Source organism: Myotis yumanensis, unplaced genomic scaffold, assembly GCF_028538775.1.
Source record: "Myotis yumanensis isolate MYYU_CA2020_CCGP unplaced genomic scaffold, mMyoYum1.0.hap1 SCAF_3, whole genome shotgun sequence".
NCBI lineage: Eukaryota > Metazoa > Chordata > Mammalia > Chiroptera > Vespertilionidae > Myotis > Myotis yumanensis.
In genome coordinates, this window is record NW_027223754.1 from 123,398,984 (window position 1) to 123,470,180 (window position 71,197).

At 47.5% G+C, this 71,197-nt stretch overlaps 1 protein-coding gene, 1 non-coding gene and 1 pseudogene across 2 annotated transcripts; 1 reads left to right on the top strand and 2 right to left on the bottom strand.

The window, feature by feature from the left end:
- Positions 1-12,800: 12,800 nt before the first annotated feature.
- On the bottom strand, positions 12,801-12,929 carry LOC139007932 (small nucleolar RNA SNORA11). Its single transcript, XR_011471057.1, has one exon. It is a non-coding gene; the product is annotated as a small nucleolar RNA SNORA11 (small nucleolar RNA).
- Positions 12,930-24,318: 11,389 nt separating this feature from the next.
- CCND2 (cyclin D2) lies at positions 24,319-49,939 on the top strand. The gene is made up of 5 exons (XM_070409548.1): positions 24,319-24,600; positions 26,431-26,646; positions 29,115-29,274; positions 37,570-37,718; positions 44,575-49,939. Exons 1-5 carry the CDS (start codon positions 24,406-24,408, stop codon positions 44,722-44,724), a joined length of 870 nt encoding a protein of 289 aa, XP_070265649.1. The 5' UTR covers positions 24,319-24,405; the 3' UTR covers positions 44,725-49,939.
- A 10,533-nt stretch (positions 49,940-60,472) lies between these two features.
- LOC139005276 (very-long-chain 3-oxoacyl-CoA reductase pseudogene) lies at positions 60,473-61,488 on the bottom strand (annotated as a pseudogene).
- Between the last annotated feature and the right edge of the window lie 9,709 nt (positions 61,489-71,197).

Sequence of the window (71,197 nt, forward strand, 5' to 3'; positions counted from 1 at the left end):
AAATGTTTTCTAAAAGGGCTTTGATTGCTCCTGAAAGCACAGCACAGAGTGAGCAGGGCCAGGCCAAGGCGGGGACCGAGTGACGCTCGCCATCGGCTGTGTGAGGTTGGGGCACACAGGTCCGGGAGTGTAGGGTTTATTGACAGCTCTTAATTATTGGGTCGGGAGCTATGTAGACCTTCACAAACTCAGATAAAGGAAAACCACATCAGTGTTTATGGGCTGTGTGAACAGAGGAAAGCCATGTCCGCATTTATGAAAAGTCTGAAGAGTAGAAACTGTTTAAATGTAATTCCAGTTCATGCTTAAAGCCAAATGCTAGGAGGGGAAAACGGTAAGTCAATGGAGGTATATTTCCAACCCCCCAAATTACAGTTGCCTGGTAATCTACCACGAAGACATCGCAGAGGTTATGAGCATGGGCTCCATCCGGAGTCAGAAAGACCTGGGTTTAAATGCTGGTGCTGGGTGACCTTGAGAAAATGTTTCAACCCTCTGTGCCTGGGTTTCCTCATCAGTGAAATGGGAATAAAGGCACCTACTTCACAGGGTTGCTCTGAAAGTTACCTTAGTGCTATATGAAAGCATTCAGGAGAGGGTGGCAACCTATTGAGCACTCCCTGCCCCCCTCCCCCCGCCCCAAACAAAAGCTATGGTTGTTGCAGTACTAAGAAGGGAACTGAGGAGGTCTCAGCTTGACCACTAATTGAGTCTTCTAACACCCCCAGGCCTCAATTTTCCCTGTCTCGGGCAAACACTGCCTGGGCACTTGCTCTGACATGAATGTAGTGGGTCCAAGAAGCACATAAAATATAAAGACATATATAAATGTGATCTATGATTACTAAAAGTATCCTTACTATGCAATTTATTTCCCTATGTTCAGGAAACTTCCTAACGCAAGAATTTTGAATGATCAGCCAATCAGTCTACGTGACACTAGAGATCTGGTCTCCCGCTTTGTTTGGATCCTGATTCTAACAGATCAATTGCAAGACAGACAGACAATCAGGGAAATTTGATGATATTAAGGTATTACCAACTTTTGTTAGTTGTGATAATCATATTTTATATATATATATATATACATATATGTATATATATATATATATGGGTTCTTACATGATTACACATGGAGCATTTATAGAGGAAATTATATGATGTTTGGATTACTTTAAAATCATCTGTGTGGGAGGGGTGGCTAGGGGTAGGTATGGATAAAAGACGGTGGCCATATGTTAATAATTGTAGAAGCTGAGAGAGGAGCACATGGGAGTTATTTAGATTATATTCTCTACCTTTATGTTTGGAAGTTTTCCATAATAAAAGGGAAAAATAATACCAGAAATACCCAAAAGGAGACTGATGATTAACTATCCGTGACGGCAGCTGAGGACCAGGTAGAGAGTCCTAAGGAGGGACAGTCAGCTGTGCCAGCTACAAGGAAGAGGCACAGTGAGGGGAGAAGGCTGGAACCAGACGGCCTGCCGCAGACAAAGCCTGTGATGTGACCGAGTCCCTTCTGTTTCCTCGATGTTAAAGTGAGGAGGTGAGACTCAAATGCCTCTTTCAGTCTTAACATACCATTTTTTTAAGGATTTCAAAATCAAGTACACTTTGCATATTTTCTGAATGGAATATATAAATCTCACTTTCAAGTGAATGAAACCATTTAAAACATACCAGACATGCTCTCAATTTAAAGAAGCACTGTGGGAGAGCGTCTGGCTCAGGCAACAGATCTTTTGGTGAAGTCTATACCTTCTTCTCTCCATTTTTTTCTTTTTGTGGCTTCCAATTTACTTGTTACAGCAAAAGGTCAAATGACCCAAACATACAGAATTTGCAGAAATTTTTCCAAAGCCCATATTTATGAGCTGAATATTAATTTGAAAAACATCCTTTATGTTTCAATTCTTGTTACAGAGAAATCTCTCAAAAACTGGAGTCTACTTTCCTATCTCAGGACAGAGAAACAGAGGCAACCTTCTTGGTGATCTGGGTTAGGTGCTTCTTTGGGCTTGAGGTCACCACTGGGCATCAATTCTTACTGTCCCGGGGCTAGAGATGTAGACAGAGGGGGGTTGGAGATTGAGTCGAGTCTACACAGATGCCTTGGCATCTCCTGGAAGGTACATTTTCAACATCAGTCCCTGTAAGAGCTAGTTTTATCTCATATTCTTCTTCAAGTGGAGGACAGAAGAAATAAGAGCCGTTAATGACGTGTTTTTTATTGGCTGAATCAATTAATCAAGGTTTTACTGAAATGGCTTGTCTCCCTGAACCCCTCATTCCCAACTCCTCTCACTTTTCCCTTTGTTTCTATGAACTCTCTCCACTCATAACACATTTGACACCAAATGTAGGGCCATTTCTCCACACTAATCAATTCTCCAACTCTCTGGACACGGAGTCCTGTAATCCAGTTCAATTCTGACACTAACACCTGGAGTTAGCATAGAGCCCACGGGTTACGGGCTCATCCCTGAGGCTGCCCCGCTTTGGATGCAGTCACAAACCCCATGTTGCCAGCCGTAGCCCTGACCATAAATCCAGTATTTCCCACAGACCTTCCTCAGATTCGATCTTTTGCTAGAGCTAGAGTGGCTCACAAAACTCAGGAACAGTCTACTTACTAACACCAGTTTATTTTTATTTTTTTTCAATATATTTTATTGATTTTTTTACAGAGAGGAAGGGAGAGGGATAGAGAGTTAGAAACATCGATGAGAGAGAAACATCAATCAGCTGCCTCCTGCACACCCCCCACTGGGGATGTGCCCGCAACCAAGGTACATGCTCTTGACCAGAATCGAACCTGGGACCCTTCAGTACGCAAGCCGAAGCTCTAGCCACTGAGCCAAACCAGTTAGGGCACACCAGTTTATTTTAAAGGATATTATAGAGGGTACAAATGAACAGACAAAGAAGTACATAGGGTGAGATCTGGAAGGATCCCGAGCAAAGGAGCTTCTGTCCCGTGGAGTTGGCATGCACCACTCTCCCAGGCACGACTGATCAAATCATTGGCCACTGGTGATTAACTCCATCTCCAGCCCCTCTCCCCTCCTAGAGGCTGGGGGTGGGGCTCAACGTTCCAACCCTTCAGACATGCCTGGTCCTTTTGGTGACCAACCCGTATCCTAAAGCTCCCTAGGGACCCACCAAGGGTGGCCTCATTAGAACAAAAGACCCTCCTGTCACTTCTATCACCTAGGAAATTCCAAGGGATTTAGGAGCTCTGTGTCAGGGGACAAAAACCAAATAGATGTTTTTTATTATGTCACAGCTTCCCTAAAGACTTAGAGTAGAACATTTTAGACACTGCCTACAAATGTCACATCTTCCCAAAAGTACATGATTTTGTCTAGCGAGGAATTCAACACAATTTTGTCCTCTCAAAGGCACCCCAATTCACTGATCACTAAAAATGCAGATAACAAATGACTTTGGACAGTCAATAAGCCCACATTTACTGAACAACTACTATGTACAGCCACTTGCTAGGAGCTCTAGGAAATGCAAAGGAGACAGAGGGTCCCTGACTTCCTTTTGTTGAGGACAAGTCAGAGATAAACCCCAGGCTTTGATGCCTGGGGTTTCAACATCATGTTCAAGTCCCAGCTTTCTCCTTAGCTGCTGCGGACTTGGGCCTCTCTTTCCTTCTTAGTAATATGGTGATAATAATAACATAGATCCAAAGGGTCGTCAGGAGAGTTAGATGGGATAATCCCAGAACAAGTTACAATAGTGCTTGGTACATGCTAAGTGCTCAAGAAGTGTTGTCTGAGCATCTGAGAAAAGCATACATGCAAGAACTGCTAGCACAGGAGACAGCATACCAGAGGGCTGACAGGGCACCAACACCCGAGACCAAGTGAACAGCAGAAGGGGCTGATGCGGGAGAGGTCCCAGGACTGGCGGGGCTGGCTTCCAGTGTCTGAGGCTTCCATCACCAGAGTGCCTGTCTCAGCCTCAGCCCACGGGGGACCCCTGCCCGAATGAATGTGGACTGGCCTGGACCTTGGAGTACCTAGGCTTTCTGTCCCCTCAATGGAACTGTGAGTTTCATGGGTGCGGGGGGATAGCAGGTCAGGAAGAGCTTCATGAAGAAGGTGGCGTTGGAGCCAAGGTCTCAGAAGGTTAGAGGCAGAGACAATGAAGAGGCCAGCTTAAGGATGGCCCATCTCCTCTCTAGGGGCTCAGGCCTGCAGCCACCGCTGCCTGGTTGAACACTGTACACTGTAGGGAATGTGTCCTCCTTCTCTCTGAAACCCCCCTGCTGCTGCCCAAACAGAAACCTACTTTTTCTTGCCTGGCTCTTGGGAGAGCTGCTACCTACACCCCCTATTCCACAGAACAGCCCTCCTCAGATCTAAAGGCTGAGGCCCTGCCAGCCCTTCCCTCCAGTTTTCTCTCTTCCGAGCACCATGTTCTGCTGGTCTCCCAGAAGCCGCGGCTCGTCGTTGTGCACTGCCCAGCTCAGGGGTGCCAACCCACGATGTGCTCTGAGGCCTCCCCTGGCAAAGCCCCAGGCTTGTGGCTGCCATCTCATCACCCTCTCCACCCCCTCCATCTCCAGAGTTGCAGGGACGTGGTCGCTGGCACCTCTTCCCAGTTCAGCTCAGAGACTCTCTTCTCGGGACCCTGGCACCCCCAACTCCAGGCCATCAAAGGAGATTTGAAGTGAAAAACAAGACAAAACTGAGAAATGTCCTATTTTATCACAAAATATAAGCAGTAAAAGATAATCCCAGCTTTGCCACTTACCAGCTGGGCAAGCTTGGGCAAATTACAAAACAACTTTTTTGTGCCTCAGTTTCCCCATATGTTACACAAGGATGACAGTAGTCCCTGCCATAGTGCTGTTGTGAGGACCACAGGGGTTCCTGCACCAGGGATTGGAAGCAGTGCCGTGTACAGAGTGGGGGCACCGCTGGTATCATGTTGTCGTTGTTATCGTGGTTAAGAGGGCAGGGCGCTGAATCAGCAGACACACTTAACCTCTCTGAGCTTCATTTCTTCATCTTCTTAAAATGGAAACAATAACAGTACCTACTTCATTCAATTGTTGGAGAACCAAAGAGATGCTGCATGCTCAGGGTATTGTTAATGATTGAGCACAATGCTTGATACACATTAAGTTAGACAAAGGTAAGAGCAAAAAAAAATCTTAGAGAAAAAGAAGAAAGAAAGACCCTGGCTAGAAAAGTCAGGAGAAAACTCATTATAGGTCTAAGACCTGCAGCCCAGCCTCCCACACGCAGGCGGCTGCACCCTTGCCTGCGCTCTGCAGCCCCTCCAGCACCCCACCTCCGGCTCCTCGCCTTCCCTCGCCTGCCTCGCCAGGAGTCTTGCGCCACACAATCACTGAGCTAAACCAGAGTTGAATGAACAGCATGTTTATTTTATTATTTATTTATTTATTATTTATTTGTTTATTTTAGAGAGAGATGAAACAAGATTAAAAAAAAAACATACACATCTATTTGTTGTTCCACTTGTTTACACACTCATTGGTTGATTCTTGTATGCCCTGACTGGGATTGAACCCACAACCTTGGCATATAGCAATGATGCTCAAACCAACGGAGCTACTCAGCCAGGGCAAATGAACAGTATGTTTAAACATGCCTTCCCGACCCCCAGGAAATCAGGAGAGTAAAAAAGAATCCCTTTTAGCCCAGAGTTCTACCTCCTGGGAGGGTGGCTGCTGTGGGTGGCATCGTTCCCATGCATCAGTCACATGACTCTGAGTGCAGTGGTCAGGAGCCCAGGCTTTAGCTTTTGAAAGACAGTGGTTCAAATCCTGATTCTGCCAGTTACTGGCTATGGGATTCAGGTAAGTGCTAGCCTCAATTTCCTCCTTCATAAAACGGGAATTGTGAAAATTACCTCACCATGGAGTTGTGAGCATTAAACGAATTATATGGAAGGAGCCTAGCACAGTGTCTGGTAGATCTAAGTGCTTAATAAATTTCAGCCACTATTATCCACTCTGGATTTGTCAAACCCCTGAGGACAGCAGGGCATTTGGTTCAGGAAGTGGTTCTAGGGAAAAGCTGGGAGAATCTGACTAATTTTTCTGGTTGGGGGTCAGGAGAAGAAGGGTATGGCCATGGCCTGAGCCCCTGGAATGCTCCTGCCCAGCGGCCCAGCGTTACTGACATGTGCCCATCCTGCTTTGGGGTCAGCGTCCTCCTCTGGCTGCAATTGTCATTCCCGTCACCATTAACACCCCTCCTTTGCAGAGATGTGAACACTCTCACATTGTTTCTTCTGGCCAATGGCTTCCCTCTGGCCTGTGATTGGTACCCCCGAGATTCCATCGCAGTGCAGGCATGCCAGCTATGTCAGCGTGACTCGAGTTGTGTGTGGCTGACATCCACATGGCCCCGTAGAAGGCAGGCTCCAGCAAAAGGTTATTTGGAATGCTGCTGAATGCTTGATGTCTGTCAAGTTATCTTTTTGGGGTTAGGCCATTAAAGTCGCATCTGATGTTTTATGGAACAAACAAGATAAACTGCATGTTGAATTTCATGGGGCATGGAAAGAATTTTTATGGATGTAGACAGAATAGCAGCTAAAAGTAGGTTGGGATTTTTTTTCCCCTAAAACTTTGTAGTGTTTCTTCCACATGGCTGTTTCACTTGAACTCAAAGCAGAAACAACCCCCAAAAGAGAAGCACAGAGGCTGCCATAGTAAAAGATTCAGTAAAACCTGGGGCTATTAGGCACCTGTAAAGAACAGGGATCCATCTATCTGGCTCATATCATCCCAATCATAGAGCCGTCTACTCTGTCCTTAAATCCTCTACCCAACCATGATCACCCACTCTGAAGAAAAACCCTTTTCCAGGCAAATCTGAATCCACTTGGGTGCTTTTTTTAGCCCACGCCCCTGACATCTCTTCTCCCATCCCCTTCCCAAGTGACCCAGGCTCCAGGTACTCCAGCCACACCAGCCAGTTCCTGGGCCTCTGAGCTTACTGTGCACTTTCCACTTTGTTCCTGAGCTTTGTCTCCATTGCCCAGAGCATCCTTCCTTTCCTTCTCTGCCACTATGCATCCAACCAAGTGGTCTAATGGAGTCCAACCAAGTAATGGGCACATTGCCAGGCAGTGATAGAAGGATGAGCGGACAAAGCATCAGAGCCTTACCATCCTCCAAGCTCGGACTCAAGTACCACCTCCTCCAGGCAGCCTTCTCAATCATCCCCTCAGCTGAACCCCTGTTCCCTCTTTCTGCTCTCCCACTGTGGTAATCCTTACCCCGCCCCCTCCATCTCTTATATTAAAGTGAAAGCTATGTGTGTATGTGCCTGTTCCCTTATACCCTGTAAGGCCGTAGAAGATAGAAACCTCAGGCATTCATTTTTTATCCTGGCCCACTTAATTTATAGAATCAAGACCTTAATATTTTCTTCCCCCTATAGACACTCAAATGCACAAAGAAGCGAAGTATAATGATGCTTGATGGAACATATTTCCAAAAGCAAAAAATTGGTGAGAGAGGGCACCCAAATGTCTATTAACTGTAGGAAGTGGTTAAATTAGGATACTTTTAAGAAACATTCTACACATATAATGAATGAAATAGAGCTATATGTACCAGCAGAGAAAAACTCCAAATAATTGTTGTTTAACTGAAAAAAAAAATTAAGTTATAGAACAATATGTTTGGCATGATCCTGTTCAGGTTTTTAAACTTTTTTTAAAGATCTCAGTGGTATGATTCAGAAGGTGATAAGTTATCTGAAAATGTTGGGAAAGTGAGAAATATTTTTTAAAATCATATATACCTTAAACATTTCTTTGAAGTTAACATACATTTATTTACCAATTTTTTGATGTTTTCCAAAGCCTATTTTTTAGCACACATCTGGTGATTAGAGTTCTGCACCACCTTTTATGTGTAGTCATACCCATAATGCACTGTATAAGTGTTCCAGTTTTATTTTTTGTAAAGTGGAATGAGAACTTAAAGACAGGGATACAGTCATTTGAATTCAGGATCCCAAATTAATGATATGTAGAAGCAGTGTGACCTACGCAACTTAAATAACCTCTCTGAGCATCAGTTTCTCATGTGCAACACAGGGCATCATAATAGTAGCTATAGGTAACCTAGAGGAAAAATATGACTCTGTGTGTACAATGAAAAATGCTTAGTGGTCAGTAAGGCTTACCTAATCTAGGTCGCATTTTATTTTCTACTAGAGGCCGGGTGCATGAAATTTGTGCAGGGGGGGCTGTCCCTCAGCCCGGCCTGCACCCCTTGGGGGATGTCCGACTGCCTCTCGCAATCCGGGACTGCTGGCTCCTAACTGCTCGTCTGCCTACCTGCCTGATCACCCCTAACCCCTCTGCCTGCCTGCATGCCTGCTTAATTGCCCCTAACCACCTCTGCCTGCCTGTCTGATTGCCCTTAACCACCTCTGCCTGCCTGTCTGATCACCCGTAACTGCTCCCCTGCTGGCCTGATTGCCCCTAATTGCCTCTGCCTTGCCCCACACCCAGGACCCAGGCTTCCCTCCTCTGGCCAGTTGCAGGCACCCAGGACCCGGGCTTCCCTACTTCTGGCTGTCCACAGGCACCCAGAACCCGGGCTGGCTTCACCTGGGCCGGCTGCAGCCACAGGGGACTGTTGGCAGGCGGCTTTGCCCGGACCACAGCTGCAGGCGCCGGCACCGTGGGGCGGGCAGCTTGTCCCTCTCCCGGGCCGCAGCCTGGCTGGTCCCCATTCCTCTCTTCCCAGTGTTGAGTGTCTGAGCCGTTATGGTGTGACGGTGTGAGGGTGTGATGACCATTTGCATATTAGCTCTTTATTATATAGTACTAGAGGCCCGGTGCACAAAAATTTGTGCACTGGCGGGGGAGGGAGGGTAGGGGGATGTCCCTCAGCCCAACTTGTGCCCTCTCACAGTCTGGGACCCCTCGGGAGATAACCACCTGCTGGCTTAGGCCCACTCCCCAGGTGGCAGATGGCAGGCCCGATCCCTCAGTGCCTGCCTCGCCTCCCCGGGTCGTGCACACAGCAGGGCCAATCCAGGGGTTGGGGCGCCACCCCGGGTTGCGCACATGGCAGGGCCGATCCAGGGGTTGGGGCATCGCCCCAGGTCGGGTCGCACACGGGATGCCCTGGGCAGGTCGCACACGGGACGCCCGCCCAGGAGGGCCGGCGGATTGCTGCTGCCCCGCCCAGCCGCCCCAGGTCGGATCACACATGGACGCCTGCCACCCCGGGTCACAGATAGGCCCAGATGGCAGCAGGGCAGGCGGGATGGCACTGTCCTGTCCTACCTGCGTTATGCAAATTAGCCACCATCTTTGTTGGTGGTTAATTTGCATATCACGCTGATTAGCCAATGGGAGGCATAGTGAAGGTAAGGTCAATTACCATGTTTGTCTATTATTAGATAGGATTACTATACCATAGTAGGAAGATGAAGCAGCCAAGAACCACCCTACACAGTACTCTGGCCACCTTCTCTTCCTGCCTCCAAGATGCTCAAAGTCCATGAATGACAGGGAGAAATAAGTGCTATGGCCTGAAGTTTAGGTGAATGAGAACCTACTGTGTGACAGAACTGGACCAGGGAGCACAGCAGCACAAAGCTCATTAAGTTAGTTTCTGCCTGAAGGCTATTACAATCTAATGGCAAAGGTTGAATATACTAGTACATGGGAAGGTAAAGATGATAATATAGAGTATCGGTTACAATATTTTCAGTTGCAAATGAAAAACAACAACAACAAAGTAGCTTAAATACTAAATTTTTCAATTGGCTCAAGCCATGGAAAATTCCAAAGGTTAGGGTAACTTCAGGAAGATACTAGATCAGCCCTGTGCTTCTAGTTCTCTTTGATTTCTCAGCTCTGCCTTACTGCATGTGTCAGCTTTGTTCTCAGGCTGGCTTCCTGCTAGTAAAATAAAATAAAAAATAAAAAATAAATAAAATAAAATAAAATATATATATGGCAATTCCAGGCGTCACATCTGAGACCACATCATCAAACTGCAGTCTTGAAAGCCACTCTGAACTAGTCAAATTAATGTACCTATTTCTAACCCAATCACTCTGGCAAGATGAATGGAATTATGTTGATCAGGTTGGGCCAGTCGGGGCTTACCCCTAGGTCTGGTGGTGGAGTCAATTTATTGAATGCTTCTTTCATGAGTCAGGCACTGTGCTACCTGGCTTTACACATGAGGTAAGTGCTACTAGCATCTCTAGTTTGTAGTTGAAGAAACTGAGGCCCAGAGAGGTTAAAAATTTTCCCAAGGTTACACAGCTAATAAGTAATACAGCCAGATTCACACTTTGGCCTTCTGACTCCAGACCCCACATACATAACCACTAAGCCACAGAATCAATCAAGACATCAGTCCCAAGCGGGCGCCTCATGTGTATTGCAGATGACACTGGGTAAATTGAGAGAGAAGAGAACTTGGCCAGGGGCTGAGATGATGAGAAGGCAGGGCTTGTGGTAGGTCATATGCAAGTATGGGAAAATTAGATTAAGTGAACCTTCAGACACAGGAATCACATTATAGCAGAAATAACAAATACAGTGGGGTCAGACAGCTGCCAAGTCTGCCACTTACATATAAGCTGATTGGCCTTTTCCAAGTTATTCAACTTCTCTGAGCCCACAGATGAAATAAGAAGCCATCAGAATGAATCAAAGGTGCATGGGGAGACTCTAAAGAGAGAAAAGGGCAGAGAATGCAATTCTGGAAACTCTGAATGGGACCAGTAAGTCAGCAAAATCCTATGAACATGGAAAGGCCTTGGGAGGGTAGAGAGTAGGAAGCCACATGGCCTCACTATACAGACAAGTCTAGAGCAATTTTACAGCAATCTTACCACTGCCAGCTGGGAGATAAGAAAGAAGAGGATAAACATGAACTATGTCCTAATTATGCCTTCATTTTTGAAGGATAATTTTGGCAGATATAGAATTCTTGGTTGATAGTCTTTTTCCTTCAGCACTTTGAAGATGTAATTCCACTGCCTCTGGCCTCCATGGTTTCTGATGAGAAGTCAGCTATTAAACTTATTGAGGATCCCTGGTATATGATAAGTTACTTTATTTCTTGCTGTTTTTAAGATTCTCTCTTAATCTTTTTAAAAAAATAATTATTGCTTTTTAAAAATCTGTTTTTATTGATTTTTAGAGAGTGAGGAAAGGAGAGGGATAAAGAGATAGAAATATCAATGAGAGGAACATTGATCAGCCACCTCCCAGACGCCCCCTACTGGGGAGTGAGCTGGAATTGATCCTGTGTCTTCTTGGTTCACAGACTGATGCTCAACCACTGAGCCACGCCAGTTGGGCTCTCTTTGTGTTTTGAAAGTTTGACTATGATATGTGTATTTTTGACTGTCTTTGAGTTTATTCCACTTAGAGTTTGTTGAGCTTTTTGAATGTGTAGGTTCTAAAATAAATTTGGAAAATTTTCAGCCATTATTTCTTCAAATATTCTTTCTGCCTCTTGCTCTCCTCTCCTCTCCTTTCTGTCTCCTCTCCTTCTGGGACTCCCATTACTTGTATGTTGGTATGCTTTATGGTGTTCCACAGGTCTCTGAGATTCAGTGGTTCTCAACCTTGGCTGCACATTAGAATCACCTGGGAATCTTTTTAAAATCCTGGTTTCTGGGACTCATCCTCCGGAAATTCTGTTTCTTTGTTATGGGGTGGGGCCACAACATTAGTAACAAAGAAACAGAATTTCCGGAGGATGAGGCCCAGAAATCAGGATTTTAAAAAGATTCCCAGGTGATTCTAATGTGCAGCCAAGGTTGAGAACCACTGCTGAGATTGCTCACTTTTCTTTACTCTCTTTCCTTTTCTTCCTAAGACTTAATAACCTCAACTTATATTCAAGTTAGCTGATTTTTCTTCTGCTAGCTCAAATCTTCTACTGAAACTTTCTAGTGAAATTTTCATTTTACTTATACATTTTTACTCCAGAATTTACATTTGGTTTTCTAATAATTTGCTTCTTGGTTGATATATTCTATTTCTTATACTTATATTTCAATTCTTTACAGATAGTTTCCTTTAGTGTTTTGAACATCTTTATATTTGAAATAACTGACTTAAAGTCGCACATTTAATCAACCTCTGGGATTGTGTGGATGGGTTTTCCCCTGGCCCTTCTACTCAGATTATCTCTTAATACATGTCTTTCTGAGGACAAGGTAATCTGGAGTTTAGAATGGAATTGTTTGAGAGTAAACCATGTTGGCAGCATCCCTGAGTAATTGACCCATGTTGATAGTGAACAGTGGGTAGAGACACCCTGAGCTGAGATCTGGTACAGAAATGTCGACACTTTCATAGAGGATATAAAATACATTAATAATTCCATTAACTTCTAGAGCTGAGAAAACACAACAAATAGAGTTTAATGATAATAATAAACCTCACTTAGCTTTCTTTCAATGCTTACTGTATGCTAGGGCACTGTGCTAAATACACTACAAACATTTACTCATTACAACCACTTTACTAGGTAGATATTATTCCCATCTGACATATGAGGAGTCAGAGAACACAGATAAGGTATGATCATCCATAATTTAATTCACCCAATGTATAGGTGAGAAAATGGAGTGAAATTTGGGGTTTTATTAATAAAAGCAGCTTCCAGAAGTTGGGATAACCATTTTATATTTCCTTTCTAGGTAGGTAAGTCCTCAATGGTACTGGGAGATGCTTGCTCTGGAAAAAATGGGGTGAGGGAAGATCCATTGGCCTAGTGTGTTTTGCTGTAATCACATTTTTTTTTTATGTATAGGGCATAATGTCACAGGAAGGTCATAGCATCCTGCCACCCGTGAGGAGTAAGCCCATGTTGCTGTTGGATGTGTTATACACAGAGGAGCCATCCTTCAGGCACTCTGCTCTCTTCACACCCCATGCTGTAACCACATTGATTGTCTGAAGGTTTCTAAGTTGCTCCAAGTTGCTTTCCTATTAGCCTAACATTAAGGAAACCACACTTTAAGATGAGTATCAGTGAACTATTTGAGATCCAGAGGAGAGTGGCCTGCTAGTATCCAAATGAATCGCTGAAGAGAAAGTGTAGTCCAGCCTGGGAGAGAATGGGTGAGGAGATGGCATCCTCATATATATGACCAATTGTCAGCATAAATAAGGGAGATGGTTAATTCTGCCTTGTTTCAGTGGCCAGAGACTGCATTTCTGGGCAGAAATGGCCAGGAAGCAGGAAGTTTGGGGCCCCTTATTGACCTTCTGTAAGTTATTTAACCTTCCTGTCCCCCAGGATGGTAATGGCACATGGTTCTTGGGAAGCTCCTCTGAGGCAAAGGACCTAGCTCAAGGCCCACCAATAGTAAGTAGACACCAGTGTTACTGAGTTTAGATGCTGATAAAGAATCCTGTTCAGCCCTACCCGGTTTGGCTCAGTGGATAGAGCACTGGCCTGCAGACTGAAGGGTCCCCAGTTCCATCCAGTTCAAGGGCACATGCTTGGGTTGAGGGCTTGATCCCCAGTAGGTGGCATGCAGGAGACAGTCAATCAATGATTTTCTCTGTCATCATTGATGTTTCTACCTCTCCCTCTTCCTCTCTGTCTGAAATCAATAAAAATATTTCTTAAAAAGTAATTTTTTTAAAAGAATCCTGTTCAACCTAAGAAAGCAATGTATAAACTTATAATTGATAGACAATGGGGTATGACACAAGTCATTTATCAGTAAATAATGATAGACAATGGGGTTAAGACGCGAGTTCTTTATCAGTAGAAATATTTGAGCAAAAACATCACCTTTAGGGATGTTCTAAAAGGGTTCCTCTGTGATAGACAAGGGTATGGACTAAGAGACCCGTGGGGTTCCTTTACAACCCTAAAACATTGCATTATCATACAGATATTGCCCTGTTACACAGCTTGTGGCATAGTGGGGACTAGTACACACTCGCCCGGACCCTAAGGCCAGTGCTCTCTCCATGACACCATATGCCATACATTTTTAAAAGTTACATAGAACACTGTCCAGAACTGATCTCAAATATAATTGTGTATTAATTACTACAAATTTTTTCTTTCATTAGTCACAAGTAAGAAGATACCTACAAACACATACATTTTTACAGTAAATAATTTATATCTAAGGGTTCTATTGGAGTACAAAGGATCCCGATGAGTGAAGTTTCTCACACATTCAAAGTAATGGAAAGTGGGGAAGAGAAGTGGGGCACGGCAGACAGCTTGCTTGCTTGTCCTTAGTAATCAGAACATGCCAGAAAGCAAGCAGAGATGTCTTATCTAATGTTGCAACTCCAGGAAATTTGCCTTACCCTGTTCTTACCAAAGGAACCACCTGATGCTCCATGAGTTCCATGTAGCTCAGGATGAGCCTCATTTAATGAGTCCCACAATGGCTCTGAGCTGTCACTTAGTCACCTAAAGAAGGATCTGCAAATCAGGGTCCATTCAAAACTGGATGTCTCTATGTTCTCTGACGGGGGCTGTGTTTGAGTTGTAGGAATAAGCATGTCAGTTTAACTTATGTGCTGGGATTGTGTGAAGCACCCTGAAACAGTGATATATTCCATATATTTTTACATCCCATATAATTTTGAGAATTGCCATTCTATTCTACTGACATAGGATAAGGAAAACAGCATTCTCCTTCACCTGACAACATACATCATGTCTACCTATAGAAGGAACTGAATTTTATAAGTTTCAACCCATGATGAGTTAATATCTCCCAGATACCTAGGGAGTGAAAATATAGCTAAATCCACAATTTAAGAATCGTTATGTAAAACATAAAATATACAAAAGATGCTATAAGATATGATTCCTATTTTTAGGATGATGCTTGATAAAGCCATTGGGAACTTTATAAATCTAGAGTCGAACGGGAAGTTCACGTCTTTTCCTACAGCTGGCTAAATTGTGCAGATGAGGAACTTCAGAAATGAAAACATTTAGGCTATCCCCATGTCACACAGGGCTGGTTTGTGGCAGAGTAGGAACCAGAACGCAAGTATTCTGATTTCCAGCCTAGTGTTATTTCACCCACCTGGTGCCAATGACAAGAACATTACTTCCTGCATCCATTTGAGGAGACATCCAGGCTAACAATCAGTGGTCTATATTCTGCTCTGCCCATGTCTGAGTGATTCAGGACAAGTAAATGAACTACTCTGACGTCAGCTTCCCTAACCAAAGGGGTGAAATGCTAATCAATACCCTGTCAGATTCAGGGTGGGTTCATTCAGACAAGAAACAGATGCTCTGGGAAATACAGCTACTCAAAGAAAGGAATGCTCTCAGAATGGGGAACTAAGAAAGCTGCTCTATCATTGGCTACTTTAAAAGGACGAAAAACAAAGTCCAGAATGTGACCAAGACATCCAACCAACTGGTAGTTTCTAAAGATTATAAACAAATTAAGAACATAATTTAAGAACATAATAAAAATACTATAAAATCCAAGTAATAATTACTTGATTAGACTAGTTTTAAAGAGAAGATAAATTTCCATGTCCCTGGTTTAAGGTAGGTTGTGTAACACGGATAAAGCATGGCATCTCATTCTATGCCCTTTGTTCTTTGGTTTTATTACTATTTTTTAAAGCATCCGCTTATGGGATATTAATGATTTCCCATACTTAATCACTAAACAATGTGCTTCTCAGGGACAGGGACTGTAATCTTTTTTGGGCAGGGGGCTGTATTCAACTCTTTTTCCTTCCTGCCTGACTTTTAAAACATTCATTGAGTGTCTAACTATGTGCCCACTACATCCCCAATGCCTAGCACACTATTGGCACATGTTAAGGACTCAATTTTTATCAAATAAATGAATGAATAAATCACAAAAACCAAAGACAATTGCAAAGCACAGAAATCTCAGGGTACTTGATTTCTCCATTAAAACCATTTAAAGTGTACCTTACAAATCTGAAGCATACCCCCCACATGCTCTGATGTATCTGTGCACAGACCTGTGATGTTATCAGTTTAACACATGTGATCGCTCAGCATGAATAACCTCGATGAATACTATATAGAATTTCAATCTCAGACTCCCAGACACAGAAGGCATATTCTATGACTGGCCAAAATGTCATGAGGTTCTACAGTCTATTCCCTTGTTTCCAAACACGAATGCCTCTAATCTATGGTAGAGAACAAGGCTTTCTTAAATCTGGAAGATTTCCACTCAGCAAAACTTACAGGCAGCCTAGGTAAAGCCTTACATGTGTAAACGAAAGGTCAGACTTTGATTTCTTAAGGTAAGTTTGGTTTTCATCCCAAGTGTAGCAAATTTCACTGGCGTTCCATTACGGACTGACTTAAATCATTTGCTAGATGACATAAAATTGCTGGTAATTACACTATAAAGAGTAATTTTATTAACTTTTCTTGTACAAAGGCAAGTAAATTGAAGCCTTATTCAATTTTCTGTTAGGGAAATATTACAATAGACATACCATCTTATTTAAAAAGAGAAACATTAGAAGAGTAATCTTTAGAAGTAGGGGTTAGAATAACTTGCTATTTACCAGTTAATTGGAATCACACAACAGAGACCTCACGGGCTGCTCCTGGATACAACGAAGACCGACACACAAAAGGGTCTGCACACATCTTACCTCTGATCTAGACTCCCCTCTCTCAAAATATCTTTAAAAAATAATGCTTCACAATTCTGAAAGAACTGGTGTCCATGGGATGCCAGATGTAAGGCATTTCACCTGAAACCTTATGTAAACTAACCCAAACCATTTGTTTCAGACATTTTCCTTGCCACCAGGAGAGAGTTTTGGTCCTGGGTTTGCATTTGCTTGATGGGCTAGCTGCTCTCAAAAACGGAAACATATGTGGGCATGATGAAGGGAAGAATTTGGAAGTTAGGCACAGAAATTCTCTTGTTCTTTTTTAATCCTGTGTATTTTTTCTTCACCTTAGCAATAGGTATTTTAAATTTTGGTGACTTTTTATTTTCAAAAGCGCAAAATTGAGTGCTTTGGTATTATTTCCCAGGACAAAAACCCAACTTTAATATCCATAATTTTTTTACTATTTGATGACAATTTTTAAAGAAAAATAAAATGAAGGCTTACACATACACTCATTGATAAAAGAAGAGACAGAGGAATCATCATTATCATCATCATTATTATTAAACAGGGCTTGGAGGAACTTACCTTTACAGATCACAAGAATTATTTGGTTTATAGCTGCTGGGACCACAGTGAAAGTATGATTTGAGATGGCTAACAGCAGAAATAAAATAGAATTTTTTGTTCTAATTTCACCTTCCACATAAACTCCTCAGCTCTGGGTCGTGCTTTTCTAAGTTGTTTAGATAATGCATAGGCACACACTTTGTTTCAGGTTCATGTAAGAGCGGATGCCCTTTCTTCAGGCTGAGGGAAGAGGAAACGCATTCCTCGGAAGAGTCTAAATCCAGCCTGGTTTGGAGCGTCTCGCATACTTATACAAACTGCCTGCTTTCAGGTTAATCCTAAAATAGAAACATCTCTCTCCAGAGGTGCACATTTTGAAGATTATAAAACGTTAAAAACAATCTGTTTCACACTTCAAAACTCATTCCTTTTAATGCCAACGAAAGACCACCAAGAAAATAACTTTAGAAAAATTTTCAATCTGCCTCCTGATATTTACCCCTGGGAGAAAAATAAAAGAAAAAAGAAAAAAGAAAAAAGAAAGCCTCAACAAGAAAACTATTTCTCCAGTTTTTGTTAATTAGTTTTTAAAAGTTTAGAGAATATGAATTCAGCATGTTGTAGAATTATGTTACAAACAGCACTAACAGATGCTCGCAACCCTTGTGTTTAGAGATTGGAAAATAAAATATGAATAAGGAATATTAACTAAAAATATTTTATATTGCTTCAATTTGGTTGCCATCTAAGCTGAATAAATCCATGGAATCGAAAGAATATTCAATCATACTGAGAAAGTGGACATTTTTAAGGGAAATAAATGTGTGAACTTTGACCAAATTAAAGAGTTTAGAAAACAAATAAAAAATGACTACTGCTCAAAAAAAAATTCTGGGGCGGATAGTCTTGACATTTTACTAAGAATTTAGATCTACAAAGTGCCTAACTTGACCTCCCATCACTTAAATGTCTGAAATTAAGCAGGAGCAAAATATAAAGGGTAGTTGTCTGTTTGGTTTTTTTTAAAAAAATACTTCTGTTGGCTCCTTCCCTTTTTTTTTTCCTCTTCAATAATTTATCCTATTTTTCTACCTTTGTACACAAACCAAGTGTCCATCAAATCAGGCACCAAAAAAGCAAGCCCTCAAATACAGTTCACTCATGCTGAGCATCCCCAGCAAATATTGACATTTTTATTAATTTTAACTTTTTTTCCCAGAAAAAATAAAACAAAGTCACTTGGGTCAGATCAGCAACCATTAAACGAAAAAGAAATAAATAATAAGTTTAAAATAGAGGGATCGTGTTAAAATCAAGAAAGTACTGCTCATAACCAAATTCTGTCATCTTAAAAAAAGAAAAATTTCCACACTTGAAATCTGAGTCTAACAGAAAGCTTCTCTTTTACATTAGAAACAAATAATTCCAACTCAAATCCACATTTTCCACCAAGCCCCCAGCTTTCTGCATCTGATTCCTGCCACCATTTCTCCACCTCATTGAGGTAGAAGCCAGTTCACATTTACTGTTTTACTCCCAAACATTCCCACTGACGCTCCTTGTAAATTTCAGCATCATCTCAGAATTGTCACCGTGGGTTTGGAAATGACATATTTCAGATCTCACCCCCTAGATTGAAAGATTAAAAAGATGTTGCCCAAGTTTAGGGGAAATGAAGGTGCGTGGGCTCACTGTGCCGCCGCAGCTTTCAGCCCTGCAGTCTGGGTTCCCCGCGAGGAGGGTACAACCGGGGTGCCCAGCGAGTGGAAGGAGATCCCCCTGCACGTTTGCCCATTTATTTGTGGAACTCTTTTTGACAAGCATGTTTCTAGACGAATTTGCTCCTAACAACAAAATGGGTCCAATTTTGCTCACATCCATCATCAGTAGATAGATCTTACACGTAATCAACCAACTCCTAGTATTTAAAGAGCGTTTGGGGCGGGCGGCAGGAAGGGATAGGTCGCGCGTGGAACCCTCCTGGTATAAAAGTAAATGCAGAACTCATGCTCCGAAGGACAGAAAAATACGTCCACGTCTCCCTCGTTGGAGAGAAGGTAGAAAGCTAAGTGACGCGGGGTCGCGACCAGCAATCGGGATATTCGGGCAGATGTCGGTATGGAGCGGAACTGGACCACAAGCCAAAGCAATAAGCCTTTTCCGGAGTCAAGAGTTGCTCCTGGTTTAAAAAAACAAACAAACCACACACACAAAACAAAAACACACACAAACAGAAAACAGCCACCACAAAACACCTCCTTGGGGGTGGAGGATGGAGGGGGAGCTGTGGAAGATGGCGGGGGCGGGCGGGTCCGGGGAGGGTGGCCCTGCGGCTTGCGGGCAACTAGCACAGCCTTCGCCCGCCCGCGGGGCGGTGGGGCGGGCAGCGCTGCGGTGCCCGCGGGGCGCGCGCCCACCGCGCGGAGCCGGACACGCGGCCGCCGCCCCGCGCCCTCCCCGCCGCCGGCCCCCGCCCCCGCCGCTTCCTCTCGCTCTTCCAGCCCCTTCCCCCACGTGTGGGTGACGTAAAAATTCCGCGAAAAAGCCGCGTGGTGGCTCTGCGAGCGGAGGCGCGATTCCGCCGCCCAGCGGCCCCCTCCCGGGGCGCCCGGGGAGGCGCGGGGCCGGGCAGGGCCGCTCCGGTGCCTCCCCGGAGGCCGGGCCCCGCCGCCGCCGCGCGCCAGGCGCCCTCCGCCCCAAATCGTGTTGGGAAATTCACGTTTAGGAAGCGAATGCGTTTCCAGAGCTATTTTCGGCCGCGTGAGGCGTGTCCTGCAGCTGAATCAGACAGGAAGAGGGGGAAGCTCGGGTCTTTTTACTTTTTAATTTTTTTCTAAGAGAGGGGAGCAAGACGCGAGGTGGGCGAACCGACGGCCGGCGCCGCCCCGCCTAACCCACGCCTATCGCCTGTGCGCCCAGGCGCGCAGCCCCGGCCCGAGCTGCGCAGGCCGCCCCGACTGTGCCCCCCGGCAGGACCCCAAGCGCCCGGGGACGTGGCGGGTGGGGGGCGGCGGCGAGAGGGCCCCCGGAAGCCTATTCACACCTGGAATTGCCTTGCTCAGGTTTCGGGGAGACTCCCGTCGGCGCGTTCCGAACCACCCACCCACCTTCCCCCTGGCTCTCCAGTTGCCGACCTTTCCCTCTTTTCCTTTCGCACATTTTCCTAGTTTGTTCTTACTCCCTTCTTATTCTCTCCCCCCCCCCTCCACCCCCCAAATTTATCTTTCTGTACTTCCTCCCGTTCCTTCCCGGTATTCCCGGAGCCCGAAACTGGAACTGGGACTTATTGCCTGCACTTTTAAGTAACCGTCGGGTTTTCGGTTTTGGTTGTCTGACCATCCATCCTTCACAGGAGAACCACACGGGCAGTTTTACCCTTCGGGGAAGGCAAGGGAGGGCGACGGCCCCCATTCCTGAGCCTGAACTCCTTCCCCTCCTCCAACCCGGCCTGACAGCCCCGACGCGGAGGCAGCGGGGCTCGAACTCTCGGGACTCCGAAGCTTGCCGGCTGCGGGATCACCCGGCGGGCGGGCGGGCATCCGCCAGGTTAGCTCGGGAGTATGTGTGTTTAGCGTTGCAAGTTCCTGCAGAAATGTGCCCATAAACACCCGACACCCGGCTGCACCCTGCACCTACAGGGTTTTGTACACTTTCCAACCGAAACTCCCAAACTCTAAGAGTAGGAAGTGGGGAGCCCGCAAAGGAGGGAATAAAAAGACCTTTAAAGCTTGCATTTGCTCAGGTTTATCACGGATCCTACAAAGGGCAGGGTTCCCCCCCGCCCCCCCCCCCCCGAGGGGTGAAAAGGTGTAAGGAAGAACCAACATTTTTTTTTCTTTCTTTTCCCGACCACCCCTCCCCAAGTGCCCAGTTTTTACTTCGAAGCCTCGGCACAGGCGCCGGATTTTCTCTAAGAGTAAGTCTACACTGAAAGAAAACGCGCACTTTGCCCAGGAGGCAGCATGCTTTCCCCCCACGTGCGAGGTGGAGTGCTTTTCACCCAGCAAAGGGGAGACTTTAGCACGTGGTCGGAGTGGCGACCAAAGGGAAAACTCGGTTTCTGGTCCGAGCCTCTCCGAGACGCTCCTGCCAACCTCCGCACCCTCCCGCGCCCCAGCCCACCAGTTGGGGAGACCGAAACGGGACCGGGGGGCTGATTCGCTGCGAAGTGGGCGTTCAGGAGCAGTCCGCAATAGGAAGGGGAAGTGAATGGGGGAACTTGCAAAGGCGAGACTGCAGCGCGGGAAGCGTCCGAACCTGCGGGTCCCCGTGAATTGAGAAGGGGGACTCCGCCCTCGCCCCTCCCTCCCCTTCGCAACTACCTCTGCCCCCGCCCGCTCCCCGCCGGAATTTCTCTCCAAAGCCAGACTAGGGTAGGGGTAGGGCGGAGGGAAGGGGCGAGAGGGCCAGAGACTTGAGGGTTCGCCACCCATGGTTTCTCCCCAGGGTGGGCGAGGCGCGGAGGTAGACCACCCGCCTGTTCCCCGCCCCCTCCCGGGGAGCCGTGGCTGGGGACGCTCTCTGTGCAGGGGGCTGGAGAGAGAGCCCCTCTCGATTAGTTATCAAGTGATGTCAAGAGGCTGGAAGCCCTCCCTGGCTTCTGTCCTTGCCTGTCAGGGTAGATTTATACTTTAAAAATACCTCTCTCAGCCCCCCACCCCCGCCCGCCCCCCTCAGCAGCTTCCTTTGATCCGTTCAAAGGCCGCTAAGTTTGAGTATTTCCTTTATGGGGGTCTTCAAATGTAAGTTAGTGTATTTGCCCGGAGTGACTCAAAGTTTGAGTCGGGAAGTCCAAGTTGAGTAAAATCAATAGGTGATTGTTAGGGACCGACTCTATTCCGAGGAACAAGTACTGCGCCCGAGTGTCAACGCTTTGAGTTTGTCATCCTCGAGTGTTTCATTTTGAGTTTGCTACTCGGGTTTTTCAGCACGCTTTTTTTTTTCTTCCCTAAAACTAATGGCTTCCACAGCAATTAGTCATTTTCCTCGCCCGCCCCTCCCCTCCCCTTTCTTTCTATACAGTAGATTGAACACTAATTCCCGTGGCTATTGATAAGGACGAAGGCGCCCGGCCTCTCCCCAGCCTCGCCCGCCGGTCCCCGCTCTCCCTCCGCCCAGCCTTGGCTTCCTTTTGATGTAGCGAGGAACTCTTCCTACCAAAAAAAAAAAAAAAAAAAAAAAAAAAAAGAAAAGAAAAAGAAAAGAAAAAAAAGTAATCTGCCCGGTAACAATCAGCGCGCAGTAGCAGGAGCCCCAGAGCCATTGGCTATGCAAATAGAGGGAGGGGAGACGGCGCCCCAAACTCTTACACACCCTTTTAAAGCGATATCCCCTCCCCCTACCCCTTCCGCCCCACCCTCGGTTAGGGGCTGGCCCCGGGCCTGAGTTAATCGCTAGCACCTCTGGTTTTATTCAGTCCCCGCCACCTCTATTCCACCACCCCCTCCTTTCAGGGAACGGAGTTAGCTGCTCACCCAGCCTCCCCCCGCGCCCCCCCGCCACACAGACACACACACACACACACACACACACACACACACACACACTTGCTCTCCACACCCCGGTTCGGGCCCCAGTTCTCGGTAAAGGCGGCCCTCGGTAAAGGCAGCCCTCGGTATGTCCAGAACCCCGACCCACGCCAAGCTCACTGCACGTGCCAGGTCGGCTAACACACTGGGGTGCTGGACTCACCCCCCTTCCCCCCAAAGTGAAGTAACACTGAAAGGCAGGGTAGGGGTGGCGAGAGGAAGGAGGTGAGGAGACGCCACCATAGCCCTGGTGAAAGCAGCCTTGACCCGAGGATGCATGTGAGCACGTGTCCTAGCCGACTGTACGGGCAGCGTCTCCACCGCAGCACCGCTCCCGGGGAGGAAGCCTGGCGGGCGAGCGAGGCGTGAACCCGAGGGGCCTGCGAGGATGCGGACGAGGGGCCGGGGGTGGAAGTCAGGGGCCTCGGAGGAACGAAAGGGGTGGCATTTGCACAGGGGTAGGGAGGGTGAGCTCAGCCTCCCCCCTCCCCTCCCCCTCCCGGCTATTTCCTAGAAAGCTGTATCAGTGTGGCCACGCTCGGCGCAGACGCCTCGGTCGGCTCGTCAGCAGATACAGGGGCGCGGAAGCGGGTTTCTCCCGCGTGGCCGCTGGCCACCGAGGAACCGTGGCAGCCCCGTCCCCGCCTGCAGCGGCTCTGGGCGCCTCGCCTTGCCTCCCAATAGCGCCCCCAAGAAAGGACGGTTTCAGCTCAGGGTCACATTCTACCACGTCGGAGAAGCTGCCTCTTCCCTCCGACCAACCCCCCCTTCTTCCTCGCCACACACTCGGTGTGCGTGTGGAGGCGGCGGGGAGGGGGGGGGGGGTGATGCAGGGAGGACGTTTTACTGGGCTTTTGAAACACCTTGGAAATGATCAGGAACTTACATTTCAGGGATATAACCTGTATCTCTGGTTATGCGAGGTAGCAATTTTCTGAAATCGCACTCTTTTATTTTTTACTTAAGGGATCTGTTTCTAAATTGTCCGAGGTCGCCCCGTCTTCAAGTAATCTACCCCTCACTCCTGAATCTTCAATACGTGGGCAGGAGTGACAGGATGGGTTTTGAAGCAGCCAAAGTTGGGGGGTCGTATTTTGCTATGATACAGCTACAGAGTGTGCGAAATTAAAGGGAATAAATAAGAATCGGTGCTTTTTGTGGGTTCCCCTATCCGGGGCCCCTGGCATGCGGGGCTGGATGGAGGGAGAGAGCCTCGGAGAGCTAAGGGGGGGGGGGGGCGGGGGACCGCGTTTGAAGTTAGGTCGGGCCAGCTGCTGTTCTCCTTAATAACAAGAGGGGAAAGGAGCGAGGGAGGGAGAGATTGAAAGGAGGAGGGAGGGACAGGAGGGGAGGGAAGGGGAGGAGGAACCAGAGAGGGGAGCGCGGCGAGAGGGAGGAGAACTGCCCAGCCAGTTTGCGTCACTGCCTCGCAGAGCAGAAGAGGAGAGCGAGCTGGGGAGAGCGAGACAATTTGGAGGGGAGGAGAGGCAGAGTCGGCAGACCCCGCGGCTCTCCTCTCCACCACCCATCCTTTTCCTCTCTTCTCCCTCGGCTTCCCTCTCTGCCTTTCCTATTCCCCCGAAAACCCCACTTAGCCAAAGCAAGGAGGTCAGGGGAACCCTTTCCCCTCCCCCCTTCAAAAAACTTTTCCAGTCCGGAGAAAGCAGGGGACCGAGTGGGCACCCAGCTGGCCATGGAGCTGCTGTGCTGCGAGATGGACCGGGTGCGCAGGGCCGTGCCCGACGGCAACCTGCTCCACGATGAGCGCGTTTTGCAGAACTTGCTCACCATCGAGGAGCGCTACCTTCCGCAGTGCTCCTACTTCAAGTGCGTGCAGAAGGACATCCAGCCCTTCATGCGCAGGATGGTGGCCACCTGGATGCTGGAGGTAGGTCTGCGGACGGACGTTCCGTCTGCCCCCACCCGTATTCTGCCCCCCCCCCCCCACGTAGGGGCCCTAAAACTGGGAGAGGATAGCCCCCCCCCCCCCCGCTCCCGCCTGCCCGCTCCTGTGTTCGAGGTTACCCCGCGCCCTTTGGCGAGACGCGTGGCTTTATTTCAGTTCCTTGCAAGATGCAAGATTAACTGGGGGAGGGGAGGGGAGGAAAGAGGAAAATCTGGGAGAAACGAGGCTGTCTTGGAGTGGGGGTGGGGGAGCATCCGCGCGCGTGTGCACGCATGTGGCTGCTGCTTCCCACCCCCATTCTGACCTGCCCTTTGCGAAGCCCCGGCTGCTTTCGGTGCTGTTAAGAAGAGACTAGGACGATGAAATCGGGACCTAGAAGTTTTAAAAAAGCAGCCCCCCCAAGGCTAGAGCAAATTCGCCCTAGCCCCGGGTCCCCGCATGTGGTCGCGACTCCGCGTTGGCACTCACGGGGGGGAGGGGGAGGGGGAGGGGGAGGGAGGAGGGAGGAGAGGGACGGGGAATTTAGGAGCCCCGGAAGTCACACTGAAGAAACGTGTGTTTTAGGGGAGACCAAAAGAACCATTTCTTTACCCTTGCTCCAAATCTTTGCCGAGAGCAAGCCGTGTGCCCACGTATGCACAGCTCTGGACCTGCCGTGGTTTCGCCATGTTGCTTTGCAAAACTCGGGTTGGAAAGGCTGGAAAACGTCGCCCGCTCCCCCTCGCACCCCGTTATCGCGGCCACGCCACTTCTCCTGGTGCCCTCTCCCCCAGCCCCCATTTCACAGCGGTTACTTACAGTTTGGCTTTCCAGTTTCCTCGGTGCGGAGATTTGGGTGGGGTGGGAAGGGGGGAGGAGGTGTGTGCAGGGGGGATATGGGGGCACCCCTAAAGAGGAGATCGGAGTGCCCGTGCCTCTCCGGCGGCTCCTGGGGCCTCTCGTTCCCCCAGCTCCTCACCACGTCCCCCAGTTTCTGCCCTTGTGGGCCGCAGCCGGACACTCCCGCCGCGGCTCTCACCCCTCCAAGTTTCCCCTCGGGATCCAAAGCCCCAGGGATCGAGAAACGGACCTTTCCGGCACCCGAAACCTCCGTTTTGGGAAGCCTGGATCCTCTTTGGGGTTTTCACGCCAAAAGGGCTTTTCTAGGATATTTCCTCGATTTTTAATTATTTTTTGAAACCGTCCCCCCCTTGCTCCGACTCCTGCCGCCTCGGCTGCGGCGCTCTTCCTCCTCGCTGCCCTCCCCCTCCCTTCCCCACCTCTCCCCACCCACCCCCCCAATAGCGGCGCCTGGACCGCGGGGACCCCCCGGGACAATTTTTCCAATTGTCGGGAATGATAGAGTAGAGTCTGGGGGTCCGGATGAGACCAAGAAGAAGACCCCCGGAGCCTCCAGAATATTTTTATTGATTTTTTGAAAAGATGACGAAATCCAAAAAAGAGAGTGAGTGAGTTAGTGAGGGAAGAAGTGAACAGCCAAAGGGAGCGGCGTGAAGCTGCGGGCGGCCGCTGCGAATTTCTCTGCCTCCCCCCACCCCCCACCCCCCGTTTTGGATCTTTGGTTTCGCCAATATTTTGGTTTTGTTTTGTTTGTTTTTTAAGGTTTCTGGAGAATCCCCCAGCACGGATGGGCTATTTAGATTTACCCCAGTTTCCTCATTTTTATTCTTATCACATTCTACTCCCCTCCCCCATCCACAAAAAATTAAAGATTTTTTGTAATTTCTATAAATTATGCTTTTTCTTCTTTTTTTTCTTTCTCTTTTCCTGATATTTTCTCCCCCCTCCCTCCAACTCTTTTCCGCATTGTAGGTCTGTGAGGAGCAGAAGTGTGAGGAGGAGGTCTTCCCTTTGGCCATGAATTACCTGGACCGCTTCTTGGCTGGGGTTCCGACTCCTAAGACCCACCTTCAGCTCCTGGGTGCTGTTTGCATGTTCCTGGCCTCCAAGCTCAAAGAGACCATCCCGCTGACGGCAGAAAAGTTGTGCATTTATACCGACAACTCTATCAAGCCCCAGGAACTGCTGGTAACGACTGTCCCCTTTCTCCCTCCCTTCGTGCCCCACTCCCAGCTCTCTCCTAGCGCTCTCCTGGTCTCCAAATAAATTCTTAGGATGCAGAATTACCCACCACTGGAATGTGCACACTCACAGGAGATATTTCTTTTAATAAGATTTTTTGTGTGTCTTTCCACGAACTACTGAGGCTACATCCACAGATAAGGTCTTCATGGAGATTTGTATTGGTGAGATTCATTTGCAGGTGTGTGTGTGTGTGTGTGTGTGTGTGTGTGTGTGTGTAGGGAACACCATGATAATATTTCAATAAAATTCAATCACTGAATTCTGAGAAAATAGTCTGGCTGCGCACATGATAGGAATGTGTCTGCATGATTGGAATGTGTGGTGGTGTGTCCCCTAAGAACTTGAAGTTCAAAGGTAGTGCCTTTGTAGCTATAAAGTCTCAAGATACCTGCACATAGTAGCTGTTCAATAAATATGAGTTCACTGACTTTTGAGCAAAGTCAAAATGTGGCCCCCATTGGAGGAATCTCAGACGTGAGCTCCTGCCTCCAGTGGGGCTGTGACCTCTACAACCACATGGGTGCTGTCTTCACTGGTTTTCGACCAGCAAACCCTTTTCCCACTTAATCTAACTTTTTTTCCCTGCAGCTTCACACTTAAAACGTCCATGTTGCAGCAGTGGAATGGTAGCGCCGTCCACCTTCAGTGTCTGTCCGCACACCTTTCTCTTCACTGTTCAGAAAAAGGGCCCCCTCCTACCGCCCTTTCCCTTACTGGCAAGGCCTGCACAAAGTCCACAGAGCTGACTGGCTGCTAGGACTGAGCTCTTTGTGAGAGGCCTTCCTTTCTGGAGCTGTGCTGCCATCTAGTGGCAGACATGTGCAAGGGTGGGGGAGGAATTGCCGAGAATGTAGAGGGGCCTGAATGACTTCACCTTTGAACCGCTGCCAGATTTCAGCTGCTTCTGGATTGGTCCGAGAGGCCCAGAAAGGTGCTTTCTTCTGGGAGATCTGCTTCCTTTAATAATGGTACAAGGGGAGAGATTTATACTCACATTCCCCTGTGAGAAGGAAGGGCTGGAATTTCAAGACATCTCAGAAGACACGGGTTGTTTAGTAGTCTTATCAGGGATTTTGTTCTACCCCAATACTCTTCACAGTTTGTAAAGAAAAAAAAATTGTTCGAATTGGCAACCAGTTTGTTTTTCTCAAGGGTGGCCAGGAACACTAATCTTGCATACGGTTCATTTGTTTCAACGTGATGGTAGACTGAGGTGTTCTTTAGGACACCCCAATTTTTCCAGGACCAGCCAGGCTAATTTATATTGCTCCAAACAAGTATGCCTTTTCCATTCCTCATCTCTTGATCCCAGAAGTTGGGGTCTTGAGGAGTCCTTGCACTTTACATCTGAGAAAGCTGCGTCCGGGATGGGAGTGAGCCCAGGCCCACGGGCAGTCAGCGCTGTGAAAGCAGGGCTGGCTCGGGTTGCTGCCTGGCAGATGGAAGGGAGTCCGCTCAGCGTTCTCAGGACCAGGAGAGCAGGGTACATGACAGACTGGGTGCTCCTGAAGATGATCAATTGATAGGCCCATTTGCCCTCCAACTACACATTTTTAAAGTGTTCTTTTTGGCTTGTTTCCCTTTGAACGCAATTCCCCAGAAGTATCTCAATAAGGGAGAAAAGCAAGGCTTTTTGCTAGGTAGGCGCTTGCGAAAGGCCTAAAAGAGACAAGGTTGTATTGTCCCCCCTCAGCATTTGCACTAAGAGATTATGTGACCTTGGACAAGCACCTTCACCTGACCCTGAATCACCTCCCAGGTGCACAGTGGTGTTGCTAATGACCACCTTGGTCCTTCAGTTTTGATGGCAAAGGCCTATGAAAGGGTGCTCTGGCTGTGTACCATTGCCCCAAGATTTCTGCATTATGTGTTGAGGGGAAAGTTTTAGCAGAGAGAAAAATGGCAAATTTTGGCACTAACTACAAGCAAGCTAATTGGTTGCCAAGGATTTGGGCCAAGGAACCTTATTTTGAGCTTTATCTGTGTGCATCATTTTTCCGTGAGGATTAAAAAGACTTCAGTGATGGAGACATATACAATAAATTACTACCAAAGGGCCACAATGACCTTGGCAGCATCTTACTGTAGGTTCAGCGTTCTGGGTGGGCAGGCAATAGCATTGCATGGAAGTCAGTGGGGTGGGGGTGGGAGCTGGAGGGGAAAAGAAATAGAAGAAAGTAGAATCTTGGCAGCGCTACCTGGGCTCTCATTATTTTCAGTGGAGCCTGACATTTGAAGCATAAGAAGAGCCTTCAGCAACTTCAAAGCTTGAGGAGCACTTTGACAAATGGGAAGCCTTACAATCTAGCAGCGTCCTAATGAGCATCATTAAAACTGTCTGGACCACAACCCCCAGGCCCAGCAACACCAGGTCGCCTGTGGGTTTTATACTCTCCTCCCTTCTCCACCAGGAGTGGGAGCTGGTGGTGCTGGGGAAGTTGAAGTGGAACCTGGCCGCGGTCACTCCTCATGACTTCATCGAGCCCATCCTGCGCAGGCTGCCCCAGGACAATGAGAAGTTGCCTCTGATCCGCAAGCATGCCCAGACCTTCATTGCTCTGTGTGCCACCGGTAGGAGCAGGCTGGGGGTGGTGGGGTGCTGAAAAGCCCTGTTAGCCCTTTGGGGAGTGGTCAAGGGGAGGCAGACTGGGTTTGGGGTTTGGAGGGAGTGGGGGGCTCAAGTAATCTAGAGTCCAAGGTTTCATTCCTGGGCTGTTTCTCCTTTATGTGAGCTGCCATATTCTCTTTCTCTACTGAACTTGTAAATGGTTTATGAGGACAGGTGTGGTAAGGAAAAAAAATAGTGCCTGTTAAAATATTCTTTATGATGTCTAAAGTGCTCTTTGAAGATTACATATACTGTTCTCTGGTTGTGCTTAAATCTTTAATCTTTTGAGGAAAAGGATGGCTTGGAGATAAGCCCAAGAGGAAATTTGGGGGTGGGAGCAAATACAGGTGAAAGGAACACTGTCGAGATAAATACACCGCCTGCACTGATAAGTGGTGAGGAAGCCAAAGGAATTCTTTTTACTGGAGGGCATTGGTTGCCTCCTTGCTGTTCCCTTGCCGGTGGGGGAGTGGACCTGGTTGGCCTTCAGCAAGGACTCACTTTCTGCGCTGGGTTCTGATGTCCTCCATGTGCTGCTGTTTTGACTTCAGTTGCAGACTTAATTCAGTTGGAGACTTAGCCTCCACTGGCCTTTTCATGTTCAAATCTTTCCACCCGTTACGTTAGTCCCACAATAGATACATAGTGCTTGCCCCATTTGCTTTGCATGTTCCTAATAAACTAAAGGCAGTGTGGTTTGATACTGTCTCGTTAAACGGAACCTAGGCCAGCCTCTACCATTTCCTTCCCTGTAGTGGCTGTGGGCGAGAGAGAGCCTGGAACTTCCACTGTGCAGGGGAAAGGTTTCCAGAGTTTGTATTTTCACATTCAGAAATGTTAGGTAAAGATGTTTTGCCGGGAGGGGGGTTTAACTCAAGTTTGCCAAGAGTAGTATGAATTGTAGAGGTGGGACTCCAGGGGGTTAACTTTTGAAAATGTTACTACATGTTATTAGTAAGTGGGTACAGATGATCTTATAATATACAATAGTGTATATGCTTCATGTTCACAGTCAAAAGGTCAGGCTTTGCCACTTACCATTGAGGAGACCTTGGACAGGCTGCTTAACCTCTCTGAACCTCAGCTTCTTCATGTGCAAAACACGCCTATGGACACATGATTCTACAGCCTTTTCAGGGTGGTTAGAAAAGTGAAAATCAGAAAGAGGATATGCAGGGAAGTGATTTGTAAACCAAGGAGTGTGTAGGACACCGTGCCACGGCACTGAAAATGCCACCGTCTCCACTGTTCACTGCTCCAGCTGAGATGGGTGTGGTTGCTTCTCTAGCTGCCCTCGTCCAGTCCCGGGGGGACTCCCGTGCCCATGCCACCCACATTGGATTCCAGGGCTCAGGGTTTCTTTCGCTGGTTTTCTGTGGTCCTTCCCTTCCAGGTCCGGACCAGGCCTCCTGGTGTGTGAGTGCCCTGTGCCCCTTTGTGGGAGAGTCAGCCGCCCTTCCTGCAGCCGTGGGGGCCATTCTTCAGAGCCCCCTGGGTTCTTGCTGCTCTCAGACAGTAGCCATTCTTTTGCTTCCTCCCTTCTGCTGTCCGGCCTGGGCCCTAGAGGTCAGGCCTCATTGACTTGTCACTTTGTCTCCCAGGCCTGGCTGTTTCTTTCCGCTCCCTTGTCAGGATTCACTGTGTGTGTGTGCGGGGGGGGGGGGGGGGAGCAGTCCTTTTTTCTGTGGCCCTAGGATAGCTGACTGCGATCCTTAGCTCCCCCGTTGCCCAGCTGCTGATAGCCAGAGTTCTGCTTTGACCTTGTCTCTTGACTGACAGACCTTTTGGGGTCTCTCCGCTCATTTCTCCTCTCTGATTGCTGGTTGGGGCAGGGCTGGTGAGTGGAATAACCCAGGCATGGGCAGATCCCCAGATTCTGCAAAGGCCCATTCTCTAAAATTGGGGATTCCATCCCCCACTCCTGGCCTTCTTACCCAGATCCTCGGGGTGGCTGCCAACTCTGGGGCCAGAGTAGGGAGCCTGGGATTCAGGGACTGAGGACAGAGGTCTGAGGGGAGGCAGAGGAAGTTCTGAAGACTGCCTTTGGGAACTTTGAGCTGGTTTTGGGCAGGATCTGGGGACAGAGAGGAGAAAGAACACCTCTCACCAATGAAAAACCACATGCTCAGTACTAAGCCTCCATTGTGGATGGTCAGAGCAGAGGGAGGTTCTCAGAAGTGTCCTGGGTCGAGTAAGGATGTTCCTGTCTCCTTCCCTGATCGGCCCTGGAGTGGTATGCAGGACTGAGCCCTACAGGAACCCACTGTGTGCAGGTTTACGCGGTGGCACAGACAGAATAAAAGCGAGGGGCTGCCTTTCTTGTAGAAAAACACCCTCTAATTAGATGAGATTCCACATTCTGGGGCCAGACTGACAGATGGGTGAGTGCCTAGGACTGTCTGGTAAGTAGCAGGCCCAGGGGAACGGGGATACACAGGTAGGTGGCCCTCCAGTCTTCAGGTAGGAGCCCCTCCAGCCTTTCGCTTCCACGTCACATCTCATTCCCTTCCCCCCAGTCCTGGGTCATGGAGCTGAAGAAGCACCTGCGGCCAAGGCCCGGAGGCCCGCGGGGGTCCGGAGGAGCTGGTAGCCAGTGCATTCATGGGGAAAGCTGGTTGTGAAAGAGCTGGCAGGGTGTGCAGTCTGGAGAGCGTATGTGTGTGTGAAAGGGGAAGAGAGAGCGGAGAGCACCGAGGGGCCGCGAGAAGGGGAGCGGAAAGTCAGCCTTCCTTTTCAGGCCTGAAGGGTAAGATGGTGGCAGGACGGAGAGGTGCCCTCCTCCCTTCCCTGCTCAGCCCCAATGGCTTCTGGAAGAGATTGCCTCAAACTGCCTGGTATTCCTTTCCCAGCCGACCTGCTCAGTGGAGGCACTGGGGTGAGGATGAGGCCGAAGTCATAACTACTCACTCCAGGTACTCCCTTTCCTAGAGCTCTGACCCTAGGGAGGCAGAACCATGCCTCAGAACCCCCCAGGACTGCAAACAAGGAGAGTAGCCCATTTCAGATGACTCGGGCTTGCACTCCTGTGTTGGGAGATTCTTGACACCTGAAACCATGCTTAGCGGAAGATTCCAGTAGACCCTACAAGACAGTGGTATTGAGTTTGAAGTGGGGGTGGTAGTGGGGGAGGAGGTGCTTAACCTCCCTCTCCATGGCGCCCCACATCCCTGAGCGTGGGAGCCCCACCTCAAGATGCTCTACTTAGCTATCGGTGCCATGCACAGAAGGGCCCCAAGGCCTGAGCCCAAGTGATGGTGAGAGCCATGTGCCCGCCCAGCCCTCCTGGCTTTACCAAAAGGGTGTCTCATGACTTTGTGTCACCAGGGGCAGTGGAGGCCCGGAGAGGACCAATGACTTGGCCTCTGACCCAAAAAGGGGAGGTTTACCTTCATGGTTGCCCAGAAGGAAGAATTGAAACCACCTTTCCAGCTGTGAGTCTCTAGCTGCCTCCACAGCCGAAAGGTCATGAGGCTGAGGGGAACCAGCCAGTTGAACCGGGAAGAACCCAGAGTCTCAGTTCTGTAAGTGCGCTGTGGGGACAGGCAGTGTGACATCTCACTTCCCATCTGGCTGTCAGATGAATGAGGGGCAGGCTGCTCACCATTCTCCAGCCTTCCTCCCCTGTTCCTCCCACCGAGGTCTTAGGCGTGAAGTTGGCATTAGCTTGCCATGGCAGTCCTGCCCCACAAGGACAGGGTGTGCTGAACCTCTCTGGGCGTGGCAGGTGAGGTGTGTGCTACCAACGTCCTTCATTGGCCTTTTAAACTCCCACCTGACTGCAGGTTGGAGGAGGGGGAGAGAGGAAAAGGCCTGGTTGGGTTATTTCTGTTTCTCGATTGCCACAGTTCAAAGGTCTCTTGCCCCCTAGTGGTGAGCAAGAGTAAAGCAGTTTCTCTTGTACTTCAAGGCCTTGGTCACCAGAGCCAAAACCATCTGCACTAAAATTACCCACAAGGCCATGGAATCAGTGCCTATAAACCTGTTTAGCTCATAACTCTTTCTTCAGTGTAATCTTACCAAGAAGTACAAATACCAGCCTGACAAACACGACCACCTCTCACTGCCCTTGCTCAGACGAAGGATCCCAGCAGGGCCGAGGAGGTCCAGTGGTGTCCTTGGGTGGCTTGTGCAGGTCACACAGCACACCCGGGCCATGGCTGGGACTGGCACCCATCTCTTTGACCCTTGAGCCAGGGCTCTTTCTTCTGGGCTTTCTTTCCACCTCTGCTAGGAAGGAGGACCCTGTATTCCTTAGTGGGATGTCGGAGGTGATCTTGAGGACGAGTCACCTTCTGGTAAGTTATATAGAGAGAGCACTGGGTCTGGAGTCCAAAAGTCTTGATCTTAACCCCAGGCCTAGCCTTAGACATCAGACAAGTCACTTAACCTCTCAAGACTTCATTGGTTCACCAGTAAAGGAAATGTTTCAAAATAGATGAATTGTACACTGTTATTAATTCTTCACTATCCCTACCACATGGACGAGCAAGCAGACAGCAGCAGAGCTGCCTGTGTGCACCCGGGTTCCCCTCAGGTCTGCCCCTGGCCCCCCCCACCTCACCAGGAGAGGGGAGGCTGTGCCAGAGGCTTCTAGCTCCTTGGCTCTGGGTGAACCACCCTGAATGAATACGGAGTGCCCTAGGGCCTAGCAGGAGAGTTGCCACCTTATGTCTTCCTTGTGCGCTTGTGACCTCTTTCGGTTCTGCTGCGGGGCCTCAGTTTCTCCAGCTCCTGACAGACCATCGGGAGGCTTTGGGGACTTGATGAGGTCATTTCTGGGACACACCCACAACTTACAGGGAAAGATTCTCCAGGCCGCACAGAGCCTCTTCCCTCCCACCCTTGGCATGCTTGGCCTGCTCTCACTCAGCATCTGCCTGCGGACCAGGGATGCTGGGTACCTTTCTCCTCACCTCTGCTGAGCAGATTCCAGCTGTCAGAACTGCCCATCACAATCCCACACGAGTTTCCAGTGGTAAGAACAGTGGTGATGATGACAGTGATGGTGGTGGTGGCAGCTGACAGATTCCTTACCATGAGCCAGGCACTGTGCTTTTGCATGGATTCTTTTAGTTAATCCTCAGAACGACCCTATGGGGTGGATATAATTATCCTTATTTGCAGGTGAGAAAATAGGCTCAGAGAGGTCAGGTAACTTGCCCATTTTCACAGAGCTATAGGTGGTGGGACATCAGCCTCCATGCATTCCGCCTTCCAGTTCTTGGAGCTTCTTGGCCCTACTGTCCAAATCCTACCCATCTCCTTGGAGAGTCCTCCTAAGTGTCTCCAAGGCTTCTATCCACTTAAGTACCTCTTTCTTTGAGAAGTTTCTTTAGAAGTTACCCATGTCTACACCAGTCATTGGGAACGCACCAGGCTGTACCATCTGACTGTGTTTCACATCCATTAGAATGGATCACTGTCCAGTTCATTGCTTCTCATTATACTTCAGGAGAAGGAGGAATCTCCGGAAGTCACAAACATCTCACCTTTCCGTGGGCAGCGAGGGTGGAAAGAGAACCTTACCCTGAATGTGCCTTCTGCACCCAGATACAGCTTCTTGGAATTTTTTACCAAGAGACTTAGAGATTTCTGAGAGATTTTTACTTAGTTTTATTTGCTAAAGTAAAATAATACTAAAAGAAAATTTACAAAAATTTATTTCCCCAACCAAATGGTAGTAAAATTTGTATACATTTTCTATGTACGCTCCTAGTTCACACCTGTGTGTGTGTATATGTATTTACATATTGATGAAAAGTTGTAAAATTAGTACCTATGCATGTTTTTCTGTCCTCTCCCCACCCCCAAGTGATATCATGGGCATTTCTCAATCCGATCACATAGCCAAAGTTTTAAGGTTTTTAGGGAATGGCTAAATGGGTTGGGTAGAATGTTCCATGGATTGGGGTGGCAGGGGAGGGTTGGCTGACTAGAGCTAGTGCAAGTTCATGACCCTTCAGATGTTTCATTCTAGTGTTTTTCTTGCTGCTGTTCCCCTACCAGCAGAGGGGGTGTCCCTGAGGTGGTCCTAGGGCCGCACCTGATGCCATAGTGCAAGTTCATGACCCTTCAGATGTTTCATTCTAGTGTTTTTCTCGCTGCTGTTCCCCTACCAGCAGAGGGGGTGTCCCTGAGGTGATGCTGGGGCCGCACCTGATGCCATGCAGGATGAGATGCCTTGTGACTGCTGGCTGATGGAAGCCGTGCTATATTCTGCTGTCTCTCCCTTGCTTTTTTCCTAGGTAGTTTTTCCCTAGGGAGTTTGTTTTTTGTTTTGTTTTTTTTAGCCCTCACTTGAGGCTATGTTTTTAATTGATTTCTAGAGAGAGAGAAACATTGTGAAAGAAGCATTGGTCACCTCCCACACATACAGTGATTGAACCACAACCTAGGTATGTGCTCTGACCGAGAATCGAACCCACAACCTTTGGTGTATGGGACGACGCTCCAACCAACTGAGCCACCCACCCAGGGCGAGTCTCTTATTTCAGATTTGAGTAAAAGCAAATTAGAGCTGGAGGGCATCTGGGAGATTAGCTAGCCTGAGGTCTTTAAACTTTTTGACCTAAACCTTGAAGGGAGAAATAGACTATATAACACAACTCTGGAGACACATAAAGACATCAAACTGATACAAAAGTTTCTCAAAATGGTCTTTACTCTTACTACATGCACTGCTTCTGATACTTTCTATCCTCTTCTGTTCCATTAAACAACTAAAAATGCTGGTCATGCCCCACTGATGAATTTCATGACCCATTAATGAACTGCAACTGGAGGTTAGAAAAACGCTGATCTTAATGGGATTCCATTAAGGGAGGAAGTGACTTATTCAAGGTCCCATCGCCTGGACCAGGCTTCTCAGTGCTAACGCCACCTCCTGTCTGACTAAGCAGGCGAGCTGGGCAGCTGCTCCTGGCTCTAGAGGACGCTGGTCTGCTGCCAAAGAGGGTGGCATGGAGCAGTGGCCAGCCTGGTTACCAGCAGCTCCTCACCATGGGGGTGCTAGGCCCAGCCTGTGCTATGCTGACCTGTTGAGAGGCAGCTGTGTTCATGCACACGATGCTCCCCAGTTCTGGGGAGAGGGGACAGTGTCCCCAGGACTTTCTTCAATGTGTTTTCCTAACAAAACAAGAGAGAGATAGAGTCCTGGGTAACTAGTGCCTGCCGCACCCAGGACCACCTATATGTACCTCCTGGCTTCTAGAAGTTCATTTGCTAAAAATAGGAGTTGGTTTTGCTCGCAGAGGGACAACAGAGATAGGCATGTGTGAGGTGTGCTTCTTGGTCTGAGAACTGAATAGAGGAAGGAGAGCCCAAGGATATCTTCCTGCCCTTCCCTGCCAGATGCTCCCACCCAGGCTTTCGTGGGCCCAGGGCCACGGGCTGGCTTAGTCCTCTGCATTATGAATGCCACAGGGGGAAGCTAATGAGGTTATTGGGCAGAGAAGCCCTCCTGTGACCCCCTGGGGACGAGACCTACAGCAGAGCAGGCGGCAGGGAGGTTGGCTTTGTTAGTGTCCATGGGGGTGGAGATGGCTCTGGAGGAGCTAGTGGACAGCAGGCTTTGGGCAGATCATCATCATAGATGTCCCTCAAGAGGTGGAAATAGTGAGAGGGCTAAGGAAAGGAAGCCAGACAGACCGTCAGATGGCCAGGCCTGCTGCGTCCGTGGGGTTGGCCGAGCTGGGAGGGCGGTCTGAGCATGGTTCAGTGAGCAGCAGTGTTTCTAGGAACACCACTGACTTGGTGCTGGACAGTGGGGTCACTGATAAAAGTGCTTCCGTGGCCCTGGCTGGTTTGGCTCAGTGGATAGAGCGTCGGTCTGTGGACTCTAGGGTCCCAGGTTCGATTCCGGTCAAGGGCATGTGCCTTGGTTGCGGGCACATCCCCGGTGGGGGGTGTGCAGGAGGCAGCTGATTGATGTTTCTCTCTCATCGATGTTTCTGGCTCTCTATCTCTCTCCCTTCCTCTCTGTAAAAAATCAATAAAATATATATATATATATATTTTAAAAAGTGCTTCCGTGGATGGTTGTAATTGTGCATTGTAGAGGAAGAAAGGGAAACACAAGGTTGAACTGTTTTTGAAGGTTCAAGTTGAAGTGCAACCTATGTCTTCCCCCTACACCCCCCACCCAACCTTACAGGTTGAGAGTCTGTAGGGTGGTTGGGGTCTGTTTCTGAGTATCTTCAGGCTGGGGAGCTCCTGGACCTCTTCCTGCCTGTGCCCTGACCTTCTGCCTCGTTTCACAGACTTTAAGTTCGCCATGTACCCGCCATCGATGATTGCGACTGGAAGTGTGGGAGCTGCCGTCTGCGGGCTGCAGCAGGATGAGGAAGTGAGCTCGCTCACCGCGGATGCCCTGGTGGAGATGCTGGCCAAGATCACCAACACCGATGTGGTAGGTGGCAGCCACCTTCTCGGTTAAGACCAGACCCCTCCTTTCTGGGCTCAGGGAAAGAGACAGCTGGTTCGATGATGATGTGTCAGGTACTCTTTTTGTTGTTGGTTTCTGTTTTCTAAGATCAACAACCAAGGACGTACAAAATCCAGCAGGGAAGGCCTCCCCTGAAGGTTTCCAAAGCCTTGAAACAGAGAAAAGCCCTTAGCAGGCAGGTGCAAGGGGGAGGGCAGGCTGGGTACTAATTTGGCTTTATGGCATGGGCTTCCCAGTGGATGTGAACTCGCTTCCTTCCCATTTATATACCCGTCAGCTTGCCTCCTCCCCCTTGGGTTGAGCTTTGGTGTCTGCTCACGCCAGGGCTGGAAGGCACAGAGAAGGACGGACCAGAGCACCGACCTGCTGTCCTGGAGGGAGTGGCCGTGCAAGAGGTCCCCACCGTGAGAGTGGTGTCGGCCTTGGCAACCCCCTCCACCTCCCCTGCTTCTCACTTCCCTTTTGTTCAATGTGGTAATAGATTATAAGGCACTTTGAGGAGAATAAAGGGCCACACCAACGGAAGGAACTATTATTAGACGTGGATTTTTCCATGCTGCGTCCCGTGGAAGGCCCAGGGGCTGTAACTCTGGTTGTCAGAATTTGAAGCTCCTTACAAGAAGGTTTTGAGACAGACCAGGGTTAAGTGAGCCTCCTAGTCAGCTGGTAGAAGATTGCAGTCCTTAGCAGGTCTGAGCCAGGGGGTTCTGAGAGATCAGGAAGGCACAGAGGGGGTGGGGGTAGCCAGCCCTGGGGGGAGGGCAATGGCAGGGCTGGGATTAGAACCTGGGAACTTTGCTCTCCACCCTTGCTGCAGCCCTGGGATCTTTTTGTTTGAAAAAGACCTTTGGTTTAAAGGCAACTGGGGCGGGTGTTAGCTCTGAGGCCCCTGTGAGTCACCATGGAGAGGCTCAGGAATGCCGGGGGACCTTATGATGGCCCCTCTGGGTGTTCGGGGGAATATATTGAATGTTGTGCCGTGGGAATATATTGAGTTAAGGGATGAAGTGGTTGACAGGCCTGTGGCCTGTGCCTTCACTGGGGACCCTGAGCAGAAAGTTAAACCTGCCGCTTGCTGGCTTCCTCACCCACCCACCTATCTTTTGCCTTGCCGCTCATGACCATCTCCAGGAAATGATGCAGGGAGGTGTTGACGGTGCGATAGAACCAACCCCCGCCTCCTCTGAAACAGTTCTTAGACATGCTTTTAAAATGCTGGCTCCAAAGCATAGGCTTTTGAAACATGGTTTCCAAAATATAGATGGCAACGACCCCTCCAGGGCAGCTTCAGGTGAGGAATGCTTTTTGAATCCTCTAGAGACAGGAGTTAGCATTTATAGAAATGACTCACTTCCTCCCTTTTCTGAGTAATGCCTCCTATTAAGGCTGCCTTTCAACAAGGACTCCCAACCAGCTTAAGACAAGCCCTTCCTTTGACCCCCAGAAACAAAAATGTCAGTGACAAGAGTTTGACCCCCTGGGCACTGTAACATCGCTCAGGTACTTATCGGCCTGCTCCAGTTGGCTGATTGCCCCACTGGTGGGTCTCCAACCTTCTCCCATCGCTCTCTTTCTCACCCCTTACTGGTTTCAAATGGATAGAGGTCATTTCTGGGGTACCACCAAGGCTCTCAGGCTGCTTTGCTTTTCAAGACTGCAAACCAGTCTCATTTCATGCTGGAGAAACTGCTTGCCCTTTCAGATACGATGTAGTCAGTCCATTCAAGTCAGCTGTCAGACTGGGTTAAATGGATACAAACTCCCTCAGAGTTCCATAAATCCCAGCTATTGAACCCGAGAAGTGCGGACATGCCTCCTTCTCACAAGGCCTGGGGTTAACATTTTAATATTAAAAACCAAGCAGAACCTTAGCAGAATCTAAAATTAAACCACTTTTCAGGTGACAGTTTGAGGCCTCAGTAAGTTTCAAGCTTACCCCTAGTCCCCAGAGGGCTTGCTCACACTCTTGCTAGGAAAGGTCTTAGGGAAAGGCTTGAGCACCATCGGGCCAGGCTGTCTGTGTGCCTAACTTCCAAGTGCTAAGTCTCCTCCCACCCGTCAGCCTGTGCTCTCTGAAGAGCTGATGCACAGAGTGAAGGAAAATATAAGGACTAGAATTTAGAATGCACCGGCTCTTGGAGGGAGGTGAGTTTTGCTTCCTGAGCTCTGTTTACCATTTCTTGGGTTGAGAAGTGGTGTATTTCATCCAAGCACCTACTCTCCGTCACTTGTGGAAGTGTTTACTGAAGGCCCATTTGTCCCAGGCCCTTGCATTATGGGAAAGGAATAGACCCAAGAAACCGAGGTAGAAGTTGGGGGCGTGGGTCGTGCATGGAAAATAAAAGATGAGGTTCCTTCCTTCGAGGAACTTAGCAGCGGTGTGGAGAATCAAGAGGAAGGTAGGTAAACCCTCGCAAATGCAGGTCACAAATGAATGATAAATCCTGTGCTAGGAGCTATAAATGCAATAGGAAATCAAGTCAGATGAAGGTGCTCACCAGGCCTCACGTCAAATGCAGGCCTCCCAGCAGAGTAACCCTGATGACTGAAAATGTCATTGGAATGGAGAAATAAACTGTGGTATGTACATGCAGTGGAATATTATTCAGCCCTAAAGATAAATGACCTTCTGACACATGCTACAACATGGATGAGCCTTGAAAACATGCTAAGTGAAATAAACCAGACACAAAAAGACAAATATTTTACAATTCTACTTCTATGAGATACCTAGAATAGTCAAGTTCATAGAGACAGAAAGTGGACTAGAGCAGCGGTTCTCAACCTGTGGGTCGCGACCCCTTTGGCGGTCGAACGACCCTTTCACAGGGGTCGCTTAAGACCATCCTGCATATCAGATATTTACATTACGATTCATAACAGTAGCAACATTACAGTTATGAAGTAGCAACGAAAATAATTCTATGGTTGGGTCACAACATGAGGAACTGTATTTAAAGGGCCAGAAGGTTGAGAACCACTGAGCTAGAGGGTACCAGGGCCTAGGGAGTGGAGGGAACGGGGAGTAACTATTTAGTTGGTTATGGTGTTTCAGTGTGGGCTGATGAAAAAGTTCTAGAGATGGCGGGTGGTGATGGCAGCACAACAAACTGAATGTGCTTAAAGCCACTGCATACTTAAACATGATTAAGATGGTCAATTTTATGTTACCCATATCTTGTCACATAAAACATACATGTACACATGCACATACATACAGTGTCCTTGGGCCACACCGAAATGCCCAAAGGTTTTCGTGAGCTCTCCCACAGGGAAGTCACGCACACAGGACTGCATGTGCCCCCCGGCTCTCGGCACTGAGTGGGCATTGGGAGGAGCCAACATCTTACCCTGGAGCCCCCGCAGGCTGGGGCTGCCCTGTGCACCTTGTTATCTGTGGTCTCTTGAAGCTTACAATGTTCGCTGTGCAGGGATTGTCAGGGACCAAACTGCTGAAAAGGGGGTCCCCTTGATTGGTTGGAGACAGCCGGACAAGCTCCTCTGGCTCCCTGGCCGGCAGCAGAAAGCTTTGATAGGAGGGACCCATGCGGCTCTGAGAAAGTTGGTCTTTGTTGCTCCCTCTGGTTGCCAAAATAAACCGGAACGCTTCATTCCAAACAGAAAGCTGAGTGAGAAGCCTGACAGTTTTACAGGGAATAAAAGTCTCAGAGGGTGGTATATTTTAAGTACTTTTTCCTTCCCCTTGTAAGTGTTGCTAAAAACAGACACCAGCCAGGGAGGCAGTGCTGGCTTTTGGGGGAACCTGTACTGGGTTCCATTGCCAAGGGTAAGTTTGAGAGGCGGGAGGGGCTGTCCTGGTTCCCCGAGAGCCCTTCCCTGCTTCTCCAGGCAGGATCGGGGTGCCTCTTCCGTCCCCTGGGCACCCTGCTCATGCCCTGTGCCAGCGTTGATCTCACTGCTCACTTGTCTATAGAACCTCTTGAACAAGATCCAGCTTTTACTCAGCTCTTTCTCCGGAGCCCCTGGCAGAGTCATTGCGGGGTGATGCTGAAGACGAGGGGAGGAGGAAGGAAGGAACAGAGGACAAAGGCTGGGCACATGCTTCTCAAGTGTGTTTCTAATCCTCTGGTCTCTTTTCAAAAGCTTTCTGTTTCTCAGCATCAATTATATGCCAGGGTCCTCAGAAAGTCTTACCTGACCTTGTCTTAGAGCGAGTCGCTTCATTTTCACGCGACACAAGTGCAGTAATTCTCTAATGAAAAAGTAGAATTGAGACCGGCAGGCCACGATGACGTTGTGAAGTTATTGGAAGATATTTATCAGGACAGACATAGACTCTGGTGATCTGGCCATTACATTTATCCTCTTCTCCTTAGGTTGCATCCAAACTCTGTCACATTCTAAAATACTGCCCAGAGAAGGTTCCGAGATGTCCCTTCTTTGGGGTCATCCTGGCATGTCATGACCCTGATGGTCAGTGAGCTATTTAAAAAGGTAGCAGCGAAGTGAAAGACGTCTGTTTTGACAGCGTTATTCACAGGGTCCCTGGCATTGTGTTGGTCCTCATGGGCCTCCCAGCACCTTACCTAAGGCCAGTCTCACAAGACCCACGTGAAGAGGTGCTCGGAAGGAAGCTGGGGTAGGAGGTGGGGGATAGAATTGGAGGTTGAGGCTTCCCTCTCTTGCCTTATTTTTGCTGTGAGCCTCATTGGGATGCAAGGAAATACTCCAAACAGCCTGTGAAGAGAGGAAGAATGAGGCAGTTTCCTAAGTTGTCTCTGCCTGAGTTGGCGAGGGCCTGGGGCTCATTCAGCCCTTTGTCCCCCGTTGAGTGCAGTGCGTGTGTGGCGACAATGGAGTGATGCAGTTACACTGAGGGTTAATGGTAGGAGTTCCGTGGGCCCATTCATGGAGGCAGAGGAGGGTGCAGGGCGCGGGGCTGGAGCCAGCCAGGGGAGGAAGTGGAGGCCCGTGCGACGAGCTGGAGGTCACAAACACGCTGTCAGGGCGCCGAGGCTGGGGGCGTGGGCCAGGAGGGGCCGGCATCATGGGAGTTGGAGGCTTTCCCGACCTCCGGCGCTGTGGACTGCCACCTGTCCACGCTGACAGACGAGCATTATGGCTCCCCGTTGAATCAGCTTAATTTCGGGCATCGAACCACAATGCCGGTGCTTGCGGAGGCTGGCAGAAGCGGAGGTCGCGGGCGCTACACTTTACCTTCCACTGGGGGTGCCGCTCGGGCTAGATCTCCTTTGCTTGGAGACTCTCTCTCGGGCCTGCAAGTCTCTACTTGGAGCTGGGAAGAAAACGAGGAGCATAGGGGAAGGAGTTCTGAAACTGGAGGCTTATCTTCTGAAGCCCAGTCTTAGCTTTTAACCAGTAACTGGGGGACAGGCCAGGCTTTAGGGTCTAGCTGTAAAATGAGAGCATTTTGCTGTTTAATGTCCAAAAGTCCGTTGGCCCCCCAAATTCGCAGGTTCTGTAATTACCTGTGTATGTGGTCGTCTAATTCTGCCCTTTGGAAATACTTTATCCCACTCTTCCCAGCCTGGCCTCCTTCCCCCTTCAGGCTCTTCAACTGGCCTCCTCTTCTATTTCCTTCCCTTGGCGTGACCTCCTAGCACAAGCAGCCCTGCTGGACTGGAGGCAGGCGCCTCTCCTCGGGTCACTGCCTGCGCCCTGAGCCCCCGCACGGCCCTGCGCTGCGGCCTGGGGAGCTAGGTGCTCCTCGGGCAGGAAGGGGGCTTTGAGCAGTTGGCATACTGGTTGCAGGCAATGGCTCCACCACTCCTCTCCACTCTCCACCAGCTCACAGGAGATTCACATGCTCCTGGGAAGCCCAAGGAGGACCCTACATGCCAACCCAGGGCGTTAATGTGCAGGAGTCAGCTCTGTCTCAGGAAGGGGATTCTCAGCTGAGTGAGGTCTCATTGCTGACACCTAACAGGAACTCCTTTTTAAATGTAATGGCTCAGAGCTTCTGTCTGTCCCTCTGCCCCACATTCAAGTGAGCGTATTTCCCGTATGTGCCTGCTGCTGAAGAGGGTGCAGAAAAGCAGCCTTGCAGAGGACAGAGGTTGGAATACCCACTGAGCAAGTTATCCAGTTCACGCCCTGCTTGTTAGGAGGAGCCATAGTCTCTCCCTAGTGACACCGTGACTTGCCATTGCATTCCCCATCAGCCAGCTGACAGAGGCTTCTGCCTTGGGGAGACGCTTGGAATTTTCCCTGCCAATGTACACTAATATCAGAGCAATCCTGCAAATTTTTGCTTTTACCCAAATTGGACAGCACAAAGTGTCCAGAATTTGGTAAGCATTCTGTATTGTATTTTTCTGAGAGTTAAGGGAATGGTAAATAAGCAGAGAAACGGGATTTTTGTTTTTAAGCACTTTCACAGCGTAGTGAGAGCCGGTGCAGTTCAGCCCAGCCTTCTCTGACCCCTTGTCTCCTATAGCACTGTCTGCCTCTGTTCTCCATCACCTCCAACTCCCCCCAGCAGAAAGTGTCTTATGGCCCTTAGATTACTACCGGACACTGCGTGCCCATCCGTGGCTCATCATCTAGGCCAGAGCTTCTCAGATTCTCCTATGCACATGAACCACCTGAGATTCTGCACTTCTAACACGCTCCCAGGTGACGGCAAAACATGGACTTGGAGTAATGAGGTTCCGTGGCACTTCAAAAACACATCTCCTTTCCTTCATATTTATTTGTACAGGAAAACTAGTATGGAATGATAGGCGGCTTAAACTGTGTGTGTGTGTGTGTGTGTGTGTGTGTGTATTTTCTTTATCAAATGCTCTATGCCCTGTTAATGTTGCTAACAGTTCTCTGGTCTGGACCATTCTCCTCCTAGGATTGCCTCAAAGCCTGCCAGGAGCAGATTGAGGAGGTGCTGATCAGCAACCTGCAGCAGTTTCAGGAGCAGGGGGATGGATCCAAGGAAGAGGAAGAAGTGGTGGACCAAGCCAGCACCCCTACAGACGTGCGTGATATTGACCTGTGAGGTGTCAGTCGGGCCGCAAGGGAGAGATGTGTTCAAATCTGCTCTCTCCTTCTCTCTGGTTGTTTTGTTATGTTTTAGGGTGAAATTAAAAAAAACAAAATTCTGCTCCCACCTAGATCATATTGAAGGATCTTTTAGAAGTGAGAGAAAAAGGTCCTATAAAGCCGGAATAATTAAAAGCATTTGGTGCCTATTTGAAGCACAGTAGAAGGGAATCCCTTGTGTATGCGAACAGTTATTGCTTGTTTATGTTAAAAGTCATAGTAAAATGCTTACAGGTAACTGCAGAGTAGCTAGAGAAAATGTACGCCTGCATTATGGGAAGAGATTAGAGGAGACTTTTTTTTCATGTTATGAACTAGCACGTATACACCCCTACCAGGATAATTTCAAGGAACTGCGTATACATTTTATGGCACTAGATTGCTAAGCCATGAACTCGAGAAGGAATTGGAAACAAGGTTGGACACAGTGGGGAGGGAGGATGAAACAATCTCTCAAAGTGACTGAACCATTTTGGATGTAGAAGCACGTTTGGTCTTGACCACCTATGACTAAGTCAGGAGCCTTGCTGGATCTCTAGTTAGGAACTCTTGCTGTCTACAGTAGCTGCTACCTAAAACAGATGTTTTACTTTCCAGTTGGACACAGGTGATTGGGACCTGGGTTTATGTTTTTTGACATCTTGCTTCTTCTTCCAAACATGGTTCATTGCATATACCACCATATTTTGTCTAAAGGGGCAATGTAGCTCTGGGCCATTACCAAACCTCACATGAGACAGAGGCAGATGGAGACCAAGGGTGGGATCTGGAATGGAATCTTTTAACGTCTAAAGAGAGTAATGTGACCCTGGCATTCCTTATTAGGAGAAAACTAATTTTTGGTGCTGATTGGCATGTCTGGTCCACACTTTAGCGTTGTTATAAACCATTCCGTTCGAAAAGCACTTTGAAAAATGGTTCCAGAGGGATAGATGGGATGGTTTATGCAAATTATACTGAATAGACTCCTCCCTTCTCCTCCGGTGCCCCTCCCCCTCCCACCTGGTACTATTCGCTTCTGGTATCTGACATTCTCTGGTACATAGTTCTGGTGTCCCTACTAGGACTGAAGAGACAACCCTCTCCGCTGACATTCCCATCACAACATTCCTCGGAAAAGTCTGAAAACAAAGATCTGTTATCATTTTGATGCATGTAAGGATCTTAATTCCCGCCTATATACTTCCCCTTTGGACATGGAAAGAAAAATTATTGCTGGTGCAAAGACAGCTGAACAGCAGTGTGGCCTTTTGTTCCCTTTTACACTTTTTGTTAATTAGTTGCAAAGTTGTTCAGTGTACTTGAATTTTTTTTCCTCTCCACATCTTAAACACATTCAGTTAGCCAAGAGGTTGGAGCAATAACTTTTTTTTTTTTTTTTTGCACAATTATAATTGACAGGTAATGAAGCTATTTGTTAAAATATTTGCCTTTTTTTTTTTTTTAAGCAAAAAAGAAAAATCAGAACAGGGCTCCTTTGAAGAATTATTTTATACACAGATTCTGCCTTGTTTCATAGTATGAGGGTTGAAGATGGAGAAAAACGTAAGGGTCTCTTATTTTCATTTTATTATGTTCAGTTTTTTTATTACTTTTTTTTTGCGCTGCTAAGAAGCTAATTCATCCTTATTCACATTAACAGTACCTAGCTGTAATGTTTTTCACAGTGTGCTGCTATTTTATAAACATTTTTATAATATATTATTTTACTGCTTAAATTCCAAGACCTGAAGTAGATGGTTGCTATATGAGTTCTTTGTACTGGAAAATCCCTTCCATAGTTTTTCTCCTGGTAGCGTATTCACAGTTGGTGTTGGTGTTTTTTTTTTTCCTTTTGGATTTTTTTTTTTTCCTCTCTGATCACATTCTTCAAAGACAGAGTATTCTTTACCTCAGGTTTACTGGTCAAAAATCAATAGCTACAACAGAAAACAATTCACATTTTTGTTTTCATAATACCTCACAACCATACAGTTTCTGCTTGGGAGCCCATGAGTGTGGGGAGAGAAGAAGGCGGGAGGAGGCTGTGGGCAGCGGGGTGGGTTTGGCCCAAGGTCTCACACCCAGGGACCTCTTCAGTCAGTGGTGAAGGTCATCAGGCTTCCATTTTGACTCTGGTCTCCTCATCATGATGGAAAAAATACAATTGAACCAAGGGGTTTCCCCTCCCCCCGCGCAGACATTCCGCACAGACATTTAGGCAGGGGATGAGGAAGTCACGCTTTGCACTTAGGTATCAGGAGACAGGCTAAAGAATTCAGCAGGCTGCTGGGAGACCCTGGTCTTACAGGCCTTCCTAAAGCAGGGCTTTCATCACTAGGGTCCTCACCTCTTGCAAGGACCTTTCCCTCCCTCTCCTTCCCTGACACAGGCATCCCCAGGTGATGGTGATCACAGAGGTTTTTCTAGGTCTGAATCTGCAGCTCGCAGTGTTGTGGGGATTCCTCCCCACAACTGGTCTCCCTCGGGCAGCAGGCGCTGTGCAAGGCCAGGTCCTCTGCTAAGCAGCAGTGCATGTTTTTAGGTTTAGATCGCATTGAATTGGCGTGATGGGGGACACAGGTCAGATGATGACTGGATGGTAGCTGAGGCGGGTGGGGAGGCTGCTTCCTCACAGAGATGCGAGTCCTGATGTGTGAGAGTCTCACAGGGTGTTTAGGAGGCTCAGGACTTGGTGAGTTAGCGTCACCCTGTATTCTAGGGGGTTTCTGGTGGGGTAGTGGGTGGTGAATTCTGAAGTTCTGGAGAGGAAAGCCGTGCAGGAGGTCTTTTATTAAGAGCCCGTGTGGCACAGGACACTCTGGGGTCTGGGGAGCCCATAGCGTGGGAAGAGGCGTGGTCCTAGAGTTTTGGAGGGTCTGGGAGCCTAAAGACAAGATGAGGTACAAACTTATTCCTCAGTGACCAGCCCGAAAGCTCAGACGGAAGCAGCAGCAAATGAAAGAACCTGACGGGGAAGGAAGCAGGCCAACAGACTCCCTGCAGCCTCTAACTTCCCGCTTTCTCTGAAGGCCCAGATGCCCCTGGGGCCTGCTAGCCTTTTCTACTTCCTGTCCTCGGGGCCTAGGTGCTAGGTGTGGGGTTGCTGATGGGGAAGGTGCTAGGTTGTCTGGTTTTCCTGCCGGGTCCCCTCCTTTAAACAAAAGAGGGAACTCGTTGTTTAAGTGGCTGACGCCCTCTCCTCGGTCTTGGTTTCCTTGGCAGGAGATTTTGCCTCAGAGAAGCTCAGTGCTGGTGGTTTTATTTTTTATTTTTCACTTCCTACTTAAAGGGGTTCCAAGCCTGTTCTGATCTTTTTCTACTTTTAAACAACAACAACAACAAAATCTCTTCTTTACTTCCTCCTCTCTGTGTTTTTGTTTTTCTCCGTCAGTGGGGGCTCAGTTGTTCCCCAAGCTTGTCAAATTTTGTTCCTTTCCCTGTTTTGGCCAAATCCTAGGTGGGGAAAATCCTCGTATGCCAAAAATATATGCTAAGCATAATTTAATTCCATGCGGGTTCATATCAGCCACGAAGCCTGCAGGTGGAAGCAGGGGACAGATCCCCCAGCAGAGAGTCCCCGGTGCCCCCAGGACAGCCCCTCGGAACGGCTGCTCTTAGAGGAGCCGGGGCTGGGACTGCCCCAGGACCGCTGAGGGCTCACCACGCCTGACGGCCAGGTCCTCCTCGGTCTACACGCTTTGTTCAAGAGGCTCTGTTCTGCCTCTGTCATCCTGTCAGGGGCACACACGGCTTGGAGGCCAGCGGGGGCTTAAGTGACAAGGCTGGGGGAGGAAGCAGCTCTGACTGCATCAGCCTCATTCCCTCGCTAGCAGGGTGGGCTTCTCTCTGAGGGAGCCGCAGATTTCCTGCAGTCTGGCCCCTTCAGGGCCTCTCCACACTGCCCTGGGGGCTCCGGGACGGGGGGTTAAATAAGGACAGTAGGCAGGATTGGATGACTTCTCAAAGAGGGCAGGGGAATTCTCTCTCCGTGGGCCAAAGCGGGTAGGCCTGGGAGAAGAAATAGACTCGCACCTTATATCATGTAAATAATGATTTTCTAGTTCCAGGAGATGACACTGGTAGTGTGGGAATGGAAGGTAGGGATGGGAGGAAGTCTGAGTAAGCCAGTTGGCTTCTAAGCCAAAAGGATTCCTCTTTGTTTATCTTTGAGACAGTCCAACCCTGAGAATAGCTTTAAAAGGGAAATCAATGCTGAGACAGTAAAGTCCCCTTAAGCCAACAAACCAGCCATAGAGAGTGCAGGCTTCCACTGCTATGGGCTTGGACCCGTTTTCAAGAGCTGCTCATGCCATTGTCCATTTGTACAAAATAGGGCAGGAAGACCGGAGAGGATGTTTATGACTTCCTCACGCCACATGGTTTCTCATGATTCTAGACTCTAAACCCAGAACATCATTCAGTCTACATTTTTCAGAACTATTCTCCTATATTTGTGTGCCTCTGCTTTAGACTTGGCTGGGCTATCAGACCTGATTCTTGGCTCAGGTTTCAAGAAGCCATCAGCAAATGTATCCATGCACGCTGTAGCCGCATCATTTATTCCTTTGCCTGCAGCCTAGGTTGGGGGGAAAAGTGCCTTACTGATTGTAGCCATTATAGTATTCAATATATTTTAACAGGTGCCTGTCCTTTAAAAGCAAGGTGGTGTTTTGTTGTTCATGGGTTTCAGTTCATATTGCTAGCCAACTCTTATCCCCAGCAAACCACCGGGCCATTGGATTTTTTCCATTATGTTCATTGCCCTTGTACCATGTACCTCAGATCTCTCTCTCTCAGTTACAGTGTCTCATCTTGGACTTCTTTTATTATTATTATAATTTTTTTTTTTTTTTTGCTTTAAACGAGTGTGATGCCATATCAAGTCAATGTAATTCTCTCACAATATACTCTATAAGAGGTGTGGGTGTTTATTTGGTCGGGATGCTAGCAAGTGCTAAAGTAGCATGATCAGTATAAAAAGGTTTTTAGGAAGTTTGGGAAAATGTTTTATTGGCTACGATGGTGACATGGTATAGTCAGTTGCCTTTGAAGAGGTCCTATCTGTTCAGTGTTAAGTGATTTTAAGAAATAATAACCTGTTATTCTGACTAGCGTAAAGATGGGTTTGGAAATGGTTTTGGATGCGATTAGGTAATGATATGTGGACAATAAACTCACCTTGACCTAAATTCTCTGGCCACTTTGACTTATTTATAGACCAGAACGTCCCACAAAGGAATATATCTTTCTCGTGTCAAAGCCCTATTGGCAACATCTGGTAGTGTTAGGATAGGTGTAAAATACCAGTCCTAACCAGGAAGATAACCTACAGGTGCATCCAGGCTATCGCAATGCAAGTAATTGATGACTTTTTTCCCCCTTTGGGTCACCCATGCTACCATCTTATAAACGAGAAGCTTCAGCCCACCTTCATAAGGTGTGAAAGCAATTGCTGTCAGGATAAGGCCTCAGATGCTGGCCCCAGTTATTGCCAGCTACTCCCTTTTGGCTGTGAGTGAGCATCTCACGGCTTAGAAGGTGCCATCTCCACATTCTGGAGGGTCTCTGAGAGCCCTACCCCTGCAGCATTCCTGGCTCTCATCTGACTCCTGGCCTCTGCATCCCTCCCGCGAGGACTGGGCCACAACTGCCCTTGGTGGAGAGGTGGCGAGGCAGAGCCTGGGGAAGGGGTGGGAGAGTCAACACCTAAATGAATTGCCGGGCCCAGGTCCCAGCAGCTCCAGGACCTCAGCTGCTCAGATCGGCTTCCTTTCCAGGAGTGACGGGTGATGCAAAAGGCAGTGGCTTAATAGCCATTTTGATGTTACTATAAAAACTTTTCTCTATGGCTCACTCTCAGTTACTGAAGGCCGTTTTCCAGTTTGACAGTGGCTGAAGCTGTCTGCAGTAAGAGTAATGCTGCTCATTGGCTACATCCAGATTAAGACAGTCCCTGTTCGTCTCAAGTAACCACACCGAATAGGACTTTTAATCCTACAAGGACTCTAGAAATTGCCCCTTCGTCTCCATCCCCGACTGACATCACTATTCTTGCAGACAAGCAGGGATAACTTTTTCCTTCTGTTTCTGCCTAGTGGAGTCTGCTGGGCCCCCTGGGTGTTTAGCAGGTTGTCACTCTCACCCACCTTCCGAATTCCCTCTGCATGACCTCCCACCCCTCCCCCATCAGCTTACCCTGCAGTACTGGGGCTGTGTCAGTTAATGACACTAAAACGCCACTCCTTCCAAATGCCACCCTGACACAGGGTGTCTCCCACTCAGGCCTGTGGGTGTTTAAAGGTGGGAAGAACAGACGAAGCATGTGCTCCACTCCCCACAGTGGGCTCATGACACACCTACTGGCCCCGTTACGCACTGTCAGACCTGTTTCGTCTTACAATTAGAAAAGCTCAAATTTGAGACAAAAGTGCCCCTTCTGAAAGTGGAAATTAGGGATGGAATGAAGACCTAGAAACCCAAGACCTTTTGTTTGTGCTCTAGTGAGTGTGTTTGTATTTCTAACGATTTCCCAGAGATCTGGAACGTTCATTCAGCACACAGAGCTGACACCAAAACACAGTGTTTCATTTGGCTTCGTAATAGCCTCAACACACTGTCATGAAGCCAGTTTTCTAAGCTGGAGATCACCCCAGATGAGTGCCCCTGCTCTTACAGCGGTAACAATGGTACAAAAATGCTGGTAGCTGGGCAGGAAGGTTCAGAGTGGTAAGGAAAGGAGAGCTGAGCGTCCATAGCCAAAGCGGGTGTGCAGGGCTACATCAGGCCTTCAAGGAAAAACCAACAACCAAACCCAAGCCCCATGGCTTAGGCAACGTTCCACAGGAGACCAAACCCAGGCCCAGGAGGCTGCACAGAGGTGCAACTGCAAGTGCTAATGCCCGTGGAGTAAGGTGATGCCCCAATGTGGGAGGGGTGCTTTCTGAGGAGCTGGGGCAGGTGTCCTCAAGCAAATGGGTTTTAGGAAAACACTTGGTAAGATAGAGCATGGTGTTCTACTCAACAGTAGAAACAAAGGTTGTCCTTTTCCAAAAATAAAGGGGTGAGAAGTGATCTTAAAGTTGAAGGGAAAATAGTAAAATAGCTTGACAAACACAGACGATAGAGGGGATTTTGACACTGTAAGCACAGGTGTTACCCTCCTGAAACAAGATAAACTGAGCCCCAGACATGGATTGGGGATCCCCACCTGCCTGATTTCCCCGGAGGCTACAGAGATAAAGCCTGCAGTCTTGACATGATGACTTCAGTCACGACTTCCCTATTTCCCACTCTGGGCTCTGGGCCCTGGACGCCTCCCCTGGAATGAAGCGGGGGGAATCTATCAGCTCAGACCACAGGCTTAGCAAACAGGACTGCGCGATGGAAGGAAACAGCAAGACAAACCCCACTGATTTCCCTCTGGTCCTACCTCGGTATCCGACCCAGCTGTGAGTTGATGTTTACCCAAAACACACTTCCATTTCACGTGTGATGTGCTTCAGCGCTGGCTTTTACTTGTCAGCACGTTCCCCCACCACCCTCAGACCTCTCTATAGGACTCAACTTGGAGGTCTAAACATAGGGCGCTCCCTGGAAATTCCACTAGGTGGCACCAATGCCACGACAGAACAACACGAACCAGTGCAGCCAGGTGTGGGATGCTCAGAACCAAACACCTCTCCCCAGCGGGCCCAGCAGTTCCCTCACCAGCTTCCCTCAGCACCACCACTGTCTGACCACCAGGGAGTGGCTGGTGTGATTCACGGCTGCTTCCGACAGGGACAGGCCAGCTCCTGCTTGCAGATGTATTTAGTTTGACTCCCACTTGGACTTTCTTGCTAAATAGGATGAGAGCTTTCGCACACATGTCAGGATTTTAACTACTCAGGAAATCTACCTTCAAGCAACAACAGGCCTGAGAGGCAGTAGGAGCTGCAGCGGAGGGCTCTGCTCCCCGCCACCCCCAGCACCCACCTGTTGAGGCAGAACGCACGGGAGAACGATCAGATCGGTTCGCAGATCTGCTAATCAGAGGAATTCCGGTCCAAAGCCTGACCTGAACTCATGGGGAGGCTCTGACCTATATATCTCCTCCTGTGGCGGCCCCCTGAGGGTCCCCACGGCTCCACCCAAGTCAGCTGTGGTGGGGCCCTGGGGTTAGGCTCTGCAGCTCTGCCCAAGTTCAGTCAGAGTGGGGAAGTAAGACTACAGTTTTAACAGATACTGAACTAGGTTGCAAGCCCCCCCCCCCCCCCCCCCGCCCCATTTTCCTGCAGTCTTGACATGATGACTTCAGTCATGACTTCCCTATTTCCCACATCCACCTTCGGTCATTGACACCACCTGCCTGTCCCCTGATGAGTTTGCAGCTCCGAAGCCTAAACTGTGCCTGCCTCACCTCTCTGATTATGAAGTAGGACTCCTGTAAGCCTCAGGGGGAGCAAAAAGGCCTGAGACCCTCCCTCCACTTTCCTACCCCAAATAAAAAATACCTGCACTCTCTATTAGGCTTCTAATCCCCTTTCTCTCTTTATGGGTTTTAAGTTGGGGCTGGGCCAGATTTTTGAAATTCCTTTGAGACCGTGTGAGTTGTCAGCCCACTCTGAGGTCACGGGGTGGGGGGTGGGGGGTGGTTGTTAAAGATCAGTGTTTTTTCCCTGCTGTTGGTTTGTTTTCGCAGTCATTTGTTTGTTTTTGCTTTTCTGGAACCTTAATGAGCCCATGGGAAGACAAAGCTTTGAGATACCTGAATCCGTTGAAAAAGTACAAATGCCACAGCTACGCTTCAATGATCCTATCTATCAGCAACGATGACTTTTTATGATGACTTTTCATCATGCCTTTCCCACGTGGGGCTCCTGGGCCCTGCTCTTCATTCCGAAGAGGAGGACTGGTTGTGTGCCAGGCACTCTGCACCCAACACCTCATTCAGCAAATGGTTCTTTGGCGCCTGCTTTTCCAGGCACTCCTTGGCCTCGGTGGCTATTGGAGAAACAGACAAGAAGTCACAGACGACTTACTTAACATGGTGGTGGGCCAGATTTTCAGCTAGGACTGCCCTAGCTGGTTTGGCTCAGTGGGTAGAGCATTGGCCCACGGACTGAAGGGTCCTGGGTTTGATTCTGGTCAAGGGCACGTACCTTGGTTGCAGGCATGATCCCCAGCCCTGGTCCAAGGGCATGGTTGGAGTGCATGTGGGAGGCAACCATTGATGTTTTTTTCTCTTTCTCTCTCTCTACCTTTCCCCTTCCCTTACACTCTCTCTAAAGATCAATGGAAAAATATCCTTGGGTGAGGATTAACAAAAACAAAACAAAACAAAAAAGAACACAAGGGCCTCCCTCGACTGCCTGTCCTGGAATCCTAAGCACATCCCTTAGCCCCTCCACGACTGGTTTTCTTCATCTGTGAAAAGGGTGACATAACGGCCCTAACTGGTTTGGCTCAGTGGATAGAGCGTCAGCCTGCCGACTCAAGGGTCCCAGGTTCGATTCCAGTCAAGGGCATATACCTTGTTTGCAGGCACATCCCCAGTAGGGAGTGTGCAGGATGCAGCTGATCGATGTTTCTCTCTCATCGATGTTTCTAACTCTCTATCCCTCTCCCTTCCTCTCTATAAAAAGTCAATAAAATATATTTTTTTTAAAAAAAAGGGTGACATAACGGTACCTCCTGGGTTCCTTCATTTTAGCACTTCCATTCACCTGGCACGTAGTGGGAGCTTGATAAATGTTATCTGCCTTCAAGGCTAAAGCAGACTGCCAGAGAGGCCCCATTCAGGCTTTTTGTTGTTGTTAATCCTCACTTGAGGATATTTTTCCACTGATTTTTAGGGAGCGGGAGAGGGAAAGACAGACAGAAACATCAATGTGAGAAAAACACATCAATTGCTTGCCTCCTGCACAAGTCCCGACCAGGGCCTGGGCTGGGGAAGAGCCTGAAACCAAGGTACGTGCCCTTGACCGGAATCAAACCCAGGTCCCTCTGGTACACAGGCCTATGCTCTGTCCACTGAACCAAACCGGCTAGGACCCAATTCAGTCTTTTTAAAAGTTAATTTTACAGACAGGGACCAATTTTTTTGCCTACTCAGTACTGTCAACTTAGGCACTGAGATGAGGGAGACTCTACATAAGCATTTCAGTAAGCCTCACAGCCCCCTGGGAAGTGGATACCTCATTTTGTAGCTGAGTAAACGGAGGGTCGCACAGCTCACAGTAAGGAGTCAGGAACCCAGAGGTGGCTGACTTCAAATATTACACAACTTCCCCCACACAGGGCTTCTTGCTTTGTTTCTGTCTTGCTCACCGAGAATTGAGCTGAACGGGTGAGATGTTCGGTTGAGGTGGGGTGAATTGGATGGTGAAGTCACTGCTGAAATCATCGGAAGATGGACTGTCACCTTCAATGTCAACAAAGTTCAAGAAGAAAGAAAAGGGCCTTGCAATCGAAGGAGAAGTTTGTCGGAGGATTGATAGTCTGGAAATAGCATTTTCTTCTGAGGCATTTTTGCCTTGCTTCTTGGTTATTCACATCATTCTGTCCCGGTTTCTCCCAGGACATGTGGCTTATAAATGCGGAGCCACTAGGCTTCTCAGCTCAGAACTCACATGTTCAGGAATGTAACTGTCTTCCTCTAAAGCTCGTTTTGACAGGAAGACTCTGACTCTCAGGTCATTCACAGCGTGTTCTCCCTCCTCCCCAGGTTTGCACTCTAGTTTGGGGTCACCTAGCCACAGCACTCAGGGTGGGGCGGAGGGGCTGGGTGCACCTCCCGTTCAAGCCTGCAGAGCCTCTTCAGGATCAACAACTTCTGCATGCTGACAGTCACGAAAAATGTTTAAGTGGGTGAGCATTGGCCTCTCCCTCACAACTTTGCTGAACATCCACATTAGCAGACCAAGGGCAGGTCCTAAACCGTTCGCGTCCTCTGGCCCCTAGTGCTGTGGCATCCAGGGCTCTGTCTCCACAACCACCTTGTGAGAAAGAATCACTCCTCCAGGCAGATATGTTCCAGGTAGGATTCTCTTACCTTTAGAGTCTGCAACAAGCAAGCAGAAGGCCCCCTGATCCTGGAGGAAGAGCTGTTAAAGAGACAGGCTCAGCAAGTCTGCCCAGGCTCGTCACCCTGTTCATTCAGGGTGAGGAGTGTCCCCACAATGTGTAAGGAAGCCAATACACCTGTCTTGCTTTCAGTGAGGCCCATGTCTAACTTGCGTCGTGATAGTAGACAGGCTGCCTTTTTCACCAACATAATTTCATTTGTGAAATTTAGGATACTAATTAGTAAAGCATGCATCATCAAGCAAGATACAGCCCTAGGCGCTGTGCTCAGTGGTTAGAACGTCACCGGTTCAATTCCCGGTCAAGGGCACATACCTGGGTTGCAGGTTCAATCCCCTCCCCAGTCAGGGTATGAGCGGGAGGCAACCAATTGATGTATCTTTCTCACACATCAATGTTTCTCTCTCTTTCTCTCTCTCTCTCTCTCTCTCTCTCTCTCTCTCTCCCTCCCCCCCTCCCTCCCTCCCTCCCTCCTGTCTTCCCTTCCATTTTCTCTAAAAATCAATGGAAAAAATATCCTTGGGTGAGGATTAACAACAAAAGTAAGATGCAGAAGTTCTTGTGGACTATGCTTCTCCTGATTAGGACAACAGTGGAATATCCTTAGATTGTACATTCTTGACTAGAATATGTTATGGTCTGAGTTTTTGTGACACGTCCCCCGCCCCCCAAATTCGTATGTTGAAACTGAATCCCAATGAGATGGTTTTGGAGGTGGGGCCTTTGGGAGGTCATTAGGTCATGAGGATGAAGCCCTCACAAATAAGATTAGTGCCCTTATAAGAAGCCAGGGGGCGGGGGACGGGAAGGAGGGAAAGAAGCCAGAGAGCTAGCTTGCTCTTTCTGCAGCCTGGAAGAGGGCTTTCACTAGAACTCAACCATGCTGGCAGCCCAACCTTGATTTCCAGCCTCCAGAAGTGTGACAAATGTTTGTTGTTCAAACCAGCCAGTCTATGGTTTTCTATTATAGCAGCCTGAGCTGACTACCACAATACTTGTAGCATCTGGGGTATAGCTTGCCTAAGTCACCCACTTAGCTGCATATTCTGAAATAGTTAAAAGAAAATCACAAACATTGTAACGGTGGCTTGGATGTAAAAGACAGATTGTGCTGCTCCCACGCCATGCTGGGGGGTGGAGCCAAAAGGTTGTCTAAGAGCTGGTCTAGGATGCTGCACAGCCACTTCTCCGCTGGGATCCTGCACCGCAGGGGAACTCCATGTGGGAAGGGGTATGGGCTCTGATTCCCTCTCAAACCATAACATGTGTCATTTAAAAAGAATCACATTTCACCCTAGCTGGTTTGGCTCAGTGGATAGAGCATTGGCCTGTGGACTTAAGGGTCCCATGTTCGATTCTGGTCAAGGGCATATACCTGGGTTTTGGGCTCGATCCCCAGTAGAGGGCATGCAGAAGGCAGCCCATCAATGATTCTCTCTCATCATTGATGTTTCTATCTCCCTCTTACTTCCTCTCGGAAATCAATAAAACATATTTTTTTAAAAATCACATTTCTAGTGTGTCCCCACTGCTCAGGGACCCACCAATATCTATGCTCATACCTATTCTCCTCCAACAACCTCCCCTGTCCCCTCCCCCCCTACCTCCCCTTCCCTGCCCACACACACACATACACACACACACACTCAGCCCACAGCATCTTTCTAGTCCAGGAAAGACTTGCTCTTCTCATCACATTCTCTGAAGCCCCTGCTTACATCAATATTCTTTCCATTATCTTCCAGGGAGAGAGATTCTTTTCCTTGGCTCCTTTGTCACCTTCCATTGCCTGAGAAAGGGGACACAGCATAAGGGCCAAAAAAAATGCAGGGAGAAAATACTGGAGGAAAAACACTGATTACTATTTCAAAAAATATTATTCTACGGTGGATACATCTGAGGCCCTGCGAGGGTCCTTGCCTTTCTCAGTTTAGAATCACCCAGCCAGGGAGGCGCTGAAGTGGTAAGAGAACTCCTAGCTTCTGCAGGTTCCCACTCGAGCCTCAGGCAGTGAGCTCTGGGCACCCTGGCTAATGCTCCCCTGGGAAGTCTGGATGCTGCGGGTGACTTATAGCACTCACTCACTTATAGTTCCCATGTCTCTGTGAAATCAGCATGAAGGGACTAGGGAAGATTTGCTTTGATACGGCACTTCCTACCACCTTACTTGCTTTATACCTTAAATCAGTGGTTCTCAACCTGTGGTTTGCGACCCCTTTGGCGGTCGAATGACCCTTTCACAAAGGGTTGCCTAAGACCATCCTGCATATCAGATATTTACATTACAATTCATAACAGTAGCAACATTACAGTTATGAAGTAGCAACGAAAATAATTTTATGGTTGGGTCACAACATGAGGAACTGTATTTAAAGGGCCAGAAGGTTGAGAACCACTGCCTTAAATCTTTCTGGAACTTGGGCTGAGGGATCAGGGTTTTAGAGCCCTAAAAGTCTTCTCTTTTCCTTAATGTTCTGTCAGAGCTGTGGCAAAAGCAAGTGCCTTGGCCTTCTCAAGTAATACACCCAGTTCTTGCCACCTGCCTGGAATATTGCTGACTCTATCGGATATTTGTATATTACATACAAATTCTCCTGCAGATTGTGATGGGGAGAGGGGTTCAGGATGCTGTGTGGGAAGAGAGTTTCACTTAGGCAAGAAGATCTGGGTTTGAATCCCAGAGCTGCCATGTACTAGCTATGAGAGCTCAGAGATCTACTTGTTGTTTTGTTTTTTTTTTTAATATTTTTACTGATTTCAGAGAGGAAGGGAGAAAGAGAGAGAAACATCAATGATGAGAGAGAGTTATTGATGGGCTGCCTCCTGCATTCCCCACACTGGGGACCTGCTGGAGTCCAATCCCAGCGGGTCCAGGGGTCCCCAAAGGTGTGGACGGAGTCGGCGAAGAAGGAATGACACGAAGACAGCCTTCAGTTGGTCAGCAGCCTAGTCAGGACCTCTAGCCAGGATCTCCAGCCAAAGTTCTGGTCGGAGTTCTGGTTAGGAACTGATCAGGATCTGATGAGGATCTGATGTTTATTGTCTTGTTACATTCGTATTTATACCAGCCGATTTTAATCCTGTCAATGTCTATTACAAAGGTTAGGGCGTTTCTTATCTCCATTCCCGGGAGTAAAGATTATGTAGCTTAACTACCCGCCTGGCCCTTAATTAAAGGGTTGTATCCCCTCCCTAACCTCAGGGAAAAATCCCCACCTGGGGAAACAACCTTTCTCAGAGAGGTGACCTTGGTTAAAACACATGGCACTAAGGAGAGCAAACATATTAAGAACAATATGCTATATATGCCAGGTCCCTTGAAACATATGCTGTGCAGATGTTTCTTTCCTGCAGCGACTGTGTCAAGCAGCAAGGATGGACCAGCTTCCGGCAAATTCCCCCTTTTTTATTTTTTAAATGATAGCGCATGCAAATCAGCGGCCACCTCTCAGATTGGGCTGTTTAAGACTCGGAAGAAGACTGGCAAGCAATGACAATAAGCATAGCTATAAACATAGTGGATGAAGCGCACAAGGAGCCCCGTTCCTTAGAAGGTTGCTGGCCTCTTCAGTCAAGAGATTTCAGCTGTCCTCAAGTTGTTGGTTTGCTTGTCTTTGTTGGTCTGGTTAGTGGGTGGCGTCACTGGCGACGGGCTTCCCGAAGTGTTAGCTAGTTGAAGGGCTGCATCAAAGGGTCCATCAGGGCCGTGCTTGATGGTGGTGTTGGTGTCCAAGGAGGAATAAGCTGTGTCCTCTGGGTCAGCTGTTATGGAGGATGGAGGTTAGTAGAGAGAAAAAGAAAAGAAAGCAAAAGAACTACAAGGCATGGAAGTGTTTAGAAAAAAGAAGGAGAAGAAAGGGAAGAAGGCAGCATCCTGACACAGCCCTTTCCTTCAGCTGCCCCTTTCCCTGTGGTCCAAGGTAGAAATGGGAAACAACCACAGAAACCAGGCCTCGGGTCCACCAGGCTACTTTCCTGGGCAGGGTTTTAGTGGCACCACTGGTGGCTGGCTGGCTCAGTGTACATTTTGGCCCATTTACCTTTGTAAATCATACCATACACCTTAAAGTAGCTACATACATTTAAACTGGGAAGAAATATTAGAGGAAAGCATATTTTTATAGGCTTCACGTGTAAAAACTCCAAATTATTTTTGTCATTAGCTGCTTGGAAAAAGATAGTTCCATATAACATACAAACGGACAGGCCTTTAGAAAAGCTTACAAAGAACTATGCAAACTGCAGTGTGTCCTCCCCGTGTAAATCCATTCATCTCCAGTCCCTCAAACTGTTAAAAAAAAAAACACACAAAAAACGAGTAGCTGCCCATGACTTTTTAAAGTATGTTTCAGAGAAGATACAAGAGTCGCCATTGACACTTTGGGCCAGATGAAACTGTTGGGCCTTATGCCCGACTCTATCCTTCTGTGATTTGCTGAACTTGTGCGCCTTTCCATTAAGTTGTTCTTGTTAATATTAGTTCTACATCCAATTGATAAGAGCATTTATATTAAACTACACAATAACTGCTGCTGGTAGCATCCAGAATATATGTCAGGAGCTCCTGCTTCCTTCCTGATTATGGCCACATTCAGCCTTATCAGTAACTATTAAAACGCCTGAAGATTTGGGAGCTGGGTGGGTGGCCCGCGCGTGTGGAGGCTGGAGCATCTGGCCGAGCTACGCAGAGCAGTTATCAACGCTTAGTTCTTCTTGGCTTTCTTCAGATAGCGAGCCCGGGTGGACTTGCCCATATGCATGGCCAGTTTCAAATTTAACGAAGGAGGCAGCATGCAGACAATTGTACCCATAAGAGAATGGATCGGGTATCCATTGGTTCGGGTTTTCAACCCCACTGTTTTCAACGCCGACTTCACATATGCCTCTGAAGAGGGTACGGTCAAAGATGGCTTCCGGATTTTAGCCAGTTTCGTAGCTACAAAGAAGGGCAGGACACTCGGCACAAAGATGCCCTTGCTCTGATATTCCTCATGAATGCACTGAGAGAAGAAATCTACAAAAGCCTTGATTGCAGAGTAGATGGTCAGCAGTGGAACTGGGCCCATGCCACTGGCGGAGGAGATGTTCAGAATCACGCCTTTAGATCTTTCTACCATGCCAGGCAGCACCAAGTGTGTCATCTTACAAACAGAAAGAATGTTAACATTTAACATTTTCTTGATGGTACTGTCCAAGTCAGGAATTTCCAAAAAGTATTCAGGATACTCATATGATACTCCCACGTTGTTCACTAAAACACCCATTTTAAGGCCTGCCAGGCTTGTTTTAATTTTATCACATATATCTTCGGATGCGAAGTCAGCAGCAATCGTCTTTGTTTCCACTTTGAATTTTTCTCTTATTTCACGGGAAACCTCATTCAGTTTATCCTGGGACCTGCTGATAAGGACAACCTTCGTTCCACACTTTGCCAACTCTTCTGCATATGATTTTCCAATTCCATCAGTACTACCTGTGACAACTGCCCATTCACCGAGCTCTGGTCCAACTCCAGGCCTGTGATCCAAACCCCAGACTTGAAAGGCCGTGAAGAGCGAGTACGAGATGCGCAGGGCGAGGTAGGCCACGGTGCCCGCGCCCACCGAGTACAGGAAGCCGGCGGCAGGGAAAGCGCTCTCCATGGCTTTCAACCAGGCCTTACTACCCTCGTGAATGAAAACAACAACAACAACAACAACAAAAAACTAATGAATGAATCCTGGAAGAGGCGCCCGTCGTGAAGCAGCGGAGTCGGTAGAGCATGGGACTCTTAATCCCAGGGTCATGGGTTCGTTCCCCACGTTGGGCGCCAGATGCTGGAGTCCAACCCCAGCAGGTCCAGGGGTCCCCAAAGGTGTGGACAGAGTCAGCGAAGAAGGAATGACACGAAGACAGCCTTCAGTTGATCAGCAGCCTAGTCAGGACCTATAGCCAGGATCTCCAGAAAAGTTCTGGTTAGGAACTCCAGCCAAGCTCTGGTTAAGATCTGATCAGGATCTGATGTTTATTGTCTTGTTACATCCGTATTTATACCAGCCGATTTTAATCCTGTCAATTTCTATTACAAAGGTTAGGGCGTTTCTTATCTCCATTCCAGGGAGTAAAGATTATGTAGCTTAACTACCCGCCTGGCACTTAATTAAGGGGTTGTATCCCCTCCCTAACCTCAGGGAAAGATCCCCACCTGGGGAAACAACCTTTCTCAGAGAGGTGACCTTGGTTAAAACACATGGCACTAAGGAGAGCAAACATATTAAGAACAATATGCTATATATGCCAGGTCATATGTTTCTTTCCTGCAGCGACTGTGTCAAGCAGCAAGGATGGACCGGCTTCCGGCAGGGACCAAGCCGGAAAACTAGTCATGTGCCCTATCTGGAATCGAACCATGACCTCCTGGCTCATAGGTCATGAGCCACACTGGCCAGGCTGCTTATTCTTTTATGAAAAGAAACCTCACTGTATTACTAGAGCATCAAGCCAGGTAGTCTGTGTAAAGTGCCTAATATATAGGACGCTTCAACAAGAATATATGCAAACACACCAAGTATCATGTTAATGATTTTTAAAGGAGTTATGTATGCAAATGTTAACTTCCCCAAAAGGCAGAGATGGAGGGGATATTGCTTTTCTGTAGATCCTGAAGGAGGAAACTACTCTTGATCCTATAGGAGTAAGACCGCAAGCATTTGCAATTCTCCTAGTATCCCCTTTAGTGCTTCAGCCGTTCTTTCAAAGAGCAGTGAACTTGGGCCTGGGGAGAAATCTTTTTCCGACTAAGTTACAGGCCAAAAGGCAAAGCATGAAAAGGGATTAGTGGACGCATGTATTAAAGTAAAGGGGAGGGCCCCAGAAGCACATCAGGCCTACAAGGCATCTTTCGAGTGTCCATCAGCAGAAAAGCTGTTTGACTGGCAGACTTGATTTTTGAAACCAGCAATAATGGGGAACTATGGGTGACAGATGCCAGATGTTGGCAAGGCAGCTGTCAAAACAAATCTCCCACCTTCAGACATCAAGCGGATAGAAGTCTGGGCACAGTTGGCCTGGCAGCCCCTTCTCTCTTGGATCATTGGTCACATTATTATTTTTCAGTTGCTGGACAAAGCAGATGGTTTACCACGTATTTGTGATTTTCTGTTGGCCGAGAAATGCTGTTCTTCCATCAGGGTACAGCATGTAATCAATTATGACAGTGGGTGGTGCAAGAAAATCCCTGCCAGTAAAAGTCCAAGACTTTCTCTTTTATTAAATTTGTATAAACCACTACAATTTCCAACTTAAAAGCCATAGAAGAAAAAAGCAAAGTAGTGGTGTTGGAAATAACTTGGGTAATTGCAAAACCACAATTCTCAGTTGGTTCCAAAGACGTTCAGTCTATACTAATATGTGATGTCAGTTGATTTTTAGTCTTAAACTTAAAATCTTTTGGTCTCTATTCTTGTGAGTCTTATAGAATTTTATTTCAGAATCATAAAGTAACATAATCAGAAGTAAACAGAACAAATACCAAGAACACACATACCCATCAACTAAGATTTTCTGAATATTCAGAGTTGTACTCTATTAAATAGCAATAATACTAAGTTGGCTTGCCTTAGTATGTATGAGTGACCACATACATAGGACAATATATGCCTTCTTACCTATCCACCCTCTGGATAATTTTCTTTGTGAAACACATCTTGCTTAATTACATACATTTATCGCTGGGAAAAAAATCCTTTATTTTTTAATTTTTTGTTATTTTTAAAAAATATATTTTATTGATTTTTTACAGAGAGGAAGGGAGAGGGATAGAGAGTTAGAAACATCGATGTTAGAGAAACATCAATCAGCTGCCTCCTGCACACTCCCCACTGGGGATGTGCCCGCAACCAAGGTACATGCCCTTGACCGGAATCGAACCCGGAACCCTTGAGTCTGCAGGCCGATGCTCTATCCACTGATCCAAACCGGTTAGGGCAGGGGAAAAATCCTTTAGTAATAAACTAGCACAAGCATTTTTTAAACTTTCGCTCACAATTATTAGGTGATCAGTTTGCCCACATAAATTGTTTTACAACCAAATGAAGCATATGTATTCTGAGAAGTTATGCATGCAGCTTTAGGGAGAGATGCTGACTTTTTTTTTTTAAATAATGAACAATTATGCGTACATAAATATATAAATAAATGTGATAGATAGCATCTAAGATGATTCCTGAGAGTCTCTGCCCTCTGACATCTACGCCCTTGTAGCACACGCATTTTTAACATTATAAATGTTATCTAGAGACACCTTTCACACAATGACATGTTTCTTTCTTCCTGCTTTTTTTAAATGCATACATTTTTTCTTATAAAATCGGACTCAGAGTGCCCTGGCCAGTGTGGCTCAGTTGGTTGGGCATCGTTCTGTGCACAGAAAGGTTGCCATTTCCATGCCCATTCAGGGCACATGCTCGGGTTTCAGGCTCGATCTCTGGTAGGGGGCATGCAGGAGGGAGCCGATCAATGTTTCATTCTGACCTCTCTCTCTCTCTCCCTCTCTCTCTGTAAAAATTAATTTAAAAAAACTTTTTAAAAATCAGGCTCATAGTGAATAGTTTTCTATCCTACCTTTTCTTCCCCCTTAATCACATATTAGGGGGATGTTATCATATCATTAAATATTTAGGAACATGATTTCTAATAACGACAAATATTGATGGGGCTCTTATAATGTGTCTGACAACTCTAAGCGCTGGAGACATAAAAGAGAATAAGAGCCCGACTGTGGTGGCTCAGTAGATTGAGCATCATCCCATGAACCAAGAGGTCCTGGGTCCGATTCCCAGTCAGGGCACATGCCTGGGTTTCGGGCTCGATCCCCAGTAGGGGTGTGTAGGAGGCAGCCAATCAATGAGTCTCTCTCATCATTGATGTTTCTATCTCTCTCCCCCTCTCCCTTCCTCTCTGAAATCAATAAAAGTATTTTAAAAAGAGAGAGAGAGAGAGAATAAGAGAGTCCCTACCCTTAAGGAACTTACATTCTAGCAGAAAGAAACAGGCAATGTAATTTGAAATCTAATTGCTATAAAATAGGAAGTAGTGATTGTAGGCTACTTTGCTTAATGGCAGACCTCTTGAGGAGGTGACTTTTGAGTTAAGATCTAAAGGCTGAGCGGAAGTAGGCAACCATGCAAATTTCTTAGGAAAGAGCTCTGTAAGCAAGAGGAACAGTGAAGCCAAAGGCCCTGAGATAGGAATAATCACGGCCTGTGGAGCTGGTTAACAGGCTGTCACAGTCGTCCAGACAAGAGATGATGGAGGCTCAGCATAGGAATAGTAAGGCCACAGGAGGAGGAGAAGACTCAAGACATCATTTGGTGCCCTAGTTGGTTTGGCTCAGTGGATAGAGCGTTGGCCTGTGGACTAAACGGAGGGTTCCAGATTCCCATCAAGAGCACATCCCCAGGTTTCGGGCTTGATCCCCAATAGGGAGCTTGCAGGAGGCAGCCGATCAATTAATTCTCTCTCATCATTAATGTTTCTATCTCTCCCTCTCCCTTCCTTCTCTGAAATCAATAAAAATATATTTTTTAAAAAGACATCGTTGGTGCCAAAACCGGTTTGGCTCAGTGGATAGAGCGTTAGCCTGTGGACTGAAAGGTCCCATGTTTGATTCTGGTCAAGGGCATGTACCTGGGTTGCAGGCACATCCCCAGTGGGAGATGTGCAGGAGGCAGCTGATCGATGTTTCTCTCTCATCGATGTTTCTAACTCTCTGTTCCTCTCCCTTCCTCTCTGTAAAAAATCAATAAAATATATTTTTAAAAAAGACATCATTGGTAATAAAGACCACAGAAACTTTATTTTTAGCTTTTATATATATTTATTTATGAAGATTTTCACACGGCAATAATTAATTCAGATATAGACTCTGCACCCAATGAACAAATCACATTCTTACCAAGCACACATGAAGCAGTTATACAAAATGGCCATGGACTAGTTCACAAAGAAGTCTCCACACATTTCAGAGTTGTATATCTTTAAAGATCCTTGAAGTCTTGGAGATTTAAGCCTTTAATTATTTTAGTCTTACTCTCAGAATAAGAAGAAGACTGTCAGTTAAAAAATCATAAACAAGAAGAATAGAAATTTCACTGACAGATTAACCAACAGGCTAGCATTTGGTCACAATGTAATTAATTTCACCCTTAATGCTATTGTTGAAAGTATTTAAATGCCTGGGGAACTGATGCCAACCCACACTCTCCTCCCCAATCCCACATTCCAAGTAGATCAAGTATTTTCACACTTGGCTCATTTTCAGTGAAGACTATAATTAAATCTTTACTTACGTAATTGAGTAAAAGTCCAGTACTCACTGTATTATGGAGCCTGCAGAATCTGTGATGAATTTGATGGGGAGGGTTAGGTTAAGTTGAAGAATCAAGGATTACATGAGCAAATAGGTAGATGGTTTTGCCACTCACTGAAATAAGAAAGACATGAAGAGAAGTGAGCAATCTTTGGAGGTAAAAATCTGCCGGGGTCCAGCCCCAGCGGTCCAGGGGTTCCCAAAGATATGGACGGAGTCGGGGAAGAATGATGGACACAGAGACAGCGTTCAGATGATCAGCATAGCCAGGTTCTCTTTTATTCTCCTGTTACATCTGTATTTATACCATTTGATCCTATAAGTATGCCTCTAGAGTCACATCATGGTATGTTTTGGGTCCTCCCTTGACCTTCTACAGTTCCTTGTTTCATGTCCATAGTTTCTTATCTGACCTTTGCCAAAAATCTTATCTCTATCAAGCTCTGTTGATTTTAATCCTATCCATTCTATTCCAAAGTCTAGGGCTATTTGTTATCTCCAGTCCAAGGTCACTACTCTACTTTTCTACAAGGAAGTAACTGAAGGAGATTATCCCAAGTAAAGGTTATGTCCTTTTAGCCTTGCTGGTGGTCTTCCTTGGGACTGCCCTGTGTTCGGTGGGTCTCCAGGGGTATAGGCTTTGGTGCTTTCCCTGGTGGGCAGACCCCTGGGGATGTGGGCCCAACAAATCCCAAATTTATTGCCAATAGTCTAAGTCCAAGTTCTTCATAAGTAGTACATGGTATTTCTGTAACACTAGGGTGTTTTACTGATTCATTCCCCTCCCCAGTCTCCTCAATCCCCAACACCCCCATCTGGGGAAACAACCTTTCTCGGGGAGGTGGACCTGGTTAAAACACATAGCACTAAGAGGAAGAGCAAACATATTAAGAACAGTATGCCATGTATGCCAGGTCCCTTGAAACAAATGTTGTGCAGATGTTTCTTCCCTGCAGCGACTGTGTCAAGCAGCAAGGATACACCGGCTTCCGGCAAAAATCAAAGTTTCTGTGGGGACAAAGTTAATGGAGATGTCTACTAGAGATCCAAGTGAAGAAACTGAGTAGATAACTGGATAAATGAATGAGGAGGATGGGGGGAAGTTGCAGGCCGCAGATATAAATAAAATCTACATACTGGATAAAGTCACTTAAGAGCCTGAGTGATCGAAGAGCGAAGGGGGCCAAGAGCAGAATCTTGGGATAGTCCAACATGAACAGCGTTGTGTACTCACTGAACATTCATGTGTTCTCCCACATTGCCTATCAGTTAGAAAAGGCCATGTGAGTAGCTGTGGCCAACGAATAGAGGAAGTATCTAAGAACTGCTTCAAGACATTCAGTGGTTCTTTTCTCCTCTCCCAGTAATTATGAATCCACATGTTGATGTCAATGTATCTGTCAGCCCTAGTCCCTGCATGACTATGAGGAGCAAAGCCCCTTTTTGATCTATGTCAGACATGTAGCATGAGAGAGAAACAAAATTTTTATGTGTTAAAGCACAAAAATTTCAGGGTTAATTTGTTACCTCAGCATAGCTTGGCCTATCCTGACAAATTCAGAATTCCATCATAGGAGGTACTACAACAAAGCACATTTTTTTCAAAAAAGGGCATATGTGATTTGATAGTTTTTCAACAAAAGTGTATCAGTGGTTATTTACAACTTTTATCTAAGTGAAGTTTAAACAAACTCCTTGTTCATTTTATAAGCTAATGGACAATCCCTGAACCATTGTGAACAATGCAAGATAATGTCGATTCTTTCAAAGGTCTGCATTTCTCAATTTCTGATTCTTAAAGTTTGTGAAGACATTGTTTTGTACTTATTTCTTGGATAATTTAAAAAGTGAATATTGGTGCCTTAGCTGGTTTGGCTCAATGGATAGAGTGTTGGCCTGCGGACTGAAGGGTCCTGGGTTTGATTCCAGTCAAGGGCACACGCCCAGGTTGTGGGCTCGAGCATGCAGGGAGCATGCAGGAGGCATCCAATTAATAATTCTCTCATCGTTGATGTTTCTATCTCTCTCTCCCTCTCCTTTCCTCTCTGAAATCAATAAATATATATATATATGTATATATATATATATATATATATATATATATATATATACATATATATATATATAGAAAGAAAGAAAGAAAGAAAGAAAGAAAGAAAGAAAGAAAGAAAGAAAGAAAGGAGGAGAGAGAGACTAAGATGGCAGCATAGGTAAACACCGGAGATTGCTGCCGAAAACAACCACTTCAAAAATACAACTAAAAGACGGAACAGACATCACCCAGAACCACAGGAAGGCTGGCTGAGGAGAGACTCTTCAACTAGAAGGAAAGAGAACAGCATATCGAGGCTCAAAGGAGGCGCAGTGTGGAAAATACAAAGGTGTGGAGGTGTGCACGCAAAGCGGGCTGGTGGCTGAGGGCGCAGTTGTCGTTTTCAATCAGGAGGGAGTCTCAGACTCTGAGCTCCAGATCCGGGCGAGTTTCTAGGGACTCAGACTCAAACGGGAGAAGTGGGATTGTCTGGCATCAGTTGGAACATGAAGGCAGCTTTCTCTCCGAGGTTTGCAGCGGTTGTTGGGGTTCTGAGAAGCAGAGCCTCTGGGAACAGGACTGAGAGCAGCCATAACCGCTCCCTCCACCTGCCCTGTTGATCCCGCCCCGCCCAAGCCCTGCAGAGAGCCATTTGCCGGATAGCCTCAGGCAAAGGCTAGATTAGCACCTCTCCAGAGGACAGAAGTTTTCCCACTGCAGATACAGGTGATTCTCACAGCCAGTTGGCCTGGTGGTCAAATCCCTCTAGTATTAACTACAACAATCAAGGCTTAACTACAACAAGACTGCGCACAAAGACCACAAGGGGGTGCACCAAGAAAGCATAACGAATGCGGAGACAAAAAAACATGACAGAAATGGAGGATATAGAACTAAAAAACGCAATTTTGAGGGCTTGCAATAATGTGCTAGAAGCTGCCAATAAACTTGATGAGAGCCTCACGAAATCTAATGAGACCCTTGATGCTGTGATAAAGAACCAACTAGAAATTAAGCATACACAGACTGAAATAAAGAATATTATACAGACACCCAACAGCAGACCAGAGGAGCGCAAGAATCAAGTCAAAGATTTGAGATGTGAAGAAGCAAAAAACACCCAACCGGAAAAGCAAAATGAAAAAAAGAATCCAAAAATACGAAGATAGTGTAAGGAGCCTCTGGGACAGCTTCAAGCGTATAAATATCAGAATTATAGGGGTGCCAGAAGATGAGAGAGAGCAAGATATTGAAAACCTATTTGAAGAAATAATGACAGAAAACTTCCCCCACCTGGTGAAAGAAATGGACTTACAGGTCCAAGAAGCACAGAGAACCCCAAACAAAAGGAATCCAAAGAGGACCACACCAAGACACATCATCATTAAAATGCCAAGAGCAAAAGACAAAGAGAGAATCTTAAAAGCAGCAAGAGAAAGAGACTCAATTACCTACAAGTGAATACCCATACGACTGTCAGCTGATTTCTCAACAGAAACTTTGCAGGCCAGAAGGGAATGGCAAGAAATATTCAAAGTGATGAATACCAAGAACCTACAACCAAGATTACTTTATCCAGCAAAGCTATCATTCAGAATTGAAGGTCAGATAAAGAGCTTCACAGATAAGGAAAAGCTAAAGGACTTCATCACCACTAAACCAGTATTATACAAAATGCTGAAAGGTATCCTTCAAGAAGAGGTAGAAGAAAAAGGTAAAGATACAAATTATGAACAACAAACATGCATCTATCAACAAGTGAATCTAAGAATCAAGTGAATAAATAATCTGATGTACAGAATGAACTGGTGATTATAATGAATCAGGGACATACAAAGGGAATGGATTGACTATTCTTGGGGGGGAAAGGGAAGTGGGAGATGCGGGAAGAGACTGGACAAAAATCATGCACCTATGGATGAGGACAGTGGGTGGGGAGTGAGGGCGGAGGGTGGGGCTGGAACTGGGAGGAGGGGAGTTATGGGGGGAAAAAAGAGGAACAAATGTAATCTGAACAATAAAGATTTAATTAAAAAAAGAAAGAAAGAAAGAAAATTGGTGCTTTATAGTTTCTCCTAAAGCAATCCTCTCCCATTGTATCTGCTACTTTTAGAAGTATGATTCATTTGACAAATTGATCATAATAAATATTCTTCATTTATTTATTTAACAAATTTTAACTGAGTCCTTACTATGTTTCAAACATTTTGATAGGAGCCAGGGAATAAATGAAACAGAACCCGTACTTACCCTTACAGTTATAGATCAAACTCAGATCTTGAGAGATGAATTTCTGCATCTGTAAAATTGAAATGACTGCTAGCTTAATAACTGCAGTTATTGTATTAAATAAGACAAACCAGAAGAGTGTTTTTAATTAGGCTTTAGAAATGCACTCAGGCTACCTTAAATAGAAAGGGGTTTTATTGTAAACACTAGACCCTACAAGGAACTATCCAGTACTACGCCATCCTGAGGGACCAGGGACAGGAGATCTCTGCATTACTCACTTGTACCTGCTTCTGTCTTTGTAGCAACTCAGTTCTTCCATTACCTTTGCTTGTTCCTACCCTCTACAAATCTGTTCTCAAGCTTGTTTTATTTGCAGTTTCTGTCTCTTCATTGCTTCAGTCTACGTGATCCCTCCTAGCTCTAACTCTGTCTCGTGGTTTCTCTTTCTGCCTTCTTCCTCACAGATAACTGTTAGGGTCGCCGAAGTAGGAACACATGAGGCCAAAAGGGGTGAAGAATTATAAATTTACTAGAGGCCTGGTGCATGAATTTCATGCACTCAGATGGAGGGCGGGGGGTGTCCCTCACTCCGGCCTGTGCCCTCTCGCAGTCTGGGAGCCCTCAGGGGATGTCTGACAGTCAGACATCCTTAGCACTGCTGTGGAGGTGGGAAAGGCTCCTGCCACTGCCGCTGCACTCGCCAGCCATGAGCCCCACTTCTGGCTGAGCGGTGCTCCCCCTGTTGGAGCTCACTGACCAACAGGGGGAAGC

Coding starts and splice junctions, on each gene's coding strand:
- CCND2 (XM_070409548.1), top strand. CDS start 24,406: ATGGAGCTGCTGTGCTGCGAGATGGACCGGGTGCGCAGGGCCGTGCCC. Junction 26,647..29,114: donor TCAAGCCCCAGGAACTGCTG/GTAACGACTGTC, acceptor CTTCTCCACCAG/GAGTGGGAGCTGGTGGTGCT. Junction 29,275..37,569: donor CATTGCTCTGTGTGCCACCG/GTAGGAGCAGGC, acceptor CTCGTTTCACAG/ACTTTAAGTTCGCCATGTAC.